The sequence below is a fragment of the Fundulus heteroclitus genome, unplaced genomic scaffold (assembly GCF_011125445.2).
Source record: "Fundulus heteroclitus isolate FHET01 unplaced genomic scaffold, MU-UCD_Fhet_4.1 scaffold_633, whole genome shotgun sequence".
Taxonomy (NCBI): Eukaryota; Metazoa; Chordata; class Actinopteri; order Cyprinodontiformes; family Fundulidae; genus Fundulus; species Fundulus heteroclitus.
In genome coordinates this window covers 6,790-68,992 of record NW_023397070.1, presented here as the reverse complement: position 1 = coordinate 68,992, position 62,203 = coordinate 6,790, and the positions used below count along the sequence as shown (strand labels likewise).

Genomic DNA, 62,203 nt, shown 5'->3' with positions numbered 1-62,203 from the left:
TGTATTTATGCTACATACATCCTTTTCTGTTTTTATGTCATTTTTTAGATTAGCCAAAAAGGCAATGAGGATTTTGGGGAAAGCAGAGGCGTTTGTGAAGCTCAGCGGAAGCATTAACCTCCACAACTGGCTGTCTCCAGTGAGAAAAGTCCAACCTGCGGGGAGATTTTGCCCATCTTGCAGAAGCTGGAGCAGCAAAAGTACACTGTGCAGGAAGGTGACTCTGCTTTCACAAGGAGCATCCACGAGAGAACACATTGGAATGATCTCTCCAAACGCTACCAGGCAAGCACAGCTACATTTAATCTTATCTTGACACGTTAGGCAAATTTGCATAATCCCATACAAAATGTGTAATGTCAAAAAAGTAATGTGACCTTCCATGTGACATTATTCATTTAAGGGTGTGAAATGAAAGAACGGTAGTAAACTATTCAGGATGGTCTTATGCAGTGGTCCATTCATTCATCAGTTCCTGTTTCTTGGTGTTTTTGAGTTTCTGAGTTTACAGTGTGTTATCGCCATCTAACTGGCCATTTTTGTTAACGGCTGCCATTTTGTATCGGTTCCATTTCCTGCTGGGTTCTCTTTTGGCCATTAGTCTAATACCATCCTGTCCTCCTTTTTGAAATTTAAGGGAGCTGATATTCGGAGATTCCTGGAGGAAGCCACCACTCTGGATCCCAGATTTAAATACAAAGTGAAAAGTGATGAAGTCTGGGACAGGATCAGGGAAGCTGCAATCAAAGCGAATAGTGGGGAAGCAACAGATGAGGTATTTTATTTATTTCTGTTTCAATTCTGTTTGTCTTTTGATTGCATTTGATTCCATTGTGATTGAGACCTTTTACAAACTCTATGTGTTAAAAGTTATTAATGTGTTTTAAACACAATGTTTACATCACTTCTCAAGCTCCCTGAAGAAGGCTGCAAAGATGGGGAGGAGGAAGAGAAGAAGAGGAGGGGAATGTAAGTTGGCTCATTTATTTGTAATGACCTTTGTGATGCTGTTTGTCATGATTATTGATTTATTATATATATATATATTATTTATTTATTATTTTACATCATGCTCATTAAATTTAGGCACTGCCACCACCATCAAAAAAGACAGCCTTGGAAGAACTATTCGAGGAGGAAAGACAACGAGCTGCGGTCACTTTGTGAATCACAGCCCGTCTTTCCTTAGCCAGAGGGTAGATCAGGAAATCCAGCTCTACAAAAGCTTCCCTCCATCCCCTGCAGGGATAGCGCCACACTGTGTGGTGGTGGAACAAGCAAGATGCGCTGCCCTTGCTATCTGGACTTGCTGAAAACTACCTCTGTGTGCAGGCTTCCTCCACCCCATCTGAGAGGGTGTTCTCCACGGCTGGAGACACATTAAGTGCTGAAAGATCCCGTATCCTTCCAGAAAAGCAGATATGCTCATCTTTCTGCAAAAGAACTGTTAATTTTCCCTACTACTATTTTATAATTAGTATTTTTTTATTATTTAAAATTGGTTCTTACATAATTTGTTATTAGACATTATTGGTTATTAAGTTTGTTCTTGTATTCATTTTTCATTTAAACACAGATTTTACTCCGGTTTCACATTTCATGTGGACATCTTGATCTTGTTGAGTTTGTAAGATTGTGCAATAGTTAAGTAAACAAAGTTGATGCTGATCATCAAACTGTTTGTTCTCCTTTTTTCCCCATATTGGAATCGAAAAAAGAATCGATAAGGAATCGAATCGTTTCACAGAATCGAAAAAGGAATCGGAATAGTGAAAATCTTTTCAATTCCCACCCTATCTATAAGTGTTACGAACGTGAATCAGGCAAACCCAGTATTCAAACCAAACAAGTGAGGTGAAGGCAAAAAACAGTATTTAATAATAAAACAGGGACAGGCAAGGCTCAATGGTCAAAAATGGCAGTCCAAAATCCGGTACACAAAAGGCAGTCCAAAATAGGCAGAGGTACAGACAGGGCAAAAGCAAGCTCGGATAACCATGGGACAGAATCAAGTCGGTAAACCGGTAAATCAGTCAGACAGGGCAGGAAAAACAGATCAGGGAACAGGCTGGCTCAGAATCAAAAAGGCTCTCAGGTTAGCATCAACAGGTCAATCAATAAAGGAACGCTGGAAACAAAACTCACCGTGGGCTCGTTAATGATCTGGCAGAGAACTGAAGACCGAGGCAGAACTATATAGTGGAGTACACAGGTGAAATGGAGTGAAAACTAATTACAAGTGACAGGTGGAAACTGAACTGAACTGATTGGCTAGTGACTGGAGGTTGACAGGTGAGCAGATCTGATTGGCTGGTAACTGGTGTTTGGGGAGTGACAGATAAACAGATTGAGTGAGCTGGCAGATTGCTGGGAAGAGACAGAACTGAACTGGAAACATAAATAAAATCAAACTACAATAAAATCTAACCTATTCCATAAACCAAAACTAATTACAGAACCTACACCTAAGAACTAAACACAACACACACAGGCTATAATAGAAACCAAACAAGAAGAGACCCAAAACCAAAACTGATTTTAAAGACCGGAGAGTTAACTAATAAATCAAATTAACAAACAGCTGAAACAAAACCCAAATCCTGACAATAAGTTATATTATTTGTTCAAACAGGACTGGAAAAAACATTTTTCCTCCCTTAATTATAAGATGAATTTTGTTATTTAAATAATATCTTGTACTAAAAATTAGTTTTTATTAGAAGTTACAAACCATATATTAAGGAGTTTAGGCGCCCTCTGGTGTACAAATCATAACAGAGAAGACCCCGTCATTAAAGTATCTGCATTGTTATTTTTAACAAAACCGAACAGGGAATAGAACAAAGAGCACATAACTAAGCCAAGGCATACTTTTTTAAAAATGCATTTTTTAAGTGCAAAATACACAAAAACATATGCAAATCAAATAAATGATAAAAAAAGAATATTCTAAATAAAATACGTTTCTATACTCCTAAACATGTTCATAGCTGGGGTTTTTATGTACTTTAAGTAATGGTGTATATATTCTTATTAAAAAAATAAAAAAAAAAATAAATATATATATATATATATATATATATATATATATATATATATATATATATATATATATATATATATATATATATATATATATATATATACACGTTTTCTCTCTTTATTTTTAAAATATGCAATATTTACGCAAATACATAGATATATAAAAAGAAACACCCGGCCCGAAAAAAGACAAAAGAGTAAAAAGTAAGAAAAACAAAATATTGCCTACCGGAAGTTATTCTGTTTGTGCGTGCGCAAATGAGCTGACGGTACGGATCGTGCTACCGGTACGGATCAGGTAGTGACAGGGCCCATCAGGAAATACTCACAATACCAATACCCATCACATACGCACGCGCCCGCATACACATAAAACACCAGCCATTCCCCTTGATCACGCAACTGATTTGCGTCACATGACACAAGACAAGCCAATCCATTTTTAGACACCAGAATTTATTGCTTTCTCATAGGCTGTGGTCCCTGAGCATAATAAATGTGTCTGCCATGTTATAATTAAAATCGGCACCGAATCTTTATTTAACTTTTTTCTGATGTTCCAGCACACACGCCCCGGATTAATTTCCACTTACAATCATTATATTACAGCTAACACAATATTTACAGAATAAAAATACTTTCAAAAGAAAAGTCAAACTCACCCCTGCACTAAATATTCCCGAAAAGTGTCTCCGTCTGTCATTATGCTGGTGAAGTCCCTGGCTATCCTCAAAGCATCCACTGTGGTCAAAGATCCCTGTGTGTGGGCGCACATCAAGCTATTTAGTCTTTTCTGGGGTTGTTGATCTCAGATAGGTCTTGATACGACAGAAGGACGAGAAACACCTCTCAGCACTTGCAGTGGACACAGGCTAACTAAGCTAACGAAGCAAACAAAGTAGCGGTCATAAGCAGCGCAGAGGTTGTTTACATCACATGACACAATCAGCCAATACATTTTAAATGGGGATGATTTATCGCTTTTCTCATTGGAGAATGATGCTGCTGCCATAGACTACTGTGCATTTTGAAAAAATGCTATTGAATAATTTTATTTTATTATATATATTATTTTACATGTTTTATTCATCAAAAGTAGGCGGTAGGGGCCGGTAAAGCACAGCGGGGGAAAAACATTAGCGAAAGGTGTGTGTGTTTTGATGCGCAATTAAGCTGGTGAAGATTCTCAGTCATCCAGGTCATGTCATTCCAAAAAAAAAAAAGGAAAAAGCAAAGCAACTGGACCAGTTGCTTTGGTCCAGTTGCTTTGTTTGGCGACCGCCAAACCTGAGGTTAAAACTCAGGCTACCGCCTCACCAACATTAAAAAAAAATAAAATGAAAAAATAATAGATAAGAATAATAATAATAATATTAAAAAAAAACTCGATAGCTTCATGTTTATTGTGACGTTAACACGCGGTTCTTGTTGTTGCTTTCCGCGCATGCATCATTAGTGGAAAAATGCAGGGCAAAAACACATGGAGTTCTCGCCGTAGAGAGCAAGCCCGACCTCTCGCGGTCTTGCACGAGACTCAGAGGCCCTGGGGGTGGGCAGGCCGAGAGCTCTTGACAAAGTGGCGGTATTTCCTCCCACACTAGACCACCAGGGCGGGGGCCTGATAAAAAACCTTATGTTCGACCTGAAATGAATCATTAAATCACCACAAACGGTATGGAACACATTAATTAACTGAAAAATGTTGCACTAAAGTATGCCTTTAATAACGCGTTAAAAACGTGACAGCACCTAATTTATATACATTGTTAAAAAATCCATAATATTACTTAGTGCAGACCGGTGGGTGGGGGGGTGGAAGTGGGGGGGGTGGGGGGGGGGGGGGGGGAGTTATCCCCGCCAGATTTGTATCCCCTGCGTCGGGAGCGCGCATTCGAGCTTGCTAAACGTAATACAGTCAACTCCGCCTCATTTCCAGCCAATTCGGCGTGAAAATCAAGATGTTTTATTCTCTTAACGAAATATAGGAATGGTCCAGTTAAAATTGAAAATATAAACACTTATTAGTGCGATCGTAAGGATTGATATGTCGCTTAAAACTAGACTGATCACTTAGTATAACACGCTCTGAGAAAGTAAACGGCTCTGTGGTCATCTCCAGATGTGTCACGAAGTATTAGCTTTATGTTATTAGATTGTCGCATTGTCTGTCTGCTGAAACTAAAAAACCCACCTTCCTGAGTCCATCACAGCTGTCTACTTGTTCGTTTATTTGTATTTTGAGATAGACCCGCATGAATGGATCATATAAAGCTGATTCCAAGTGTGATCAAATGAACACAGAATAAAGTTACTAACCAAAATATCAGATCTAATGATATTATAATTCAACCAAGAGCCATATTAAGAAAAAAAGATGTCGCTTTTAAAAGAATACAACAATATATGAGGAGTTTAAATTTTTTTATTTCATTTCAATTTTATTAGAATATGGTGTTTAAAAATATTTGGACTTCACATTAAACGTTTTATTGATTTCAAGAACTGCAAGCCCATTGTTATAAGTGCTGACCACACAGTTTGGTCTGAAAGTTTTCATCTCTAAGGAAACCCAGCAGGTGCATCAAGTCTCTCCAAGCAGCATTCACTCCTCCTGAAAGAGCGTAGAGCCACAGTGGACAGTCGCCTGCATTGTTGATGGATTTGCAGCAATCCCTCATACTGAGCATGCATGAAGCGACAGTGGTTTCATATTTAAATTTAAACTGCTATCTTTAGGATGTGAGTATTTATCCTTGCATTTTTTACTGTTTTTTTGAGGCACTAGTGGCTATTTTTTAAAAGAGGACTGACAGGAAAGGTATGTGAGAGAGGAAGACATGCAACCTCAGGTTGCGTTGAGGAATAGGGTGTTCTGTATGTATATAAAAATATATATATATATATATATATATATATATATATATATATATATATATATATATATATTTATATATATTTTTTTTTTTTTTTTTTTTTTTTTTTTTTTTTTTTTTTTTTTTGCTCTTTAAATGAAGAATTTACAGGGGATACAAAAAATATCGGGGTCCAGCCTGCCAGAATATGTATCCCCTTCCAAAATGGACTAAAAGTTTCCCACATTCTTGAGTTTTGGCATGTAAACACCTCTTAGAACAACAAGCACCTGCTGAAAATTTGAAGCTGTTAGCTCTTTAAATGTAGAATTTAAAGGGGGATACAAAAAATATCGGTGTCCAGCCTGCAAGGATATGTATCCCCTTCCAAAATGGACAAAGAGTTTCCCACATTCTTGTGTTTTGACATATAAACACCTCTTCTAATCACCAACAACTGCAGAAAATTTGAACTTGTTAGCTCTTTAAATTAAGAAGTTACAGGGGGATACAAAAAATACCGGGGTCAGCCTGACCCCGATATTTTTTGTATCCCCCTGTAACTTCTTCTACCTCAAAATGGTAGAAACTATCTAATTACTCAACTAATTTCCTTCTTTTATGTTAGTCACGTAAGATGATATATATATATATATATATATATATAGATATATATATATATATATAGATATATATATATATATATATATATATATATATATATATATATATATATATATATATATATATATATATATATATATTAGTTTCTTTCTGACCAATATGTCTGGTCAGCACTTATAACAATGGGCTGCATTGCTTGATATCAATAAAACTTTTAACTCCATGACTCCAGCATCTGTCAAGCCTAAATATTTTTAAACATCCTATTGTGATAAAATGAAATGAATTTTTTTAACTCGTATAATGTTCTATTTTTTTAAAAGTTACCTACCTTGTTTTCTTAAAATTGGTTCTTGGTTTTATTAAAATATTATTAGATCTGATAATGTAAGTTGTAACTTTAGTGTTGCTTTGATCACACTTGAAATCCGCTTTATACGATCCATTCGTGCGGGTCTATCTGACAAAGAAGGAAGAAGGAAGAGAAATAAGTAGGCAGGTATGCAGGACTCAGGAAGGTGGGTTTTTGGTTTCAGCAGATAGACAGTCTAATGACGACATAAAGCTAATATTTTCGTGACACAAGAAGAAATGACCGCAGAGCGTTTACTTTCTCAGAACGTGTAATACTGAGCGATCAGTCGAATTTTAAACCGAATCCCCTACGATCGCACTAACAAGTGTTACATTATCAGTTTTAACCCACTAACTGAACGATAATGTAACTACAACACCGTTCACATATTTCGTTAAGAAAAGTAAAACATCTTGATTTGCACGCATAATTTGTTGGAAATGAGGCGGAGTTGACTGGATTCGTTCTTCAGGCTGAATGCGCGCCCCCGACGCAGGGGATACAAATCCTGGCGGGGATACCTAGTTTGTCGTCACAAACAGAGAGGGGGGGGGGGGGGGTTGTCTGTTTTTAAAGAGTATTAATACGTTTTTTGCTCGAAGCGATTGAAGTAAACTAATACCCACTCCCAGAGTATTTTGTCATATTTCGGCCCGAAAAATCACCAGAAAAGGTCAAGAGTAGATGACGGGACAAACAGCCATGGTAATGTTACAGGACGAACTTTGGTGGATGATTAAGATTTGAAGGCAGCGTCACAAGACAAGCAGCAGCAGCAGCCGATTTCTCCACCCTCCCTCCCAGGACAGGTTACATGCTGTCTCGAGCCAGACAGCATGCAGACCACATAACCTTGTCGTTATGTTAATTTATAAAACACTTGAAATGATCCCCCCCCTCCCTCCCTGGTTTTTTTGCAAATCGCACACTGGAAAATGGGCTACTGAAGAGCCGAAACAGAAGACCTACCTGCTCTCCGGCAGCGAAGGATGGAGCGAACTTCATGAACTGTTCTGCGATAGTTCAACTTGTCCTGTAGCTCTGGATGTCGGTAGCATTTATGAAATCGTTCTTTGATTATTGTTGGCTTTCCCAAAAAGTCTACCCGATACAAGCGGGCTTCTGCCCCTTGTTTTAATCAACTCAGCAGTAGAAAGAAATTGGGGTATCGCCATGATTTCTTCTTTTTCTTCTTCTTCTTCTTCTTCTTCTTCTTCTTCTTCTTCGTCTTGTTTTTTTTTTATGGCGGTTGGCAAACAACTTTTATGTGCATTACCGCCACCTTCTAGACTGGAGTATGGATCAGATGTAAAACCACTATAATCTTCCCATAATACCTGTTCTCCTTAGAAAATTAAAAATACTATTAAAAACTACATCCCCCGATGATCTTTGAAGCAAACTTCTAATATCTAACTTATTTTTATTCCTATTTAAATTTCTAATTAACTCCTCCCTTTCTCGAACATACTTACTACATTCTAAAAAAATGTTTGTATTGTTTCTAATTTCCCACAATAACTACAGAAACCTGTATCATGTTTATTAATTATTTTAAGAGTACTGTTTAAAACCTGTATGTCCAAACCTTAATCTAGATATAATATCTTCTTCTTTTTTATTCCTGCTACATTTCCTAAATTCTCCAACTTTTCTTTGGATGCTATAATAAAATCTGGCATTGCTTCCTTTATCCCACTGTTCCTGCCATTTATTCTTAATATACACTCTACTAATATTTTTTAACCTCATTTTTACTCATTTTAATATTTAAATCAACAATACACTTTTTTGCTGCATTCTTAGCAAAACTATCCGCCAGCTCATTCCCTATTACTCCAATGTGAGCAGGAACCCAAACTAATTTGACCACAGATCCATAACTTTTAATCCTAAATGTAGGAGCCATTTCTCTATTTTTGTTTTAGAACTCAGATTATTTAGTTCATTTGTATTTATTTGGTTATTTGTTGCATTTAGAATACAGTTGTTTAGAATACAATTATTTCTTAGTAAATTGTTTAATTAGTTAATTGATTTTGTTTGGGTTTTGGGTGTGTCTGGTGTATAAATACATGGACTCCAGGTAGCTCAGGATGGAAAGTGGGTGGGCTTATGGTTTTTTACCAGTCTTGCCAGTGCTGCAGTCTGGCAGTCTACCAGTCCTTTCAGGAAGCAAGTCACTCAGCCTGGTTAGTCAGTGAGTAGCAGGTGAAGCGAGCACAAAGGCTGAAACCAGGGCAGCCAAGGCAGCAAGTAGTTTTTTCAGTTTGTATCATGTTTATTTTTTCCCTGAAGAGGCCTGGAATAAACTCTCAGAACTGCATTTTTTGACGTATTTTGAGAATTTTTTGTACTGCGTAAACCCGGAAACCCACTATTCATCAAGTAACTATTTGATTTACATTTAATTTTTGTTCGTTTACTTTTAAGTTTTTCCATAGACAAGTAGTCACTACATCAAGTAAAAAAACCCGGCCTTGGACCTTTGTTTTCACAACGATCTCAAATCTGCTGATGAGTGGATGGTAAAGCCATGGAGGATTCCACTTCTTTGTTCTTGGACGATGTCAGGAGGAGGAAGTGCCACGCCCACAAGCCATGAGGTGCCTCAGATATAAGCCACAAACACTCATGTCCCTCTTCGATGACAACGGTATGTACAAAGATTGCTAATGCTGTAAAGGAAAAACGGCCAGACGATTGGAGTTTGATGATAGCAATCAATGTTAAAGTACAAGTTTGTCAACATGAAGATGAGTTAAAGATTGAATTAAAGCATTGCACTCCTAAACAAAGCAAGTGGATTTGAAATATAAACGGAACAAAGGCAACAACAAAGTTACATGCAGTTTAAAGTTTGTGCAAAAATGTCTGATGTAACAAAACCACAGATGGCAAAGAGTGACTCAGAGGTTTCATCCAAAAGAAGCATTAAATTCACTGAGAAAGGCTTGATGTCATATATGAAAACATGCCAAGATAAAAGAACTGCTAAATTGAAACAAGCAAAACGGATAAAAGATGATTTAAATGTGTTGATGGACTCCAAGGATAACGCTGACTCAGTCAAGTCACTTCTGACTACATTTATGCAATGTTGTGAGGATGCAGAGGTGTCGCATAAACAATTAACAAGTTTGCCACTCCCCTCTGATGAACTTAAGAAACAAAATGAACATTTTCAAAGTAAAATGAGTACTTACCTGGCGTTTACTGAACGTGTCAAGGGCTGGTTATGTGAACTGAGTGAGCTCTTTGTGATACCAAATGCTGATGACCAAGCCAAAGACAACGCTGAATATTTAATTAACCCTGAAGACAGTGTTTCCAATGTGTGCTCTGTAAAGTCCAATGTATGCTCTCAATTGTCCCGTGTCTCTTCCACTGCATCTGCACGCATAAGAGCAGAGGCTGAAAGAGCAGCGCTGCTGGAGCGTGCTGCAGCTCTCAAAAGGAAGCATCAGCTTGAAGCCATGGAGGAGAAGCTAAAGCAAGAAAAGGAGCAATTTGAACTTGAGGCGGAACTAGCGGCTGCTAATGCAAAGCTTCGCGTATTAGAAATAAATTCACAAGGTGGCTCGAAATGTTCTGATGGCATGAACTCTTACATTAAAAGGGGTATTTGTAAGTCGGCGCCAAAACTTAATCCAAGTGCCAACATATTTGTCCCTGAGGACGTGGACGTTGTTAAAATGTCCTCTGCAATCTCTGAACATCCAGTTGTTCGATTGAAACATAAGTCAGCAATTCAAAACACTGAGCCACAAAGTGTCCATGTTCAACTAAATGTTCAAAGTCCAGACACAAGTGTAAAGCCACAACTGGAAAAATTGGATCATCAAACCAGTATAATTAACATCATGCAAAGGCAAAATGACATCACTGCCATGTTGGTTCAGCAGAGTCAGAGTTCGGTCTTGCCACCAAGAAACATTCCAATTTTTGATGGCAACCCTCTTGAATACAAATCATTCATAAGAGCTTTTGAGAACAGCGTGGAGGCCAAAACATCTAACCTGAGCGATTGTTTGCACTTTCTAGAACAATTCACTAGGGGACAACCTAGAGACCTTGTGCATAGTTGCCAGCATTTACCATCGGAATTGGGCTATCTTCAAGCTAAAAATCTTCTTTCTGAACATTTTGGAAATGAATACAAGATTGCACAGGCCTATATGGATAAAATTAACAACTGGCCAGCTATTAAAAGTGAGGATATTAACTCACTGCAAGCATTTGCTCTGTTTCTTAAGGGATGCTCAAATTTAACGAAACACCTCATTCATATGAAAGAACTGGATTTGCCTTCAAATATGAGGAGCATAATCTTTAAGCTTCCCTACAAAATGAGAGAAAGATGGAGAAATGCAGCCTGTGACCTGCAAGAAAAAAGGAATCAAAGAGCACTATTTACTGATCTTGTTGCTTTTGTTGAAAAGCAGGTTAAAATTGCATCTGATCCGTTGTTTGGCAATATCACTGATGTTCAACAGCTCAGCTCTAAAAACCCCAGTAGCGGCCTTACAAAACTAAAGAAAAAGGGGAGCAGCTTTTTCACAAAAGTCCTTTCAGTGAATAATGAATCATCTGAAGATGAGATGAAGTCCTCTAAAAACCACAACTGTTTGTATTGTTTCAAAAGTAATCACTCAGTTGACAAATGTTTTAAGTTCAAAGACAAGCCACACAAGGATAAAGTGAACTTTATTAAGGAAAAAGGCATGTGTTTTGGCTGTTTAAAGGTGGGACACATAAGCAAAGAATGCAGAGGTCGCTTGATCTGTACTGTCTGTCACCAACAACATCCCAGTGTCCTGCACATTGACAAAGAAACCACAAAAGCTTTCTCCAGATGTCCACAGAATTCTCTGAGAACCACGTCCACAATGACTCAAACCTGTAGTCATATTAGGGTCTGTGATGAAGATAATTCAATTCTCTCTATTGTTGCAGTTCAAGTTAGGAGTCCAAAAACCAACACAACTGTGCAGACATATGCATTTCTGGACCCGGGCAGCACAGCAACATTCTGCACAGAAAGTCTGGCCAGAAGGCTGCAACTGAAGGGCAAGAGAACAAGCATTCAGCTGCAAACGATGGGTCATAAAGACATTGTGAGTACAAACATCATCTCTGGACTGCAAGTAGCAGCGTTTAATAAAAATGATTTCATTCAGCTTCCAGATGTCATGACACAAAAACGAATGCCTGTTTCAAAGCGAAATGTTCCACAACAGGAGGACATTAACCAGTGGCCATACCTGCAAAGTATCAAGCTCCACAACTTAGATGCTGATGTAGATTTACTCATTGGCACAGACGCACCTAAAGTAATGGAGCCGTGGGAGCTGATAAACAGCCAGGATGATGGCCCATATGCAGTTTGGACTCGAGTTGGATGGGTCATCAATGGACCACTTAGGAGTGAAAGGAGAAAGACAGACTGTCATGCTTTCACCGCAAACAGGATTTCTGTACAAAATCTGGAAACAATGTTGATTGAACAATATAATCATGATTTCAATGAAAAAACATCCCAAGAACAGATTGAAATGTCCAGAGAAGATATCAAGTTTATGGATATCATGAACAATACAGCACATTTAATCAATGGACATTATTGCATTGATTTGCCTTTTAAGGCTGAAAATTCCACCTTGCCAGTGAACCGCTGTATTGCAGAGCAACGTCTTCAAAGCCTTAAAAGGAAGTTTGATAAGAGCATCACCTTCAAGAAAGACTACATTGCATTTATGGATGACATGATATGTAATGGATATGCTGAAGTTGTTCCAAGTGATCGCTTAGTGGGCAGTGAGGGAAAAGTGTGGTATATACCCCACCATGGTGTTTATCACCCCAGAAAAGGCAAACTACGAGTTGTTTTTGATTGTGCTGCAACATTCAAGGGGACCTCACTGAATTGCCAGCTGTTACAAGGACCAGATCTGACCAACTCAGTTGTGGAAGTCCTTGTGCGCTTTAGACAAGAGCCAATTGCCATTATGGCAGATATTCAAGCCATGTTTCACCAGGTCTATGTTCCAGAGAAACATAGAGACTTTCTTCGCTTCCTCTGGTGGCCCAATGGTAACACATCACAAGTTCCACAAGAATATCGAATGACAGTGCATCTGTTTGGAGCAGTGTCCTCGCCGAGCTGTGCAAATTATGCATTAAGAAGAACAGCAGAAGATAATGCTCAGCAATTTCCAGTCGAAGTGGTCAGTACAATTAAGCATAATTTCTATGTGGATGATTGCCTGAAATCTTTGCCTACAGCTGATGAAGCATCAAGAGGGATGAAAGCGGAAGACTTTATGGAGCAAAGTAAATGGATTAATGGTCCTAAGTTCCTGCTTGAGTCTGAAGATAAATGGCCTAAACTGGAAGTAAGGTATGACTCTCTTCCTGCTGATGATTCTGAAATAAAAAAGAATGTGACTATCAACGCTGTTGTTGAGAAGATTAAATGCCCTACCAGTGTTTTCATCTCCTATTTCTCATCTTGGGCAAAGCTAAAGACATCTGTAGCTTGGGTTTTAAAGCTCAAAAAACTCCTTATTTTGTTGTCTCAAAAAAGACAAGAGTTTTCTGCCATGTTACAGCAGTCAGCAGAAGATGGAAACACCAAGCAGGAAAAGGTGTCACAAAAGATGCAGCAATTTAAAGCTAGGCTGAAGAAGCAGTGTTTGACATCTGAAGATCTGGCTAAAGATGAGCATTTCATTATTCAGTTTGAACAACATCGCAGGTTTGGTCCAGAGATCACCTAACCTGACAACAGCCAGATGCATGTATCGCTCCGCCTAGCTCCACTCACATACATCTGGGACACGGCTCATTTAAAGTGATTTCCCCAACCAAATTTTTGGTCTGGCCAATCAGGACGCAGGGCGGGTGTTTCATGGATGTGACGTAGTGGAGAAGCCACCGTAAGATTCCAACAACAATGGCGGCTCGCATCGAGGAAGCAAGCGTTAGCATTGATGCTGCTATTTCTTCCGTGTTGTCCAATCTATCTGATATTGTTTCATTAAAAGAACATCAGAGAAAGCTCTGAAGGCTTTTGTTGGTGGAAACCATGTTTTCGCCCTTCTCCCGACCGGATTTTGCAAGTTTTGTTTTCTGGGGCGCGCCCGCGGACGCGCAACGCGGACGCGCCCCGGAGCGGTTAGCGGTTAGCGCAAACCATATTGGGAGGACTTTAGTCCTCGACGCGATCGGCCCGGGATCGACTCCGACCCGCGGCGCTTTGCCGCCTGTCTCCCCCCCTCTTCCTGTCAGCTCACTGTCAATAAAACGCTTGCCACTACAGTGTTTCCCGCAGGAATTTGCTTATGAGAGGCGGACCGACTCGCGGGGTGGGGGGGGGGGGGGGGTGGATGACTTTTTCTCCGCGGACCGGCAAGCGGAGCGGGGGGGGGGGGGGGGGGGGGGGGGGGTTGGGTGGACGACACGTTTTCCGCGGCCGCCTCGCCAAGATAGCGCTGCGGGAAACCCTGCACTACAGCCGCAAACACATAAAAAAAAAAAAAAAAAAAAAAGTTTTTTTTTTTTCCTGAGTCGGTCTCATCAGCGTCACGGGTTAGCTTTGGTGTGACTGGTTGAAATAGCACGTCGATAAAGATGACAGACAAGTGGCTTATCCAATCATATGCAAGGAGTTTTGATAAGGCCCAGCCTTCAGTAAAGGCAAGTCCTATGGCGGTGTCCCAGATGTATGTGAGTGGAGCTAGGCGGAGCGATACATGCATCTGGCTGTTGTCAGGTTAGAGATCACCTCGATCAAAGCCAACAGGATTGTTTCTAAAGACAGCCAGCTGTACAGACTTGATCCAGTGTTGGACAATGGAGTCCTCAGAGTGGGTGGACGCCTCAAAAGAGCTGCTATGCCGTCTGAAACTAAACATCCTGTCATCCTGTCCAAAGACATGCATGTGGCAACATTAATTCTGTTCTACATTCACCATCTGCTTGGTCACGCAGGAAGAAACCACATGCTGTCCAGGCTGCGTCAGAGATACTGGATAATCAATGGAAACTCTGCTGCCAGAAAAATCTTGTCTGATTGTGTGACCTGTAGAAAAAATAGAGGAAAGCTTTTGGAACAAAAAATGGCTGACTTACCCCAGGAAAGGGTTGCACCAGACAAAGCTCCATTTACAGATGTGGGAGTTGATTATTTTGGCCCCATTGATGTTAAGAGAGGCAGAAGTCTGCTCAAACGGTATGGGATAATATTCACGTGCCCAACAAGTCGTGCTGTTCATTTGGAGGTGGCTCATACCCTTGATGCAGACTCTTGTATCAATGCAATTAGAAGATTCATCTGTAGACGTGGTCCAGTCTCTTCCATCAGGTCAGACAACGGCACAAATTTTGTGGGAGCCAACAGAGAACTAAGAGAAAATCTGGCTGCCTTGAACCAGAGCAAAATACAAAGAGTTCTGGTCCAAGATGGCATAAACTGGCACTTTAATACACCGGTAGCTTCACATCAAGGTGGTGTCTGGGAGCGCTTGATTCGTTCTGTCAGAAGTATACTCACCTCAGTTCTAAAACAGCAGGTTGTGGATGATGAAACTTTGCAAACTGTTTTCTGTGAGGCTGAAGCCATTTTGAATGATAGACCCATCACACTGGTCTCTGACGATTCAAATGATTTAGAAGCCCTCACACCAAATCACATCCTGACACTAAAGAACAAACCTGTTATGCCACCCGGACTGTTTCAAAAGCAAGATCTATACCTCAGACGACGTTGGAAACAAGTACAGTATATGGCTGAACTGTTTTGGAAAAGATGGATCTCTGAGTATTTGCCTTTGATGCAGGAAAGACAAAAATGGATGAGACCGAGAAGAAACATCACTGCTGGCGATATTGTCCTGATTGCAGATGTGACGGCACCCAGAGGATGTTGGCAGATGGGGAGAGTCCTGGCTGTCAATGCTGATGCACGAGGACTGGTTCGTTCAGTGCAACTTCGGACCAAAACCAGTGTGTTGGAGAGACCAGTGACGAAGCTCTGCTTGCTTTTGGAAGCATCTGCGGACTAAGGACATTTTATTCTTTCTTTCTCTCTCTTCCTTTCTCTCTGTCTATATCCAATCTCTTTGCAGGTTCATCATAAAGAAGAATGAAGAACCCAGAAGATTTGCATTGAAATATTTGTATTGAAATTGTTGTTAGAATAGCTCCTTTAGTTAGAGAAGTAATTGTGATGTAATGCACAATTAGGGGCCGGAGTGTAGGAGCCATTTCTCTATTTTTGTTTTAGAACTCAGATTATTTAGTTCATTTGTATTTATTTGGTTATTTGTTGCATTTAGAATACAGTTGTTTAGAATACAATTATTTCTTAGTAAATTGTTTAATTAGTTAATTGATTTTGTTTGGGTTTTGGGTGTGTCTGGTGTATAAATACATGGACTCCAGGTAGCTCAGGATGGAAAGTGGGTGGGCTTATGGTTTTTTACTAGTCTGCCAGTGCTGCAGTCTGGCAGTCTACCAGTCCTTTCAGGAAGCAAGTCACTCAGCCTGGTTAGTCAGTGAGTAGCAGGTGAAGCGAGCACAAAGGCTGAAACCAGGGCAGCCAAGGCAGCAAGTAGTTTTTCAGTTTGTATCATGTTTATTTTTTCCCTGAAGAGGCCTGGAATAAACTCTCAGAACTGCATTTTTTGACGTATTTTGAGAATTTTTTGTACTGCGTAAACCCGGAAACCCACTATTCATCAAGTAACTATTTGATTTACATTTAATTTTTGTTTGTTTACTTTTAAGTTTTTCCATAGACAAGTAGTCACTACACTAAACATTAACTGATTAATATCAACTATAATATCTTGCCTTGATTCTGAATTTTGTTCTACAATACTTACTAATGCACTACTTGAATCTGAACAGATTACAACCGCTCTCTCTCTTGTTTCCTCAACCCATTCTAGAGCCATTAAAATAGCCATTAGTTAACCTGTATATACTGTCAATTTGTCTGTTATTCTTTTATTTCTCATAATATCTAATTCCGGAATTATAAAAGCTATTCCTATATTATTATTTAACATTTTAGAGGCATCTGTATATATTTGTATATATTCCGCATACTCATTTCCAATATAATTTTCCACCTCTTTCTTTTCTAATTGTTTTCCTTTTTCCAGTAAGCTTAAATCAACTTCTGTTAGCTCAATTATCCATGGTGGAATAACAGGAATAACAATCACAGGACTAATTAAACTATGATTTAATCCTATTTCTTCTTCTTCTTCTTCTACTTCTATGGTAAATTCCAACCGTGTCTTCAGGGTGCATACCGCCACCTACCATATCGAAGTATGTAGCGTGAATAATATCGATGGGATTACTATATAATAATAAAATAATAATAATAATATTGATTATTATTATTATTATTAAACAGGTGACCACATTGGTCATATGTTTATTAGTAAATTAATATGATCTCTATGTACATATATATATATATATATATATTTACACTGTCGCTTTAAGGAATGGCACAAGCAGTTGCGTTCCGGTTGCTATGGGAACGGACCTCCGCTCGCTCGCTCTCAGATCCAATTTGGGAGAAAACATGGAAAGCTGCTGTGTCTAAATCTCCTTTTATTAGGCCCGAGCAGCGAAGCGCTGCGAAGGCCTATTGTATCTGTGTTGTTTCTTATTATTAGGCCCGAGCAGCGAAGCGCTGCGAAGGCCTATTGTATCTGTAGTGTTAATTAGGCCCGAGCAGCGAAGCGCTGCGAAGGCCTAGTGTTTCTGTGTTGTTTTTAGGCCCGAGCAGCTAAGCGCTGCGAAGGCCTATTGTATCTGTGTTGTTTAATTATTATTATTATTATTATTATTAATCTGCCACCCCAAAGAGGGGCCTTTTTGGGGGCTTTATCATACTCAAAAACTCACCAAACTTGGCGGATGCAAGAAGACTGTTTAAAAATTTTGTATTTTAAGGTCGTCACAAAAATCAAAAGAAAAATGCCTCAACGGCGCCACCTAGCAATTTTCAAAGGACCCTTTGCTATTCACTTACTTCATCGTAGAGACACAAGATTTGGTACAGTTGTAGAGCTTACCAAGACGCTCAGAATTTACAATTAATGTCATAGTGAAAATATCACAGGAAGTCGGCCATTTTAGATTGAAGGTCTGATTTTGACCTCAATTTTGACGTTTACAGCATTGGTACTTGATCGAACTCCTCCTAGGGATTTCGAGCGAGCGGCTTGAAACTCAGTCAGTCTGATCATAAGGCATGGCCAATTAAAAGTTATCAAAACGGTGAGTTTTTGAGCATGTTGAAGGGGCGTTAGCAGGGGTCAAAGTTCACCTACTCGCCACAAAACATAAAACTGTTATATCTCCTACACAGAAACACACAGAGGCACCAAACTTTCTGTGATGGATCATCATCGGGTCTTCTACAATATCCAATGGTCAAATGATGACCTTGCTTAGGCCACGCCCCCTGACAACAGGAAGTGTCATGTTTTGTTGTAAGCGGTCGCTATGTTACCCCTTTAAGCTAATCAACATGAAACTGTGTCCACAGACAGAACACATGTTGATGTGTTGTGGATTTCAGGCCCAACTGGATTCGATGGAGCAGGGGGGCGTGGCGGCGTGGCATATTCACCTCAAACGCTGCTGTCATACGTTTGGCTCTGAATTTCACAGTTTTGGGCCAAGCTGCTTAAAACTCATTTGGATGCATCCTTATCCACCCCCCAACAGGAATCCATAACAAACTTTAGTGAGCAGGACTTAGTTTCTCCATAGCGCCACCAAGCAATTTTCAAAGGACCCTTTGCTATTCACTTAGTTCATCGTAGAGTAATGAAATTTTGTACAGTTGTAGATCTCAGCAAGACGCTCAGAATTTACAATTAATGTCATAGTGCAAGTATCACAGGAAGTAAGCCATTTTAGATTGAAATCTGAATTTTGACACCATGTTGACATGGTATCAAATACCATCATCATCAAGTTTGATCATATTTGATCAAACTTGTCCAGCAGGGGGCAGCAAGAGACCACAAATAAACCCCAAAGGAATTTCTCTTGGTAAGTAACTGATCTTAACTCTTTGGTTTCCTTATATATTTAAGTTGAACAGATATACAAACCCTGCTTGAAAACTGACAAACTTACTCTTGTTCAATACATTTCAGTTTTTATTTATATAGCGCCAAATCATGAAACATGTCATCAGGGGTGTACTGGGACAAAAAAATCGGCCCTGGCATTTTGGATTAGACTGGCCCACCACATTTTGTTGTGTACTGAATGTGTATACCAACTGTACAATACCTTGAGGTCAGGTTAATGGAAATTAGTGAGAGTGGACACTTAAAATACTTCTAAAATCTTAATTTATTAACACGGTAAAATGTAAACTCCATCACAGCACAGCAACTATTCTTAGATCAGAGAGAGAGAAAGAGAGGTGTCAGGGTCAATCACACATATTATCACGTTACATCATTATAAGAAGTTATTGTAAGTTGCTCATCAGATCTATTTGGTCTTCCAGATACTGTAGGGTAACATTGGACTAATGTGCACTCACTGTGTAAAAAAGGATGCCAATGACAAAATGAACCAGAGAAACGCCTCACTTATCATGGAAAGAAAGAAAATATATAATAACATAATATAAATTTTGATTTACTCAGTCATTTGTAATAAGTATTTTATTTATCTAATTTCCTAATTTTTGATCATATTTTCTTTAAAATCGCAGACTTTTTGCTATTTTTCATGTAAATCCTTGGTGGCGCTTCATAGCGAAGCCGGTGAGGCCGCAGCAAGCTTGGCCTCCCCTGGGATTGTGCAATCCCATGTTAACTGCGCTGACTTCCATTCTGTGAATGCATCTTCCTGTCTCTAGATCATAAATTCAATTGTTCAAACAGTTATGAACAGATTTTCCACAATTTAATATATGTGGATTACGAATTGTGTTTTGGTCATCAAACTGTGTGCAGATAACATGTTTTCGTGGTGCTGGCTGATCATAAACAGCAAAGAACTGGTTGTAGGTGAGGTCGGCAGTTCCTTGGCCGCTAGGCAGGGGGCGCTCAAGGTGCACCGCTCGTGATCCCCAAATAGTAGAGTCAAAACAAGTTATGGATGTATTATTAGCGAGTTTTGCTAAACAAGTAAAGCACTAAAAAGACTCTAAACATAGAGCTGGAACAGGACTGATAAGGGAAGGCTTTCCTCCCTGGCAGTGAGCTCCACTGAGACTGAGAGACTTTTAAAACTGAAGAAGATAAAGAGAACTTTTACCGGAAAATGATGATATTTTTGTTCAGAAAGAGCGCCGCAGGGACTTAAATTATAAGTAGAGGTAAGACAGCGATACTTATTCATGTTTTGTTTTTGTGATAAAATGTGCGTAATGTGGGTTATAGTTTTAGAATGTGTTACAAATGCAGAAATCCATCATAACTCATAAACTGTTACAGTCAAATGACAAATAATTTATTTTTATTTTTTCATCAAATAATCAATATTTTTCCATGTCTCTTGGTCAATTAATTTGGCTCAATCAGTCTCCTTCAGCACTTTTCAACGAGTCTACTCTGTAGAGTGTATATATTTGTAAATCTGACTCTGATGACGTCAGTACCTCACCAGCTATGAACCCTACCGCACGTCACTGATGACAACCACCACCACCACCACCATAATCTGCCTTGACCGACTGGGGGTTACAAAAGGGAGAGACGAGACACAACAAGACAGACAAAAAAGCACAGAAGCACACATTGATCCAGTAATCTGTTTTACATTAGATGGTAATAACAGGTGATCTGTCTTCCCTGAATGATGTCACAGCTAACAGAACGCCAGACCAGGTGTACCTACTATGAAGAAAAAATAGAAAAAACAAAAAGTTAAAAGTTGAAATGACAACAGTCATGCAAAATTGAAGAACAATAGACCCTGATGTCCTCCAGCAGCCTAAGCCTATAGCAGCATAACTATAGAGGTAGCTCAAGGTAACATGAACCACTCTAACTATAAGCTTTGTCAAAAAGGAAAGTCCCAAGAGCCAGCTTCTAGTGGAGGAGTTCAAGTATCTTGGGGTCTTGTTCACGAATGAGGAGAAGATGGAGCGGGAGATCGACAGGCGGATTGGTGTGACGTCTGCTGTGAAGCGGGCGCTGTACCGATCCGTTGTGGTGAAGAGAGAGCTGAGCCAAAAGGCCAAGCTCTCGATTTACCAGTCGATCTATGTTCGTACCCTCATCGATGGTCACGAGCTTTGGGTCGTGACCGAAAGAACGAGATCCCGGATACAAGCGGCCAAAATGAGTTTTCTCCATAGTGTGTCTGGGCTCTCCCTTAGAGATAGGGTGAGGAGCTCAGTCATCCGGGGAGGACTCAGAGTACAGCCGCTGCTCCTTCACATTGAGAGGAGCCAGTTGAGGTGGCTCGGGCATCTGGTTAGGATGCCTCCTGGACGCATCCCTGGTGAGGTGTTCTGGGCACGTCCCACCGGGAGGAGGCCCAGGGGAAGACCCAGGACACGCTGGAGGGACTCTGCTGGCCTGGGAACGCTTTGGGATTCCCCCGGAGGAAGTGGCCCAAGTGGCTGGGGAGAGGAAGGTCTGGGCCTCCCTCTTGAAGCTGCTACACCCGCGACCTGACCCCGGATAAGCGGAAGACGATGGATGGATGGAAAAAGGAAAGTTTTAGGATTAGTCTTAAAAGTAAACAGGGTGTCTGCGTCACGGACCAAAACTGGGAGTTGGTTCCACTGGAGAGGAGCATGATAGCTAAAGGATCTGCCTACCATTCTGGTTTTACAGACTTTAGGAACCACCAGCAGACCTGCTTTCTGAGAGTGAAGTGGTCTGTTAGAAATTACTAAAGTTTGTACACAACATACACATGTGGAATATTGCTAACGTGTTACTTTAGCAATATTCCAATTGCTAAAGTGTTACTTTTACATTATTACTTTTGGGTGTGTATCCACCAATTTAACTGTCAAACTTTCATAAAAGCTGTCTTGATGCAAGAAATGAAACCCTTAAACACATGAAATAATTAACTTTAAATAACTAAAAAGGTTTTGTTAACTTTTCACATGAAGCTGGATTAACAGCTAGTAAGATACCTTTGATTAAATTTGTATACTAGTGTTTAAACCAGGGGTGTCAAATGTACGGCCTGCGGGCCGGATCTGGCCCACCAAACGATTTAGTCCGGCCCGGTGGCCAAATGCATTTTCATTATTCAACGGCTGTGTCTCCTCGGTGCATCGACCGATCTGCACCATATTTTTTGTGAGTCGTGGGGGAGCGCTGCCCAACGCATACGTGTGTTTTGCATGGTAGATGGGTGAGGAAAATGCATGACAGCTTCTGCGGTGGCTGGCGGCGGGAGGTGCGCGTACCCTAGCGGTGGCCCATAGGCCAGAGCGGCGCTTGGCTGCGAGGGCCGATCATCACCGCTTGCGGTTTTAATTCTTATTATTTTTATTCTGCCCCCCTAAAGAGGGGCCTTTTTGGGGGCTTTATCATACTCAAAAACTCACCAAACTTTGCAGGTGCATGGTGACTTTTTAAAAATTTTGTATTTTAAGGTCGTCCCAAAAATCAAAAGAAAAATGCCTCAACGGCGCCACCTAGCAATTTTCAAAGGACCCTTTGCTATTCACTTACTTCATCGTAGAGACATGAGATTTGGAACAGTGGTAGAGCTCACCAAGACGCTCAGAATTTACAATTAATGTCATAGTGCAAATATCACAGGAAGTCGGCCATTTTAGATTGAAAGTCTGATTTTGACCCCATTTTTGACGTGTACAGCAGTGGTATTTGATCGAACTCCTCCTAGAGATTTTGAGCGAGCGGCTTGAAACTCGGTCAGTCTGATCATAAGGCATGGCCAATTAAAAGTTATCAAAACGGTGAGTTTTTGAGCTTGTTGAAGGGGCATTCGCAGGGGTCAAAGTTCACCTACTCGCCACAAAAAATAAAACTGTTATATCTCCTACACAGAAACACACAGAGGCACCAAACTTTCTGTGATTGATCATCATCGTGTCTTCTTTAATATCCAATGGTCAAATGATGACATCACTTAGGCCACGCCCCCTGACAACAGGAAGTGTCATGTTTTATTGTTAACAGTCGCTATGTTACCCCTCTGAGCTAATCAACATGAAACTGTGTCCACAGACAGAAGACATGTTGCTGTGTTGTGGATTCCAGGCCCAACTGGATTTCATGTAGCAGTGCGGCGTGGTGGCGTGGCGAAGTCACCTGAAACGCTGCTGCCATATGTCCAGACTTCCATAAGATATTGACAAATTTAATAAAAAGTAACTTAAAATTACCTTAAAAGGACAACATTTTTAAAAGTCAAAAGGCTTATTTGATGCTTTGAGAACATCTCTTCTATTCGGCTACAAAATCAACTGGATTCGATGGAGCAGGGCGGCGTAGTGGCGTGGCAAAGTCACCTGAAACGCCGCTGCCATATGTCCAGACTTCCATAGGATATTGATAAATTTAATAAAAAGTAACTTAAAATTACCTTAAAAGGACAACATTTTTAAAAGTCAAAAGGCTTATTTAATGCTTTGAGAACATCTCTTCTATTCGGCTACAAAACCAACCAAAACAGGATGATCTTTTAAGCTATAAGACCATTTTTAAGATGTCAATACATAGATTTTAAGCTGGTGGGTCGCCACTGCCTCCGGTGGCCAAATGCATCGCTGCATCAACTGATCTGCACCAGTTTAATCTCGTCATGGCAAAATTATTTTTTCTCTTCATGTGTGGCCCTAATACTCCATCGTAAGAACACCGCTGTCGTTACCGCGGGTCCTGAGGAAAAAAAAAAACGCTGCTCCTGGGGGGAATTTTTGATTATGCTCACGCATAGATGTGTAAAACTTCACATTGCAATTCAGACAGGCGCAGACTGAACCGTGCAGTTCATTTTAAAGAGGCAGTTTTGGCGCATATTCCGATAGAAACGGGCTGCGGGGAGCCTAAGTGTGTTGTCGTGGGCGTGTTTACCCGCTGCAGGTAACCGCTGTGAAACAATCAGAAAGATTTCCCTGATTAATAACATCTTTATGGCGCTCATCTTTATTGTTACTATGTGCTGCTTTACCAGTTGTCTCTCTCTCGCTCGCTCGCTCGTCATCGGACAAAAATCAAACTGCTTCGTGTTTGTATTTGAAATTGTGCGTCAGACTCAGATTTAGAAGTGTTGTTACGACGTTTGAGCTGTAACTGCAACCGTTTTATTTATATATATATATATATATATATATATATATATATATATATATATATATATATATATATATATATATATATATATATATATATATATATATATATCTGGTAACTTTACTGAATTTGCAGCTTAAGAAGATTGGGTTTGACAAACAACACCAACTGTCCCCTCAATCCAGTGCACACAATACCACAACAGACCTCATCACGCTCTACAGTACATCAAGAAAACTAAATCAACTAAAACAAGTTCACGAGTGCACATGAAATGAAGTTAATCCATATTTGTGTGTCAGGGTGTCTAAGCATTCTCCAGAATTTGACATCTCAGCAGAGCCTGTAATAATTATAGAAAGTAACATTATAGTTGTTCTGCCTTTTGTTAAGACAGCAAGGAATTCATGTCGTGAATACATTACATAAATAAGATAATAATTCTTAGTCAGAGGAAATCCAAGGCAAAAACAGTTAGAAAAGTTTTGGGTTCATATTTATTCAGAGTGAGACATCACAACTTTGTTAGATCTCTATGTGAATTACGTGAGATAGTGAGTGCTCTCACCTTAAAAAAAGATCTTTGACGTATTTTGCTCCGGTTAAAAGCTGCTTTTCAGCGATGAAGCTAGGGAAACTGCTAATGTTGAAGTTGAATTTGTTCTACACGCTTCTGCCTTGGGAAAATATTCGTCTTTTTACAAAAAGAATGTTTAAAGCCAGATTTGGGAACAAAGGTTATTCAGTGAATGCAAGAAAAGGAAGCTTTTGTGGGGAACTTTTGTCCTAGCTGTCTAGCTGCATATGGCCCCAGGACAGCACAATAGTTTTCTTGAAGTTTAATTTTGGAGAAGTAGAAACAAGTATTAATTTCAAAAGGTAGGTAAAAAAGGAAAAAAGTTTTTACAAAATCTTAAAATGTTGGATAGTCGTTATTTCCATCTTGCTGTGAAAATTGGTGAAATATTATAATTTTTAATGCTTAGATATAAAATCGCAAGGCCATTACTAAAATTGCCTTTTGTTGAAAATGTTTTTTGGCATGCCATACTTTATATTTATAGGTAGCCTAGATGTGCATAATAAAAGAGTGGAACTAAAACCTGGTCTAAAATTATTATGGAGCTTTAACTTGCTAAGAGTAATACTGTTAGATGATTATATCTTTAAAATGAGATAACTGTCTCAAAAAATGTGATAGTTTATTTGGTCTGAAGAGATGATGCAATTCAATGTTATTTATATAGTGACAATTCATGAAATATGTCATCTCAAGGCACTTTACAACGTCAAAATCAATCAGATTATACAGATTGGGTCAGATTATACACATTGGTCAAAAAATTCCTATATAAGGGAACCAGTTCATTGCATCAAAGTCTTGACAAGTAGCATTCTCTCTTGAAGAAGCGTAGAGCCACAGGGAGAGTCGTCTGCATTGTCCATGGCTTTGCAGCAATCCTACCTACTGAGCAAGCATGAAGCAACAGCGGGGAAAAAAACTCCCCATTAACGGGAAGGAAAAACCTCCAGCAGAACCGGGCTCAGTATGAACGGTCATCTGCCTCGACAGACTGGGGGTTACAGAAGACAGAGCAGAGACACAACAAGACAGACAAAAAAGCACAGAAGTTCTACATTAGATGGTAGTAGCGGGTGATCTGTCTTCCCTGGATGAAGCCACAGCTAACAGAACGCCAGACCAGGTGTGCCTACTATGAAGAAAAAAGAAAAATCAAAAAGTTAAAAGCTGAAATTACAACAGTCATTCAAAATTGAAGAACAATAGACCCTGATGTCCTGCAGTAGCCTAAACCTATAGCAGCATAACTATAGAGGTAGCTCAGGGTAACATGAGCCACTCTAACTATAAGCTTTTTAAAAAAGGAAAGTCCCAAGGGCCAGCTTCTAGTGGAGAAGTTCAAGTATCTTGGGGTCTTGTTCACGAATGAGGGGAAGATGGAGCGGGAGATCGACAGGCGGATTGGTGCGGCGTCTGCTGTGAAGCGGGGGCTATACCGGTCCGTTGTGGTGAATCTGCACCAGATTTTTTGTGAGTCGTGGGGGAGCGCTGCCGAACACGTTCGTGTAAATCGCCCAGTGGACGGGCGGGCAAAATGCGTGACAGCATCTGCGGTGGCGGGCGGCCGGCGGTGCGCAAATCCCAGCGGTGGCCAAGGCCGGAGCGGCGCTTTGCTGCGAGGGCCGCTCATCACCGCTTGCGGTTTTAATTATTATTATTATTCTGCCCCCCTAAAGAGGGGCCTTTTTGGGGGCCTTACCTTTTTCAAAAACTCACCAAACTTTGCAGATGCATGGTGACTGTTTAAAAATTTTGTATTTTAAGGTCATCACAAAAATCAAAAGAAAAATGCCTCAACGGCGCCACCTAGAAATTTTCAAAGGACCCTTTGCTATTCACTTACTTCATCGTAGAGACATGAGATTTGGTACAGTGGTAGAGCTCACCACATAGTGCAAATATCACAGGAAGTCGGCCATTTTAGATTGAAGGTCTGATTTTGACCTGATTTTTGACGTTTACAGCATTGGTATTTGATCGAACTCCTCCTAGGGATTTTGAGCGAGCGGCTTGAAACTCGGTCAGTCTGATCATAAGGCATGGCCAATTAAAAGTTATCAAAATGGTGAGTTTTTGAGCATGCTGAAGGGGCGTTGGCAGGGGTCAAAGTTCACCAACTCGACATGAAACACAAAACTGTTATATTTCATACACAAAAACTCACAGAGCCACCAAACTTTCAGTAGTTGATCACCACTAGGTCTTCTTTAATATCCAATGGTCAAATGATGACATTGCTTAGGCCACGCCCCCTGACAACAGGAAGTGTCATGTTTTGTTGTAAGCGGTCGCTATGTTACCCTTCTGAGCTAATCAACATGAAACTGTGTCAAGAGACAGAAGACATATTGGTGTGTTGTGGATTCCAGACATATTGGTGTGTTGTGGATTCCAGCCCCACGTGGATTCCATGGAGCAGGGCGGCGTGGTGGCGTGGGGAAGTCACATCAAACCATATATTTTTAATCTTTTGACAGCATTATTTGCTCAAACCTGTCCACCAGGTGGCAGCAAGAGACCACAAATAAACCACAAACCAAGTTGTCTTGTTCAGTAAGGCAAGGCAAATTTATTTATATAGCACAATTCAGTACAAAGACAATGCAAAGTGCTTTACATGATTAAAATATAGCAAAATAAAACAGAATTAAAACCGCAAGCGGTGATGATCGGCCCTCGCAGCAAAGCGCCGCTCTGGCCTATTGGCCAACGCTGGGATTTGCGCACCGCCGGCCGCCCGCCACCGCAGATGCTGTCACGCATTTTGCCCGCCCATCCACTGGGCGATTCACACGAACGTGTTCGGCAACGCTCCCCCACGACTCACAAAAAATCTGGTGCAGATCGCTCAATGCAGCGAGGAGATACAGCCGTTAAATAATGATAATGCATTTGGCCACCGGACCGGACTAAATCGTTCGGCGGGCCGAATTCCGCGGGCCGTAGCTTTGACACCCCTGGTTTAAACATTAGTATACCAATTTAATCAAAGGTATCTTACTAGCTGTCAATCCAGCTTAATGTGAAAAGTTAACAAAACCATTTTAGTTTTTTGAAGTTACTTGCTATTTCATGTGTTTAAGGGTTTTGTTTCTTGCATTAAGACAGCTTTTATGAAAGTTTACCATCTAAATTGGTGGATACACACCCAAAAGTAATGTAAAAGTAACACTTTAGCAATTGGACTATTGCTAAACGAACACTTTAGCAATATCGCGGGGGTAGCAGCTTTATAAAGGAGGCCCAGACGTCCCTCTCCCCAGCCACTTGGGCCAGCTCCTCAGGAGGAATCCCAAGGTGTTCCCAGCAGAGAGACATAGTCCCTCCAGCGTGTCCTGGGTCTCCCCCTGGGCCTCCTCCCGGTGGGACGTGCCCAGAACACCTCACCAGGGAGGCGTCCAGGAGGCATCCTAATCAGATGCACAAGCCACCTCAACTGGCTCCTCTCGATGTGAAGAAGCAGCGGCTCTACTCTGAGTCCTCCCCGGATGACTGAGCTCCTCACCCTATCTCTAAGGGAGAGCTCACACACACTATGGAGAAAACTCATTTCGGCCGCTTGTATTCGGGATCTCGTTCTTTCGGTCACGACCCAAAGCTCGTGACCATAGATGAGAGTAGGAACGTAGATCGACCGGTAAATCGAGAGCTTCGCCTTTTGGCTCAGCACTCTCTTCACCACAACGGATTGGTACAGCGCCCGCTTCACAGCAGACGCCGCACCAATCCACCTGTCGATCTCCCGCTCCATCTTCCCCTCATTTGTGAACAAGACCCCAAAATACTTGAACTCCTCCACTAGAAGCTGGCTCTTTGGACTTTCCTTTTTGACAAAGCTTATAGTTAGAGTTGTTCATGTTACCTTGAGCTACCTATACAGTTATGCTGCTATAGGCTTAGGCTGCTGGAGGACATCAGGGTCTATTGTTCTTCAATTTTGAATGACTGTTGTCATTTCAGCTTTTAACTTTTTGATTTTCCTTTTTTCTTCATAGTAGGTACACCTGGTCTGGCGTTCTGTTAGCTGTGGCATCATCCAGGGAAGACACATCACCCGCTACTACCATCTAATGTAGAACAGATTACTGGATCAATGTGTGCTTCTGTGCTTTTTTGTCTCTCTAATTGTGTCTCTGCTCTGTCTTCTGTAACCCCAGTCGGTCGAGGCAGATGACCGTTCATACTGAGCCCGGTTCTGCTGGAGGTTTTCCTTCCCGTTAATGGGGAGTTTTTTTCCCGCTGTTGCTTCATGCTTGCTCAGTAGGTAGGATTGCTGCAAAGCCATGTACAATGCAGACGACTCTCCCTGTAGCTCTACGCTTCTTCAAGAGAGAATGCTACTTGTCAAGACTTTGATGCAATGAACTGGTTCCCTTATATAGGAATTTTTTTGACCAATGTGTATAATCTGACCCAATCTGTATAATCTGATTGATTTTGACTTTGTAAAGTGCCTTGAGATGATATATTTCATGAATTGGCGCTATATAAATAACATTTAATTGAATAATAAAGTAAACTATCACATTTTATGAGACAGTTATCTCATTTTAAAGATATAATCATCTAACGTTATTACTCTTAGCAAGTTAAAGCTCCATAAAAATTTTAGACCAGCTTTTAGTTCCACTCTTTTATTATGCACATCTAGGCTACCTATAAATATAAAGTATGGCATGCCAAAAAACATTTTCAAGAAACGGCAATTTTAGTAATTGCCTTGCAATTTTATATCTAAGCATTAAAAATGATAATATTTCACCAATTTTCACAGCAAGATGGAAATAACAACTATCCAACATTTTAAGATTTTGTAAAAACTTTTTCCCTCTTTTACCTACCTTTTGAAATTAATACTTGTTTCTACTTCTCCAAAATTATACTTCAAGAAAACTATTGTGCTGTCCTGGGGCCATATGCAGCTAGACAGCTAGGACAAAAGTTCCCCACACAAAGCTTCCTTTTCTTGCGTTGTCTGAATAACCTTTATCCACAAATCTGGCTTTAAACATTCTTTTTGTAAAAAGACGAATATTTTCCAAGGCAGAAGCGTGTAGAACAAATTCAACTTCAACATTAGCAGTTTCCCTAGCTTCATCGCTGAAAAGCAGCTTTTCCCAGAGCAAAATACGTCAAAGATCTTTTATTTAAGGTGAGAGCACTCACTATCTCACGTAATTCACATAGAGATCTAACAAAGTTGTGATGTCTCACTCTGATTAAATATGAACCCAAAACGTTTCTAACTGTTTTTACCATGGATTTCCTCTGACTAATAATTAATTTATATCTTATTTATGTAATGTATTCACGACATGAATTCCTTGCTGTCTTAACAAAAGGCAGAACAACTATAACGTTACTTTCTATAATTATTACAGGTCCTGCTGAGATGTCAAATTCTGGAGAGTGCTTAGACACCCTGACACACAAATATGGATTAACTTAATTTCATGTGCACTCGTGAACTTGTTTTAGTTGATTTAGTTTTCTTGATGTACTGTAAAGCGTGATGAGGTCTGTTGTGGTATTGTGTGCACTGGATTGAGGGGACAGTTGGTGTTGTCTGTCAAACCCAATCTTCTTAAGCTGCAAATTCAGTAAAGTTACAAGTTTTCTTGCAACCTCTCATATGGAACTAGTCTAAAAAATAAATAAACTGATAATTAGAAGATCAGTTTGTACATCCACACCAACTCTAGAACCAAAGCCGTATTCAGCTGGAACTTATCCTGACAAAATGTCCCAATTCAGCCAAATAAACTCCAAAAGCTTAGAGGAGATCATTCAGCAGCTAAGTTCCTCCTCATGCTGTTTTGATGCTCTACCCACAGTTTTCCTTAAGAAAGTTTTGCCTGTCATAGCGTCTGATTTGACTCAGATAATAAACACATCCCTTCTGTCAGGTGTTTTCCCCCCCAGTCCCTAAAAACAGCAATTATCAAACCACTGTTAAAAAAGAACAATTTAGACAAACTACTACTCCAGAACTACAGACCCATCTCAAACCTCCCCTTTATCAGTAAGATTATTGAAAAAGCTGTGTTTCAACAATTAAACACCTTCTTAACAACGACCAGCCGCTTTGACGTTTTCCAGTCTGGCTGCCGTGCTCACCACAGTACAGAGACCGCCCTTATCAAGGTGTTTGATGACATCCATAGAAATACAGACTGTGGAAGAACCACAGTGCTGGTTCTGTTGGACCTCAGTGCAGCATTTGATACTGTTGATCACTCCATTCTGTTAGAGCGCCTGGAGAACTGGGTCGGCCTCTGTGGTACAGCTCTCCACTGGTTTAAATCCTACTTAAAGGACAGGGACTTTTTTGTATCAGTAGGTAACTTTACATCGAAGATTACAAAAATCACATGTGGGGTTCCCCAAGGGTCCATCTTGGGTCCCCTCCTATTCAATATCTACATGCTCCTCTAGCTCAGATCATAAGAAACAACAACATCAGCTACCATAACTATGCAGACGACACACAGCTCTACATCACCATGTCACCAGGTGACTATGAACCAGTTCAAGCACTGAGTAAATGCCTAGAAGAAATCAATACGTGGATGTGCCAAAAGTTTCTTCAGTTGAATAAAAACGAAACAGAAGTAATAATATTTGGACCAATAGAGGAGAGATCAAAAGTTAACACACAGCTTCAGTCGCTTCAGCTAGGAACCACTGATCAGGCCCGAAATCTTGGAGTAGTAATGGTCTCAGACCTGAACCTCCAAAAGCATCTAAAGAAAGTTACAAGGTCAGCTTTCTATCACCTGAAAAACATTTCCAGGATTAAAGGACTAATGTCTCAGCAGGATCTGGAAAAACTAATCCATGCGTTTATATTTGCAACGGTGCAACGGTGTTTTCACAGGCCTGCCTAAAAAGTGGATCAGACAGCTGCAGCTGATCCAGAACGCTCCTGCCCGCGTCCTCACTAAGACTAAGAAAGTACAGCACATCACCCCAGTTCTAAAGTCCTTCCATGGCTCCCTGTATATCAGAGAATAGACTTTAAAAACTTCTGTTCGTCTATAAATCCCTGAATGGCTTAGCACCTAAATACATCAGACTTGTTATCAGTGTATTAACCATCCAGACCATTAAGGTCTTCTGGCTCTAGCCTACTCTGCATACCTAGAACCAGAACTAAACAAGGAGAAGCAGCATTTAGTTCCTATGCTCCACTGATCTGGAACAAACTTCCAGAAAATTGTAAAGTTGCGGAAAGCCTGAGTTCCTTTAAATCAAGATTTAAAACACATTTGTTTAGGATTGCCTTCAACTGTTCTAGTTAACTGAATCACCACTTTTTTGTTCTTTTTTCTATCTACATTTTATTCCTACTTGCTTTTATTCTGTTTTATTTTGCTATATTTTAATCATGTAAAGCACTTTGCATTGTCTTTGTACTGAATTGTGCTATATAAATAAATTTGCCTTGCCTTGCCTTACTGAACAAGACAACTTGGTTTGTGGTTTATTTGTGGTCTCTTGCTGCCACCTGGTGGACAGGTTTGAGCAAATAATGCTGTCAAAAGATTAAAAATATATGGTTTGATGTGACTTCCACACGCCACCACGCCGCCCTGCTCCATGGAATCCACTTGGGGCTGGAATCCACAACACACCAATATGTCTTCTGTCTCTTGACACAGTTTCATGTTGATTAGCTCAGAGGGGTAACATAGCGACCGCTTACAACAAAACATGACACTTCCTGTTGTCAGGGGGCGTGGCCTAAGCAATGTCATCATTTGACCATTGGATATTAAAGAAGACCGAGTGGTGATCAACTACTGAAAGTTTGGTGGCTCTGTGAGTTTTTGTGTATGAAATATAACAGTTTTGTGTTTCATGGCGAGTTGGTGAACTTTGACCCCTGCCAACGCCCCTTCAGCATGCTCAAAAACTCACCGTTTTGATAACTTTTAATTGGCCATGCCTTATGATCAGACTGACCGAGTTTCAAGCCGCTCGCTCAAAATCCCTAGGAGGAGTTCGATCAAATACCAATGCTGTAAACGTCAAAAATCAGGTCAAAATCAGACCTTCAATCTAAAATGGCCGACTTCCTGTGATATTTGCACTATAACATTAATTGTAAATTCTGAGCGTCTTGGTGAGCTCTACCACTGTTCCAAATCTCATGTCTCTACGATGAAGTAAGTGAATAGCAAAGGGTCCTTTGAAAATTTCTAGGTGGCGCCGTTGAGGCATTTTTCTTTTGATTTTTGTGATGACCTTAAAATACAAAATTTTTAAACAGTCACCATGCATCTGCAAAGTTTGGTGAGTTTTTGAAAAAGGTAAGGCCCCCAAAAAGGCCCCTCTTTAGGGGGGCAGAATAATAATAATTAAAACCGCAAGCGGTGATGATCGGCCCTCGCAGCCAAGCGCCGCTCTGGCCTATGGCCCACCGCTAGGGTACGCGCACCTCCTGCCGCCAGCCACCGCAGAAGCTGTCAAGCATTTTTTCTCACCCATCTACCATGCAACACACACGTACGCGTTGGGCAGCGCTCATCCACGACTCACAAAAAATCTGGTGCAGATCAGTTGATGCACCGAGGAGACACAGCCGTTGAATAATGAAAATGCATTTGGCCACCGGGCCGGACTAAATCGTTCAGCGGGCCAGATCTGGCCCGCAGGCCGTACGTTTGACACCCCTGGTTTAAACACTAGTATACAAATTTAATCAAAGGTATCTTACTAGCTGTTAATCCAGCTTCATGTCAAAAGTTAACAAAACCTTTTTAGTTATTTAAAGTTAATTATTTCATGTGTTTAAGGGTTTCGTTTCTTGCATTAAGACAGCTTTTATGAAAGTTTGACAGTTAAATTGGTGGATACACACCCAAAAGTAATAATGTAAAAGTAACATTATTGGAATATTGCTAAAGTAACACGTTAGCAATATTCCACATGTGTACGTTGTGTAAAAACTTTAGTAATTTCTAACAGACCACTTCACTCTCAGAAAGCAGGTCTGCTGGTGGTTCCTAAAGTCTATAAAACCAGAATGGTAGGCAGATCCTTTAGCTATCATGCTCCTCTCCAGTGGAACCAACTCCCAGTTTTGGTCCGTGACGCAGACACCCTGTCTACTTTTAAGACTAATCCTAAAACTTTCCTTTTTCCATCCATCCATCGTCTTCCGCTTATCCGGGGTCAGGTCGCGGGGGTAGCAGCTTCAAGAGGGAGGCCCAGACCTTCCTCTCTCCAGCCACTTGGGCCACTTCCTCCGGGGGAATCCCAAAGCGTTCCCAGGCCAGCAGAGTCTCTCCAGCGTGTCCTGGGTCTTCCCCTGGGCCTCCTCCCAGGGGGACATGCCCAGAACACCTCACCAGGGAGGCGTCCAGGAGGCATCCTGATCAGATGCCCGAGCCACCTCAACTGGCTCCTCTCAATGTGAAGGAGCAGCGGCTCTACTCTAAGTCCTCCCCGGATGACTGAGCTCCTCACCCTATCTCTAAGGGAGAGCCCAGACACACTATGGAGAAAACTCATTTTGGCCGCTTGTATCCAGGATCTCGTTCTTTCGGTCACGACCCAAAGCTCGTGACCATAGATGAGCGTAGGAACGTAGATCTACTGGTAAATCGAGAGCTTGGCCTTTTGGCTCAGCTCTCTCTTCACCACAACGGACCGGTACATTGCCCGGTTCACAGCAGACGTCGCACCAATCCGCCTGTCGATCTCCCGCTCCATCTTCCCCTCATTCGTGAACAAGACCCCAAGATACTTGAACTCCTCCACTAGAAGCTGGCTCTTGGGACTTTCCTTTTTGACAAAGCTTATAGTTAGAGTGGTTCATGTTACCCTGAGCTACCTCTATAGTTATGCTGCTATAGGCTTAGGCTGCTGGAGGACATCAGGGTCTATTGTTCTTCAATTTTGCATGACTGTTGTCATTTCAGCTTTTAACTTTTTGTTTTTTCTATTTTTTCTTCATAGTAGGTACACCTGGTCTGGCGTTCTGTTAGCTGTGACATCATCCAGGGAAGACAGATCACCTGTTATTACCATCTAATGTAAAACAGATTACTGGATCAATGTGTGCTTCTGTGCTTTTTTGTCTGTCTTGTTGTGTCTCTTCTCTCTCTTTTGTAACCCCCAGTCGGTCAAAGCAGATTACCGTTCATACTGAGCCCGGTTCTGCTGGAGGTTTTTCCTTCCTGTTAATGGGGAGTTTTTCCTTCTGCTGTCACTTTATGCTTGCTCGGTATGAGGGATTGCTGCAAAGCCATGTACAATGCAAACGACTCTCCCTGTGGCTCTACGCTTCTTCAGGAGTGAATGCTGCTTGTTACGACTTTGATGCAATCAACTGGTTCCCATATATAGGAATTTCATTTACCAATCTGGATAATCTGACTTAATACGTATAATCTGATTGATTTTGACATTGTAAACTGCCTTTAGATGACATGCAGGCATGGACTGGTAATCGGGCGTACCGGGCATTTCCCCGGTGGGCCGACGTGCTGTTTGGGCCGGCAGACCCGACATATATATTAATAATATGTATTATTATTATTTTATATATCTGTCTTGTTATATTTGCATCATGCATGAAGAAAAATAAAATCAGCAGAGCAAGAGTCTGTTCCGATCATCCGGCCCTTACCACAGGCTACTGCAGCCCATTGGTTATCATCCCTGACAGTCTAAAGGGCTAGGCCAATCATAAAGTAGAAAAACACCTTCACGCTCCATGTGGAACTTTGTGCAGCGGTGTTCACAGTAGTAATGGATAAGAAACGCAAGGGAGGCGCAGAGAAACTGCACGAAAAAAAGAAACCAAGTTCTTCAAACGGACGCTGCGAAATGTGTCAAACTGACTGACATGTTCCCAACAGCAGGCCCTTCATCTGCTCCGTTGTCTGATGTAAAATATGGTGGTGGTGGTGGTTGTAGTCAGTGACGTACGGTAGGGTTCATAGCTGGTGAGGCACTGACGTCATCACAGTCAGATTTACAAATATATATACTCTACAGAGTAGACTCATTGCAAAGTGCTGAAGGCGACTGATTGAGCCAAATAAATTCACCAAGATACATGGAAAAATATTGGTTCTTTGATGAAAAAATAAAAATAAATTATTTGTCATTTGATTGGTAACAGTTTATGAGTTATGATGGATTTCTGCATTTGTAACACATTCTAAAACTATAACCCACATTACACACATTTAATTACAAAAACAAAAAATGAATAATTATCGCTGTCTTACCTCTACTTATAAATAAAGTCCATGCGGCGCTCTTTCTGAACAAAAATATCATCATTTTCCGGTAAAAGTTCTCTTTATCTTCTTCAGTTTTAAAAGTCTCTCAGTCTCAATGGAGCTCACTGCCAGGGAGGAAAGCCTTCCTTCATCAGTCCTGTTCCGGCTGTATGTTTAGAGTCTTTTTAGTGCTTTACTTGTTTAGCAAAACTCGCTAATAAAACATCAATAACTTGTTTTGACTCTACTATTTGGGGATCACGAGCGGTGCCCCTTGAGCGCCCCCTGCCTAGCGGCCAAGGAACTGCCGACCTCACCTACAACCAGTTCTTTGCTGTTTATGATCGGCCAGCACCACGAAAACATGTTATCTGCACACAGTTTGATGACCAAAACACAATTCGTAATCCACATACATTAAATTGTGGAAAATCTGTTCATAACTGTTTGAACAATTGAATTTATGATCTAGAGACAGGAAGATGCATTCACAGAATGGAAGTCAGCGCAGTTAACATGGGATTGCACAATCCCAGGGGAGGCCAAGCTCGCTGCGGCCTCACCGGCTTCGCTATGAAGCGCCACCAAGGATTTACATGAAAAATAGCGAAAAGTCTGCGATTTTAAAGAAAATAGGATCAAAAATTAGGAAATTAGATAAATAAAATACTTATTACAAATGACTGAGTAAATCAAAATGTATATTATGTTATTATATATTTTCTTTCTTTCCATGATGACAAGTGAGGCATTCTCTGGTTCATTTTGTCATTGGCATCCTTTTTTACACAGTGAGTGCACATTAGTCCAATGTTACCCTACAGTATCTGGAAGACTGAATAGATCTGATGAGCAACTTACAATAACTTCTTATAATGATGTAACGTGATAATATGTGTGATTGACCGTGAAACCTCTCTTTCTCTCTCCCCTTTCTGATCTAAGAATTGTTGCTGTGCTGTGGTGGAGTTTACATTTTACAGTGTTAATAAATTAAGATTTTGGAAGTATTTTAAGTGTCCACTCTCACTAATTTCCATTAACCTGGCCTCAAGGTATTGCACAGTTGGTATTGCACAGTTGATATACACATTCAGTACACAAAACAAATGTGGTGGGCCAGTCTAATCCAAAATGCCAGGGCCGATTGTTTTGTCCCAGTCCACCCCTGATGACATGTTTCATGATTTGGCGCTATATAAATAAAAACTGAAATGTATTGAACAAGAGTAAGTTTGTCAGTTTTCAAGCAGGATTTGTATATCTGTGCAACTTAACTATATAAAGAAAACCACAGTTAAGATCACTTACTTACCAAGAGAAATTCCTTTGGGGTTTATTTGTGGTCTCTTGCTGCCCCCTGCTGGACAAGTTTGATCAAATCCAAATGCTTTACATGTCAACATGGTGTCAAAATTTAGATTTCAATCTAAAATGGCTTACTTCCTGTGATACTTGCACTATAACATTAATTGTAAATTCTGAGCGTCTTGCTGAGATCTACAACTGTACAAAATTTCATTACTCTACGATGAACTAAGTGAATAGCAAAGGGTCCTTTGAAAATTGCTTGGTGGCGCTATAGAGAAACTAAGTCCTGCTCACTAAAGTTTGTTATGGATTCCTGTTGGGGGGTGGATAAGGATGCATCCAAATGAGTTTTAAGCAGCTCGGCCCAAAACTGTGGAATTCAGAGCCAAACGTATGACAGCAGCGTTTGAGGTGAATATGCCACGCCGCCACGCCCCCCTGCTCCATCGAATCCAGTTTGGCCTGAAATCCACAACACATCAACATGTGTTCTGTCTGTGGACACAGTTTCATGTTGATTAGTTCAGAGGGGTAACATAGCGACCGCTTACAGCAAAACATGACATTTCCTGTTGTCAGGGGGCGTGGCCTAAGTGATGTCATCATTTGACCATTGGATATTAAAGAAGACCCGATGATGATCAATCACAGAAAGTTTGGTGCCTCTGTGTGTTTCTGTGTAGGAGATATAACAGTTTTATTTTTTGTGGCGAGTAGGTGAACTTTGACCCCTGCTAATGCCCCTTCAGCATGCTCAAAAACTCACCGTTTTGATAACTTTTAATTGGCCATGCCTTATGATCAGACTGACTGAGTTTCAAGCCGCTCGCTCAAAATCTCTAGGAGGAGTTCGATCAAATACCAATGCTGTAAACGTCAAAAATGGGGTCAAAATCAGACCTTCAATCTAAAATGGCCGACTTCCTGTGATATTTGCACTATGACATTAATTGTAGATTCTGAGCGTCTTGCTGAGCTCTACCACTGTACCAAATCTCATGTCTCTACGATGAAGTAAGTGAATAGCAAAGGGTCCTTTGAAAATTGCTAGGTGGCGCCGTTGAGGCATTTTTCTTTTGAATTTTGTGACGACCTTAAAATACAAAATTTTTAAACAGTCTTCATGCATCCGCCAAGTTTGGTGAGTTTTTGAATATGATAAAGCCCTCAAAAAGGCCCCTCTTTGGGGTGGCAGATTAATAATAATAATAATTAAAACCGCAAGCGGTGATGAGCGGCCCTCGCAGCAAAGCGCCGCTCTGGCCTATTGGCCACCGCTGGGATTTGCGCACCGCCGGCCGCCCGCCACCGCAGATGCTGTCACGCATTTTGCCCGCCCGTCCACTGGCCGATTCACACGAACGTATTCGGCAGCGCTCCCCCACGACTCACAAAAAATCTGGTGCAGATCGCTCGATGCAGCGAGGAGATACAGCCGTTGAATAATGAAAATGCATTTGGCCACCGGACCGGACTAAATCGTTCGGCGGGCCGAATTCGGCCCGCGGGCCGTAGCTTTGACACCCCTGGTTTAAACATTAGTATACCAATTTAATCAAAGGTATCTTACTAGCTGTTAATCCAGCTTAATGTGAAAAGTTAACAAAACCATTTTAGTTTTTTAAAGTTACTTGCTATTTCATGTGTCTAAGGGTTTTGTTTCTTGCATTAAAACAGGTTTTATGAAAGTTTAACATCTAAATTGGTGGATACACACCCAAAAGTAGTGTAAAAGTTACACTTTAGCAATTGGACTATTGCCAAAGGAACACTTTAGCAATATCGCGGGGGTAGTAGCTTTATAAAGGAGGCCCAGACATCCCTCTCCCCAGCCACTTGGGCCAGCTCCTCCGGGGGAATCCCAAGGCGTTCCCAGGCCAGCAGGGAGACATAGTCCCTCCAGCGTGTCCTGGGTCTTCCCCTGGGCCTCCTCCCGGTGGGACGTGCCCAGAACACCTCACCAGGGAGGCATCCAGGAGGCATCCTATCCAGATGCACAAGCCACTCAACTGGCTCCTCTCGACGTGAAGAAGCAGTGGCTCTACTCTGAGTCCTCCCCAGATGACTGGGCTCCTCACCTTATCTCTAAGGGAGAGCTCACACACACTATAGAGAAAACTCATTTCGGGATCTTGTATCCGGGATCTCGTTCTTTCGGTCACGACCCAAAGCTCGTGACCATAGATGAGGGTAGGAACGTAGATCGACCGGTAAATCGAGAGCTTCGCCTTTTGGCTCAGCTCTCTCTTCACCACAACGGATCGGTACAGCGCCCGCTTCACAGCAGACGCTGCACCAATCCGCCTGTCGATCTCCCGCTCCATCTTCCCCTCATTCATTTAAAAAGCTTCTAGTTAGAGTGGCTCATGTTACCCTGAGCTACCTCTATAGTTATGCTGCTATACGTTTAGGCTACTGCAGGACATCAGAATCTATTGTTCTTCAATTTTGAATGACTGTTGTCATTTCAGCTTTTAACTTTTTGAGTTTTCTTTTTTCTTCATAGTAGGTACACGTTCTGTTAGCTGTGGCATCATCCAGGGAAGACAGATCACCCGCTACTACCATCTAATGTAGAACTTCTGTGCTTTTTTTTGTCTCTCTTGTTGTGTCTCTGCTCTGTCTTCTGTAACCCCCAGTCTGTCGAGGCAGATGACCGTTCATACTGAGCCCGGTTCTGCTGGAGGTTTTCCTTCCCGTTATTGGGGAGTTTTTTTTCCCGCTGTTGCTTCATGCTTGCTCAGTAGGTAGGATTGCTGCAAAGCCATGGAAACAGTGTAGACGACTCTCCCTGTGGCTCTACGCTTCTTCAAGAGAGAATGCTACTTGTCAAGACTTTGATGCAATGAACTGGTTCCCTTATATAGGAATTTTTTTGACCAATGTGTATAATCTGACCCAATCTGTATAATCTGATTGATTTTGACTTTGTAAAGTGCCTTGAGATGATATATTTCATGAATTGGCGCTATATAAATAACATTGAATTGAATAATCTCTTTAGACCAAGTAAACTATCACATTTTATGAGACAGTTATCTCATTTTAAAGATATAATCATCTAACGTTATTACTCTTAGCAAGTTAAAGCTCCATAAAAATTTTAGACCAGCTTTTAGTTCCACTCTTTTATTATGCACGTCTAGGCTACCTATAAATATAAAGTATGGCATGCCAAAAAACATTTTCAACAAAAGGCAATTTTAGTAATTGCCTTGCAATTTTATATCTAAGCATTAAAAATGATAATATTTTACCAATTTTCACAGCAAGATGGAAATAACAACTATCCAACATTTTAAGATTTTGTAAAAACTTTTTTCCTCTTTTACCTACCTTTTGAAATTAATACTTGTTTCTACTTCTCCAAAATTATACTTCAAGAAAACTATTGTGCTGTCCTGGGGCCATATGCAGCTAGACAGCTGGGACAAAAGTTCCCCACACAAAGCTTCCTTTTCTTGCGTTCTCTGAATAACCTTTATCCACAAATCTGGCTTTAAACATTGTTTTTGTAAAAAGACAAATATTTTCCAAGGCTTAGAAGCGTGTAGAACAAATTCAACTTCAACATTAGCAGTTTCCCTAGCTTCATCGCTGAAAAGCAGCTTTTACCAGAGCAAAATACGTCAAAGATCTTTTTTTAAGGTAAGAGCACTCACTATCTCACGTAATTCACATAGAGATCTAACAAAGTTGTGATGTCTCACTCTGATTAAATATGAACCCAAAACTTTTCTAACTGTTTTTGCCTTGGATTTCCTCTGACTAAGAATTATTATCTTATTTATGTAATGTATTCACGACATGAATTCCTTGCTGTCTTAACAAAAGGCAGAACAACTATAACGTTACTTTCTATAATTATTACAGGTTCTGCTGAGATGTCAAATTCTGGAGAGTGCTTAGACACCCTGACACACAAATATGGATTAACTTCATTTCATGTGCACTCGTGAACTTGTTTTAGTTGATTTAGTTTTCTTGATGTACTGTAGAGCGTGATGAGGTCTGTTGTGGTATTGTGTGCACTGGATTGAGGGGACAGTTGGTGTTGTCTGTCAAACCCAATCTTCTTAAGCTGCAAATTCAGTATAGTTACAAGATTTCTTGCAACCTCTCATATGGAACTAGTCTAAAAAATAAATAAACTGATAATTAGAAGATCAGTTTGTACATCCACACCAACTCTAGAACCAAAGCCGTATTCAGCTGGATCTTATCCTGACAAAATGTCCCAATTCAGCCAAATAAACTCCAAAAGCTTAGAGGAGATCATTCAGCAGCTAAGTTCCTCCTCATGCTGTCTTGATGCTCTACCCACAGTTTTCCTTAAGAAAGTTTTGCCTGTCATAGCGTCTGATTTGACTCAGATAATAAACACGTCCCTTCTGTCAGGTGTTTTCCCCCCAGTCCCTAAAAACAGCAATTATCAAACCACTGTTAAAAAACAACAATTTAGACAAACTACTACTCCAGAACTACAGACCCATCTCAAACCTCCCCTTTATCAGTAAGATTATTGAAAAAGCTGTGTTTCAACAATTAAACACCTTCTTAACAACGACCAGCCGCTTTGACGTTTTCCAGTCTGGCTTCCGTGCTCACCACAGTACAGAGACCGCCCTTATCAAGGTGTTTAATGACATCCATATAAATACAGACTGCGGAAAAACCACCATGCTGGTTCTGTTGGACCTCAGTTCAGCATTTGATACTGTTGATCACTCCATTCTGTTAGAGCGCCTGGAGAACTGGGTCGGCCTCTGTGTTACAGCTCTCCACTGGTTTAAATCCTACTTAAAGGACAGGGACTTTTTTGTATCAGTAGGTAACTTTACAGCGAAGATTACAAAAATCACATGTGGGATTCCCCAAGGGTCCATCCTGGGTCCCCTCCTATTCAATATCTACATGCTCCTCTAGCTCAGATCATAAGAAACAACATCATCAGCTACCATAACTATGCAGACGACACACAGCTCTACATCACCATGTCACCAGGTGACTATGGACCAGTTCAAGCACTGAGTAAATGCCTAGAAGAAATCAATACGTGGATGTGCCAAAATTTTCTTCAGTTGAATAAAAATAAAACAGAAGTAATAATTTTTGGACCAATAGAGGAGAGATCAAAGGTTAGCACACAGCTTCAGTCGCTTCAGTTAGGAACCACTGATCAGGCCCGAAATCTGGGAGTAGTAATGGTCTCAGACCTGAACCTCCAAAAGCATCTAAAGACAGTTACAAGGTCAGCTTTCTATCACTTGAAAAACATTTCCAGGATTAAAGGACTAATGTCTCAGCAGGATCTGGAAAAACTAATCCATGCGTTTATATTTAGTAGAATTGATTACTGCAACGGTGTTTTCACAGGCCTGCCTAAAAAGTGGATCAGACAGCTGCAGCTGATCCAGAACGCTGCTGCCCGCGTCCTCACTAAGACTAAGAAAGTAGAGCACATCACCCCAGTTCTAAAGTCCTTCCATGGCTCCCTGTATATCAGAGAATAGACTTTAAAAACTTCTGTTCGTCTATAAATCCCTGAATGGTTTAGCACCTAAATACATCAGACTTGTTATCAGTGTATCAACCATCCAGACCATTAAGGTCTTCTGGCTCTAGCCTACTCTGCTAGAGTATCACACAAGGAGAAGCAGCATTTAGTTCCTATGCTCCACTGATCTTCCAGAAAGAACAAACTTCCAGAAAATTGTAAAGGTGCGGAAAGCCTGAGTTCCTTTAAATCAAGATTAAAATCACATTTGTTTAGGATTGCCTTCAACTGTTCTAGTTAACTGAATCACCACTTTTTTGTTCTTTTTTTCTATCTACATTTTATTCCTACTTGCTTTTATTCTGTTTTATTTTGCTATATTTTAATCATGTAAAGCACTTTGCATTGTCTTTGTACTGAATTGTGCTATATAAATAAATTTGCCTTGTCTTGCCTTACTGAACAAGACAACTTGGTTTGTGGTTTATTTGTGGTCTCTTGCTGCCACCTGGTGGACAGGTTTGAGCAAATAATGCTGTCAAAAGATTAAAAATATATGGTTTGATGTGACTTCCCCACGCCACCACGCCGCCCTGCTCCATGGAATCCACTTGGGGCTGGAATCCACAACACACCAATATGTCTTTTGTCTCTTGACACAGTTTCATGTTGATTAGCTCAGAGGGGTAACATAGCGACCGCTTACAACAAAACATGACACTTCCTGTTGTCAGGGGGCGTGGCCTAAGCAATGTCATCATTTGACCATTGGATATTGTAGGAGACCTAGTGGTGATCAACTACTGAAAGTTTGGTGGCTCTGTGAGTTTTTGTGTATGAAATATAACAGTTTTGTGTTTCATGGCGAGTAGGTGAACTTTGACCCCTGCCAACGCCCCTTCAGCATGCTCAAAAACTCACCGTTTTGATAACTTTTAATTGGCCATGCCTTATGATCAGACTGACTGAGTTTCAAGTCGCTCGCTCAAAATCCCTAGGAGGAGTTCGATCAAATACCAATGCTGTAAACGTCAAAAATCGGGTCAAAATCAGACCTTCAATCTAAAATGGCCGACTTCCTGTGATATTTGCACTATGACATTAATTGTATATTCTGAGCGTCTTGGTGAGCTCTAACACTGTACCAAATCTCATGTCTCTACGATGAAGTAGGTGAATAGCAAAGGGTCCTTTGAAAATTGCTAGGTGGCGCCGTTGAGGCATTTTTCTTTAGATTTTTATGAGGACCTTAAAATACAAAATTTTTAAACAGTCTTCATGCATCCGCCAAGTTTGGTGAGTTTTTGAATATGATAAAGCCCCCAAAAAGGCCCCTCTTTAGGGGGGCAGAATAAAAATAATAATAATTAAAGCCGCAAGCGGCGATGAGCGGCCCTCGCAGCCAAGCACCGCTGGGGTACGCGCACCGCCTGCCGCCAGCCACCGCAGAAAATGTCACGCATTTTACGCGCACGTCCACCGGGCAATTCACACGAACCCATTCGGCAGTGAAATCAGGTGCAGATCGGTTGATGCAGCAAGGAGATACAGCCGTTGAATAATGATATTGCATTTGGCCACCGGGCCGGACCAAATCGTTTGGCGGGCCGTACGTTTGACACCCCTGGTTTAAACATTACTTTACTGGTTGAAATGCAGTTCAAAGTCTTCAGCTGATCCAAAATGCTGCAGCAAGAGTTATGGAGATAGTTTCCTACCAAAAGGTTGTAAACAGAAAAGGTGTTGCACACAAATAAAACTTGTTTTGCACACAAAAAGATGTGTTTCACACAAAAGAAATTGTTTTGCAAACTGTCCGCCAACCTTGCACTCAAAATATCATTTATAAGTTTTCCTCCAGTACAAAATGGTCTCTGCACACACAAAACAGCCTCTGCTCGACTAAGAAACAATCCCACCCACGCTGCGGTAAATTTGTGCCAAAAGTCACGTGATGCATTAAGAGTTGTTGTTCAGACTTCCCGACATTGAGAAGAATTCAGTTATCTCTAAACTATTGGGCTAATTTACTAAATGATTGCATTATTAGGTGCTGTAGAATGGATTGAGGAGGTGAGACCATTAAGAGCTGTCATATGTTCAGATTCAAGTTCATCATTGATCAGTTTAAAAAGAAATCATTCAGAAAGCCGTCCAGATATCTTATTAGTAATTCAACAAATATTATATCATATTCAGATGATGGGGTTATCAGCTGTGTTTCTTTGGGTTCCTGCACATATAGGAGTGAAAGGTAATTAAATGGCTGATAAGAAAGCTAAAGAGTCGATAAATAAAAGTAAGAGTGATTAAGAATAGACATGGGTAAATCAGAGGTTCAAAGTATTATGCTGCCATCTTGTGGTCACAAATAATACCCGTTTTTATGACAAAATGACATCTTTGATGAAAATTAATTGACTTTTACATTCCTGCAGTGAAAAAGAAGGTTCATAATAAGTCATTTGGTTGGACAATTATTCAGAAAGCAAGAGAATTAGGATTAAATCATTGAAATATTAGTCCAACAGTACCATTATCAATAACACCACCATGGATCTTACCTGAATCAATAATAGATTTAACAATATTGGAAAAGAAAAATAGAGATAAAATGTATATATGTAATTCTTTAATAGTGGAGGAATATATAGAACAGTTTTATAATTATGTAAAAATGTATACGGATGAATCAAAAAAATCAATTAGGACAAACTGGAGTAGGTGTAATAATTCCAGAGTTTAAACTGCATATAGGGAAGAAATTAAATTAAGGAATATCTGTTTATACGGCAGAAATGATTGCATTATTAGGTGCTGTAGAATGGATTGAGGAAGTGAGACCATTAAGAGCTGTCATATGTTCAGATTCAAGTTCATCATTGATCAGTTTAAAAAGAAATCATTCAGAAAGCCGTCCAGATATCTTATTAGTAATTCAACAAATATTATATCATATTCAGATGATGGGGTTATCAGCTGTGTTTCTTTGGGTTCCTGCACATATAGGAATGAAAGGTAATTAAATGGCTGATAAGAAAGCTAAAGAGTCGATAAATAAAAGTAAGAGTGATTAAGAATAGACATGGGTAAATCAGAGGTTCAAAGTATTATGCTGCCATCTTGTGGTCAAAAATAATACCAGTTTTTATGACAAAATGACATCTTTGATGAAAACTAATTGACTTTCTTTAGGGTTTACACAATTGGTCCAAGAGACTTTTTTGTAGGGACTGAGAAGTTACATCTGCTTACCAAGTTTCATAATTCTCAGACAAAGCATGGCTTGGGGCTTACTGATTTAATGCGTTTTTAATGGTTTTCCACAAACCTGATTTTTGCAATGTGACAGCTCAGGCAAATATGCATATTTCATAAAACCTTTGATAACTTTTAACCCTCAAGGTCTCATCTCCACGCTGAAAAAATTTGAAAGTGATAGCTTAAAATGCCTAGGACTAGTTCGTTAAAGTTCGAGGCAAAAACCGTCAATATTTTACCCTTTGACCCAAAATGGCAGGCTTACTGTGGGTTTTAGAGCATACCCACAATAGACTTTTTTTCATAACTTTAAAACAGCTACCTAGGTAAAAAATTTCAGCTTTCTACGTGTTACGGTTTGGCCCAACTCACTCTAGTTGGCGCTGTTGAGCGGGTTTGCCACGCCCGCTTTCAATTACACTAAAATCATGCGATTTCTCACGGGGGACAATTTTGGGCAAAGTTTGGTGAGTTTTCATGCATGTTTAGGCCTCCAAAAAGCCGTTTCAAAAGTCCCAAGAATAAATAATAATAATAATAATAATTAAAGCCGCAAGCGGCGATGAGCGGCCCTTGCAGCCAAGCACCGCTGGGGTACGCGCACCGCCTGCCGCCAGCCACCGCAGAAAATGTCACGCATTTTACGCGCACGTCCACCAGGCAATTCACACGAACCCGTTCGGCAGTGAAATCAGGTGCAGATCGGTTGATGCAGCAAGGAGATACAGCCGTTGAATAATGATATTGCATTTGGCCACCGGGCCGGACCAAATCGTTTGGCGGGCCGTACGTTTGACACCCCTGGTTTAAACATTACTTTACTGGTTGAAATGCAGTTCAAAGTCTTCAGCTGATCCAAAATGCTGCAGCAAGAGTTATGGAGATAGTTTCCTGCCAAAAGGTTGTAAACAGAAAAGGTGTTGCTCACAAATAAAACTTGTTTTGCACACAAAAAGATGTGTTTCACACAAAAGAAATTGTTTTGCAAACTGTCCGCCAACTTTGCACTCAAAATATCATTTATAAGTTTTCCTCCAGTACAAAATGGTCTCTGCACACACAAAACAGCCTCTGCTCGACTAAGAAACAATCCCACCCACGCTGCGGTAAATTTGTGCCAAAAGTCACGTGATGCATTAAGAGTTGTTGTTCAGACTTCCCGACATTGAGAAGAATTCAGTTATCTCTAAACTATTGGGCTAATTTACTAAATGATTGCATTATTAGGTGCTGTAGAATGGATTGAGGAGGTGAGACCATTAAGAGCTGTCATATGTTCAGATTCAAGTTCATCATTGATCAGTTTAAAAAGAAATCATTCAGAAAGCCGTCCAGATATCTTATTAGTAATTCAACAAATATTATATCATATTCAGATGATGGGGTTATCAGCTGTGTTTCTTTGGGTTCCTGCACATATAGGAGTGAAAGGTAATTAAATGGCTGATAAGAAAGCTAAAGAGTCGATAAATAAAAGTAAGAGTGATTAAGAATAGACATGGGTAAATCAGAGGTTCAAAGTATTATGCTGCCATCTTGTGGTCAAAAATAATACCCGTTTTTATGACAAAATGACATCTTTGATGAAAATTAATTGACTTTTACATTCCTGCAGTGAAAAAGAAGGTTCATAATAAGTCATTTGGTTGGACAATTATTCAGAAAGCAAGAGAATTAGGATTAAATCATTGAAATATTAGTCCAACAGTACCATTATCAATAACACCACCATGGATCTTACCTGAATCAATAGTAGATTTAACAATATTGGAAAAGAAAAATGGAGATAAAATGTATATATGTAATTCTTTAGTAGTGGAGGAATATATAGAACAGTTTTATAATTATGTAAAAATGTATACGGATGAATCAAAAAAATCAATTAGGACAAACTGGAGTAGGTGTAATAATTCCAGAGTTTAAACTGCATATAGGGAAGAAATTAAATGAAGGAATATCTGTTTATACGGCAGAAATGATTGCATTATTAGGTGCTGTAGAATGGATTGAGGAAGTGAGACCATTAAGAGCTGTCATATGTTCAGATTCAAGTTCATCATTGATCAGTTTAAAAAGAAATCATTCAGAAAGCCGTCCAGATATCTTATTAGTAATTCAACAAATATTATATCATATTCAGATGATGGGGTTATCAGCTGTGTTTCTTTGGGTTCCTGCACATATAGGAGTGAAAGGTAATTAAATGGCTGATAAGAAAGCTAAAGAGTCGATAAATAAAAGTAAGAGTGATTAAGAATAGACATGGGTAAATCAGAGGTTCAAAGTATTATGCTGCCATCTTGTGGTCAAAAATAATACCCGTTTTTATGACAAAATGACATCTTTGATGAAAATTAATTGACTTTCTTTAGGGTTTACACAATTGGTCCAAGAGACTTTTTTGTAGGGACTGAGAAGTTACATCTGCTTACCAAGTTTCATAATTCTCAGACAAAGCATGGCTTGGGGCTTACTGATTTAATACGTTTTTAATGGTTTTCCACAAACCTGATTTTTGCAATGTGACAGCTCAGGCAAATATGCATATTTCATAAAACCTTTGATAACTTTTAACCCTCAAGGTCTCATCTCCACGCTGAAAAAATTTGAAAGTGATAGCTTAAAATGCCTAGGACTAGTTCGTTAAAGTTTGAGGCAAAAACCGTCAATATTTTACCCTTTGACCCAAAATGGCAGGCTTCCTGTGGGTTTTAGAGCATACCCACAATAGACTTTTTTTCATCACTTTAAGAAAGCTACCTAGGTAAAAAATTTCAGCTTTCTACGTGTTACGGTTTGGCCCAACTCACTGTAGTTGGCGCTGTTGAGCGGGTTTGCCACGCCCGCTTTCAATTACACTAAAATCATGCGATTTCTCACGGGGGACAATTTTGGGCAAAGTTTGGTGAGTTTTCATGCATGTTTAGGCCTCCAAAAAGCCGTTTCAAAAGTCCCAAGAATAAATAATAATAATAATAATAATAATAATAATAAAATCTGCAGTTACAATAGGCCTTCGCAGCGCTTAGCTGCTCGGGCCTAACAAGCGGTGATGATCGGCCCTCGCAGCAAAGCGCCGCTCTGGCCTATTGGCCACCGCTGGGATTTGCGCACCGCCGGCCGTCCGCCACCGCAGATGCTGTCACACATTTTGCCCGAATTCGGCCCGCGGGCCGTAGCTTTGATACCCCTGGTTTAAACATTAGTATACCAATTTAATCAAAGGTATCTTACTAGCTGTTAATCCAGCTTAATGTGAAAAGTTAACAAAACCATTTTAGTTTTTTAAAGTTACTTGCTATTTCATGTGTTTAAGGGTTTTGTTTCTTGCATTAAGACAGCTTTTATGAAAGTTTAACATCTAAATTGGTGGATACACACCCAAAAGTAATGTAAAAGTAACACTTTAGCAATTGGACTATTGCTAAAGGAACACTTTAGCAATATCGCGGCAGTAGCAGCTTTATAAAGGAGGCCCAGACGTCCCTCTTCCCAGCCACTTGGGCCAGCTTCTCTGGGGGAATCCCAAGGTGTTCGCAGGCCAGCCGAGAGACATAGTCCCTCCAGCGTGTCCTGGGTCTTCCCCTGGGCCTCCTCCCGGTGGGCATGCCCAGAACACCTCACCAGGGAGGTGTCCAGGAGGCATCCTGACCAGATGCACACGCCACCTCAACTGGCTCCTCTCAACGTGAAGAAGCAGTGGCTCTACTCTGAGTCCTCCCCGGATGACTGAGCTCCTCACCTTATCTCTAAGGGAGAGCTCACACACACTATGGAGAAAACTCATTTCGGCCGCTTGTATCCGGGATCTCGTTCTTTTGGTCACGACCCAAAGCTCGTGACCATAGATGAGGGTAGGAACGTAGATCGACCGGTAAATCGAGAGCTTCGCCTTTTGGCTCAGCTCTCTCTTCACCACAACGGACCGGTACAGCGCCCGCTTGACAGCAGACGCCGCACCAATCCGCCTGTCGATCTCCCGCTCCATCTTTCCCTCATTCGTGAACAAGACCCCAAGATACTTGAACTTCTCCACTAGAAGCTGGCTCTTTGGACTTTCCTTTTTTAAAAAGCTTATAGTTAGAGTGGCTCATGTTACCCTTAGCTACCTCTATAGTTATGCTGCTATACGTTTAGGCTACTGCAGGACATCAGGGTCTATTGTTCTTCAATTTTGAATGACTGTTGTCATTTCAGCTTTTAACTTTTTGATTTTTCTTTTTTCTTCATAGTAGGTACACCTGGTCCGGCGTTCTGTTAGCTGTGGCATCATCCAGGGAAGACAGATCACCCGCTACTACCATCTAATGTAGAAATTCTGTGCTTTTTTGTCTCTCTTGTTGTGTCTCTGCTCTGTCTTCTGTAACCCCCAGTCTGTCAAGGCAGATGACCGTTCATACTGAGCCCGGTTCTGCTGGAGGTTTTTCCTTCCCGTTAATGGGGAGTTTTTTTCCCGCTGTTGCTTCATGCTTGCTCAGTAGGTAGGATTGCTGCAAAGCCATGGACAATGCAGACGACTCTCCCTGTGGCTCTACGCTTCTTCAAGAGAGAATGTTACTTGTCAAGACTTTGATGCAATGAACTGGTTCCCTTATATAGGATTTTTTTGACCAATGTGTATAATCTGACCCAATCTGTATAATCTGATTGATTTTGACTTTGTAAAGTGCCTTGAGATGACATATTTCATGAATTGGCGCTATATAAATAACATTGAAATGAATCATCTCTTTAGACCAAGTAAACTATCACATTTTATGAGACAGTTATCTCATTTTAAAGATATAATCATCTAACGTTATTACTCTTAGCAAGTTAAAGCTCCATAAAAATTTTAGACCAGCTTTTAGTTCCACTCTTTTATTATGCACATCTAGGCTACCTATAAATGTAAAGTATGGCATGCCAAAAAACATTTTCAACAAAAGGCAATTTTAGTAATTGCCTTGCAATTTTATATCTAAGCATAAAAAATTATAATATTTCACCAATTTTCACAGCAAGATGAAAATAACGAATATCCAACATTTTAAGATTTTGTAAAAAGTTTTTTCCTTTTTTACCTACCTTTTGAAATTAATACTCGTTTCTACTTTTCCAAAATTATACTTCAAGAAAACTATTGTGCTGTCCTGGGGCCATATGCAGCTAGACAGCTAGGACAAAAGTTCCCCACACAAAGCTTCCTTTTCTTGCGTTGTCTGAATAACCTTTGTTCCCAAATCTGGCTTTAAACATTGTTTTTGTAAAAAGACAAATATTTTTCCAAGGCAGAAGCATGTAGAACAAATTCAACTTCAACATTAGCAGTTTCCCTAGCTTCATAGCTGAAAAGCAGCTTTTAACCAGAGCAAAATACGTCAAAGATCTTTTTTTAATGTGAGAGCACTCACTATCTGACGTAATTCACATAGAGATCTAACAAAGTTGTGATGTCTCACTCTGATTAAATATGAACCCAAAACGTTTCTAACTGTTTTTACCATGGATTTCCTCTGACTAAGAATTAATTAATATCTTATTTATGTAATGTATTCACGACATGAATTCCTTGCTGTCTTAACAAAAGGCAGAACAACTATAACGTTACTTTCTATAATTATTACAGGTTCTGCTGAGATGTCAAATTCTGGAGAGTGCTTAGACACCCTGACACACAAATATGGATTAACTTGATTTCAAGTGCACTTGTGAACTTGTTTTAGTTGATTTAGTTTTCTTGATGTACTGTAGAGCGTGATGAGGTCTGTTGTGGTATTGTGTGCACTGGATTGGGGGGACAGTTGGTGTTGTCTGTCAAACCCAATCTTCTTAAGCTGCAAATTCAGTAAAGTTACAAGATATATATAACGGTTGCAGTTACAGCTCAAACGTCGTAACAACACTTCTAAATCTGAGTCTGACGCACAATTTCAAATACAAACACGAAGCAGTTTGATTTTTGTCCGATGACGAGCAAGCGAGCGAGAGAGAGAGAACTGGTAAAGCAGCACATAGTAACAATAAGTCTAGCGCTCCATAAAGATGTTATTAATCGGGGAAATCTTTCTGATTGTTTCACAGCAGTTACCTGCAGCGGGTAAATACGCCCACGACCACACACTTACGCTCCCCGCAGCCCATTTCTATCGGAATATGCGCCAAAACTGCCTCTTTAAAATGAACTGCACGGTGCAGTCTGCGCCTGTCTGAATTGCAATTAGAAGTATTACACATCTATGCGTGAGCATAATCAAAAATTCCCCCCAGGAGCAGCGTTTTTTTTTTTCCCCCCCAGGACCCGCGGTAACGACAGCGGTGTTCTTACGATGGAGTACTAGGGCCACACATGAAGAGAAAAAATAATTTTGCCATGACGAGATTAAACTGGTGCAGATCAGTTGATGCAGCGATGCATTTGGCCACCGGAGGCAGCGGCGACCCACCAGTTTAAAATCTATGTATTGACATCTTAAAAATGGTCTTATAGCTTAAAAGATCATCCTGTTTTGGTTGATTTTGTAGCCGAATAGAAGAGATGTTCTCAAAGCATTAAATAAGCCTTTTGACTTTTAAAAATGTTGTCCTTTTAAGGTAATTTTAAGTTACTTTTTATTAAATTTGTCAATATCCTATGGAAGTCTGGACATATGGCAGCGGTGTTTCAGGTGACTTCGCCACACCGCCACGCCGCACTGCTACATGGAATCCAGTTGGGCCTGGAATCTACAACACAGCAACATGTCTTCTGTCTGTGGACACAGTTTCATGTTGATTAGCTCAAAGGGGTAACATAGCGACTGTTAACAATAAAACATGACACTTCCTGTTGTCAGGGGGCGTGGCCTGAGCAATGTCATCATTTTACCATTGGATATTGTAGGAGACCTAGTGGTGATCAACTACTGAAAGTTTAGTGGCTCTGTGAGTTTTTGTGTATGAAATATAACAGTTTTGTGTTTCATGGCGAGTAGGTGAACTTTGACCCCTGCTCACGCCCCTTCAGCATGCTCAAAAACTCACCGTTTTGATAACTTTAAATTGGCAATGCCTTATGATCAGACTGCCCGAGTTTCAAGCCGCTCGCTCAAAATCTCTAGGAGGAGTTCGATCAAATACCAATGCTGTAAACGTCAGAAATGGGGTCAAAATCAGACCTTCAATCTAAAATGGCCGACTTCCTGTGATATTTACACTATGACATTAATTGTAAATTCTGAGCGTCTTGGTGAGCTCTACCACTGTACCAAATCTCATGTCTCTATGATGAAGTAAGTGAATAGCAAAGGGTCCTTTGAAAGTTGCTAGGTGGCGCCGTTGAGGCATTAGGTCATGCCCACCAAAGTTTGTTATGGATTCCTGTTGGGGGGTGGATAAGGATGCATCCAAGTGAGTTTTAAGCAGCTCGGCCCAAAAATGTGGAATTCAGAGCCAAACATATGGCAGCGGCGTTTGAGGTGACTTCACCACGCCGCCACGCTCTCCTGCTCCATCAAATCCACTTGGGGCTGGAATCCACAACACAACAACATGTCTTCTCTCTCTGGACACAGTTTCATGTTGATTAGCTCAGAGGGGTAACATAGCGACCGTTTACAGCAAAACATGACACTTCCTGTTGTCAGGGGGCGTGGCCTAAGTGATGTCATCCTTTGACCATTGGGTATTAAAGAAGACCCGATGATGATCAATCACAGAAAGTTTGGTGACTCTGTGTGTTTCTGTGTAGGAGATATAACAGTTTTATTTTTTGTGGCGAGTAGGTGAACTTTGACCCCTGCTAATGCCCCTTCAACAAGCTCAAAAACTCACCGTTTTGATAACTTTTAATTGGCCATGCCTTATGATCAGACTGACCGAGTTTCAAGCCACTCGCTCAAAATCTCTAGGAGGAGTTCGATCAAATACCACTGCTGTACACGTAAAAAATGGGGTCAAAATCAGACATTCAATCTAAAATGGCCGACTTCCTGTGATATTTGCACTATGACATTAATAGTAAATTCTGAGCGTCTTGGTGAGCTCTACCACTGTACCAAATCTCATGTCTCTACGATGAAGTAAGTGAATAGCAAAGGGTCCTTTGAAAATTGCTAGGTGGCGCCGTTGAGGCATTTTTCTTTTGATTTTTGTGACGACCATAAAATACAAAATTTTTAAACAGTCACCATGCACCTGCAAAGTTTGGTGAGTTTTTGAGTATGATAAAGCCCCCAAAAAGGCCCCTCTTTAGGGGGGCAGAATAAAAATAATAATAAGAAACAACACAGAAACAATAGGCCTTCGCAGCGCTTCGCTGCTCGGGCCTAATAAGAAACAACACAGAAACAATAGGCCTTCGCAGCGCTTCGCTGCTCGGGCCTAATTAAAGCCGCAAGCGGCGATGAGCGGCCCTCGCAGCCAAGCACCGCTGGGGTACGCGCACCGCCTGCCGCCAGCCACCGCAGAAGCTGTCACGCATTTTCCCCGCCCGTCCACCGGGCGATTCACACGAACCCTTTCGGCAGCGCTCCCCCACGACTCACAAAAAATCTGGTGCAGATTGGTCGATGCAGCGAGGAGATACAGCCGTTGAATAATGATAATGCATTTGGCCACCGGGCCGGACCGCTGGGGTTGTAAAGAGATGACATGTTGGAACTATATAAATAAAATTGGATTGAATTAATTTGTCTTTATATAAAACACATGAGTTGCCTCTTGGCATGACATGCACTATATATATATATATATATATATATATATATATATATATATATATATATATATATATATATATATATATATTTGACCTAATAAAATACATTATTCATGTTTTTATTAGGTCAAATGCAATAATTCAATTCAATTCAATTTTATTTATATAGCGCCAATTCATGAAACATGTCATCTCAAGGCACTTTACAAAGTTACGTTCAATCATATTATACAGATTGGTCAAAAATGTTCCTATATAAGAAAACCGGTTGATACATATTGGGTCAGATTATACAGATTGGTCAAAAATGTTCCTATATAAGGAAACCGGTTGATTGCATCAAAGTCTCGACAAGCAGCATTCACTCCTGGAGAAGCGTAGAGCCACAGGGAGAGTCGTCTGCATTGTACATGGCTTTGCTGCAATCCCTCATACTGAGCAAGCATGAAGCAACAGTGGGAAGAAAAACTCCCCATTAACGGGAAGGAAAACCTCCAGCAGAACCGGGCTCAGTATGAACGGTCATCTGCCTCAACCGACTGGGGGTTACAGAAGACAGAGCAGAGACACAACAAGAGAGACAAAAAAAGCACAGAAGCACACATTGATCCAGTAATCTGTTCTACATTAGATGGTAATAGCGGGTGAGCCGTCTTCTTTGGATGATGTCCCAGTTAACAGAACGCCAGACCAGGTGTACCTACTATGAAGATAAAAGAGAGAGAACAGAAAGTTAAAGCAGAAATGACAACACGTAATGCATAATTGAAGAACAGTAGAACTCTATAGAGTGAGAAAATTAGATCCTGACGTCCTCCAGTAGCCTAAGCCTATAGCAGTAAAACTATAAAGGTAGCTCAGAGTAACATGAGCCACTCTAGTTATAAGCTTTGTCAAAAAGGAAGGTTTTAAGATTAGTCTTAAAAGTAGACAGGGTGTCTGCTTCACGGACCAAAACTGGGAGTTGGTTCCACAGGAGAGGAGCCTGATAGCTAAAGGATCTGCCTCCCATTCTACTTTTAGAGACTCTAGGAACCACCAGCAGACCTGCAATCTGAGAGCGAAGTGCTCTGTTAGGAACATACGGGGTAATCAGAGCTCTGATATATGATGGAGCTTGATTATTAAGGGCTTTATACGTTAGAAGGAGAATTTTAAATTCTATTCTTGATTTACCAGGAAGCCAATGAAGGGAAGCTAAAATTGGAGAAATATGATCCCTCTTGTTGATTTTCATCAGAACTCTTGCTGCAGCATTTTGGATCAGCTGAAGACTTCGAACTGCATTTTGTGGACTTCCTGATAGTAAAGAATTACAATAGTCCAGCCTTGAAGTAACAAATGCATGGACTAGTTTTTCAGCATCACCCCTGGACAGAATGTTTCTAATTTTGGCGATATTCCTGAGGTGAAAAAAGGAAACTCTGGAAACCTGTTTAATATGGGATTTAAATGACATGTCTTGGTCGAAGACAACACCAAGATTTTTAACTTTATTTCCAGAGGCCAGAATGGATAATACAGGTAAGAGTTGGTAAGAGTCTTTCAGGGAGAAATTAAAAAGAACCACACAAGGCAGTATTATCAGTCCTTTATTATTTTCAGTTATGATAAATGATGCACTTAAAGAAATAGAAAATGAATTGGGTTGTTCATTGTTTGCTGATGACGGAGCTATTTGGAAACGTAGAAGGAATGTTAAATTTATTGTAGGGAAAGTCCAAAAAGCAATTCATAAGATTGAACAATGGTCTTACAAATGGAGTTTTAAATTTTCGGTAGATAAAACAAAAGTATTGCTTTTTACTCAGAAAAGAAATCAAGAAGTACAGCTGAAGTTATATAATCAAGATTGTACTGTTCTCTCTATGTGTTTTGCTCTTGCGTGAACACAGATAAACAGCCAGCCAAACTCCTTATTCAATAGCCAGGAAGTGAGCGGCTTGCTCCTTTATTATCTTCTTACACATTTAGTCAGCATTTCTGACTGCTTTGAATCCGGTGTAAAACTAGAAAAGAAAGAATTTAATAAACAGCCATGTAAATATCAGTATTAACGTATCAAAGTATCAGCTGCTTAATAGTAACTCAACAGGTATTTTCACAGCCGGCTAGAAAAGCGGCAAATTAGCAAGTAAACACACACACTCTGCTGTCACACAGACCACGACATTTTACTGTTGCTTTTATACACAAAATAACCATAAAAGATATTAACATATCTTATCGAATCTGTAAACAATGAGCAACACTTACAACCATTGCTTTCGGAGAGATTAACTGCATTGTTGCTGCCCTGGGACGATGCACACACGCTCTCTTCCTCTTGTTTGCGTCTTTACTTCCTACTTCCGGTTCGGAAGATTTTCAACATAAAAGCACCGCAAATTCATTTAAAACAGAGAACGGTATATTAACATTTCAAAGTAGTTTTTAAATGTCTTTTAAACATATTAAACATATTCAGGGCAGAACAAAGATCTAGAGAGAGTAAAGCAATTTAAATTCTTAGGAGTATGGTTTGATGAAAAACTATCCTGGAAAGTGCACATAGATAAGGTTATTGAAAAATGTAAAAGGATACTTAATATATTGAGATGTTTAGTTGGGTATGAATGTTACAAAAAGAAAGGGTTCATAATAAGGTTGGACAATTATTCAGAAAGCTACAGAATTAGGATTAAATAATTTAAATATTAGTCCAACAGTACCATTATCAATAACACCACCATGGATTTTACCTGAAACAATAGTAGATTTAACAATATTGGAAAAGAAAAATAAAGATAAAATGTATATGTGTAATTCTATAATAGTGGAGGAATATATAGAACAGTTTTATAATTATGTAAAAATGTATACGGATGCATCAAAACAGCAATTACGACAAACTGGAGTAGGTGTAATAATTCCAGAGTTTAAACTGCATATAGAGAAGAAATTAAATGAAGGAATATCTGTTTATACGGCAGAAATGATTGCATTATTAGTTGCTGTAGAATGGATTGAGGAAGTGAGACCATTAAGAGCTGTCATATGTTCAGATTCAAGTTCATAATTGATCAGTTTAAAAAGAAATCATTCAGAAAGCCGTCCAGATATCTTATTAGTAATTCAACAAATATTATATCATATTCAGATGATGGGGTTATCAGCTGTGTTTCTTTGGGTTCCTGCACATATAGGAGTGAAAGGTAATTAAATGGCTGATAAGAAAGCTAAAGAGTCGATAAATAAAAGTAAGAGTGATTAAGAATAAACATGGGTAAATCAGAGGTTCAAAGTATTATGCTGCCATCTTGTGGTCAAAAATAATACCCGTTTTTATGACAAAATGACATCTTTGATAAAAATTAATTGACTTTCTTTAGGGTTTACACAATTGGTCCAAGAGACTTTTTTGTAGGGACTTAGAAGTTACATCTGCTTACCGAGTTTCATAATTCTCAGACAAAGCATGGCTTGGGGCTTACTGATTTAATGCGTTTTTAATGGTTTTCCACAAACCTGATTTTTGCAATGTGACAGCTCAGGCAAATATGCATATTTCATAAAACCTTTGATAACTTTTAACCCTCAAGGTCTCATCTCCACGCTGAAAAAATTTGAAAGTAATATGTTAAAATGCCTAGGACTAGTTCGTTAAAGTTTGAGGCAGAAACCGCCAATATTTTACCCTTTGACCCAAAATAGCAGACTTCCTGTGGGTTTTAGAGCATACACCCAAGAGACTTTTTTTCATAATTTTAAAAAAGCTACCTAGGTAAAAAATTTCAGCTTTCTACGTGTTACGGTTTGGCCCAACTCACTCTAGTTGGCGCTGTTGAGCAGGTTTGCCACGCCCGTTTTCAATTACACTAAAATCATGCGATTTCTCACGGGGGACAATTTTGGTCAAAGTTTGGTGAGTTTTCATGCATGTTTAGGCCTCCAAAAAGCCGTTTCAAAAGTCCCAAGAATAAATAATAATAATAATAATAATAATAAAATCTGCAGTTACAATAGGCCTTCGCAGCGCTTAGCTGCTCGGGCCTAATAATAATAATAATTAAACACTACAGATACAATAGGCCTTCGCAGCGCTTAGCTGCTCGGGCCTAATAAAAGCAAGTAGGTAGGAATAAAATGTAGATAGAAAAAATAACAAAAAAGTGGTGATTCAGTTAACTAGAACAGTTGAAGGCAATCCTAAACAAATGTGTTTTTAATCTTGATTTAAAGGAACTCAGGCTTTACGCACCTTTACAATTTTCTGGAAGTTTGTTCCAGATCAGTGGAGCATAGGAACTAAATGCTGCTTCTCCTTGTTTAGTTCTGGTTCTAGGTATGCAGAGTAGGCTAGAGCCAGAAGACCTTAATGGTCTGGATGGTTAATACACTGATAACAAGTCTGATGTATTTAGGTGCTAAGCCATTCAGGGATTTATAGACGAACAGAAGTTTTTAAAGTCTATTCTCTGATATACAGGGAGCCATGGAAGGACTTTAGAACTGGGGTGATGTGCTCTACTTTCTTAGTCTTAGTGAGGACGCGGGCAGGAGCGTTCTGGATCAGCTGCAGCTGTCTGATCCACTTTTTAGGCAGGCCTGTGAAAACACCGTTGCACCGTTGCAAATATAAACGCATGGATTAGTTTTTCTAGATCCTGCTGAGACATTAGTCCTTTAATCCTGGAAATGTTTTTCAGGTGATAGAAAGCTGACCTTGTAACTTCTTTAGATGCTTTTGGAGGTTCAGGTCTGAGACCATTACTACTCCAAGATTTCGGGCCTGATCAGTGGTTCCTAGCTGAAGCGACTGAAGCTGTGTGTCAACTTTTGATCTCTCCTCTATTGGTCCAAATATTATTACTTCTGTTTCGTTTTTATTCAACTGAAGAAAATTTTGGCACATTTACCAGAGTCGTGGGGGAGCGCTGCCGAACACGTTCGTGTGAATCGCCCAGTGGACGGGCGGGCAAAATGCGTGACAGCATCTGCGGTGGCGGGCGGCCGGCAGTGCGCAAATCCCAGCGGTGGCCAATAGGCCAGAGCGGCGCTTTGCTGCGAGGGCCGCTCATCACCGCTTGCGGTTTTAATTAGGCCCGAGCAGCTAAGCGCTGCGAAGGCCTATTGTAACTGCAGATTTTATTATTATTAGGCCCGAGCAGCTAAGCGCTGCGAAGGCCTATTGTAACTGCAGATTTTATTATTATATTATTTATTCTTGGGACTTTTGAAACGGCTTTTTGGAGGCCTAAACATGCATGAAAACTCACCAAACTTTGCCCAAAATTGTCCCCCGTGAGAAATCGCATGATTTTAGTGTAATTGATCAACAGCGCCAACTAGAGTGAGTTGGGCCAAACCGTAACACGTAGAAAGCTGAAATTTTTTACCTAGGTAGCTTTCTTAAAATTATGAAAAAAAGTCTATTGTGGGTATGCTCTAAAACCCACAGGAAGCCTGCCATTTTGGGTCAAAGGGTAAAATATTGACGGTTTTTGCCTCAAACTTTAACGAACTAGTCCTAGGCATTTTAAGCTATCACTTTCAAATTTTTTCAGCGTGGAGATGAGACCTTGAGGGTTAAAAGTTATCAAAGGTTTTATGAAATATGCATATTTGCCTAAGCTGTCACATTGCAAAAATCAGGTTTGTGGAAAACCATTAAAAACGCATTAAATCAGTAAGCCCCAAGCCATGCTTTGCCTGAGAATTATGAAACTTGGTAAGCAGATGTAACTTCTCAGTCCCTACAAAAAAGTCTCTTGGACCAATTGTGTAAACCCTAAAGAAAGTCAATTAATTTCATCAAAGATGTCATTTTGTCATAAAAACGGGTATTATTTTTGACCACAAGATGGCAGCATAATACTTTGAACCTCTGATTTACCCATGTCTATTCTTAATCACTCTTACTTTTATTTATCGACTCTTTAGCTTTCTTATCAGCCATTTAATTACCTTTCATTCCTATATGTGCAGGAACCCAAAGAAACACAGCTGATAACCCCATCATCTGAATATGATATAATATTTGTTGAATTACTAATAAGATATCTGGACGGCTTTCTGAATGATTTCTTTTAAACTGATCAATGATGAACTTGAATCTGAACATATGACAGCTCTTAATGGTCTCACTTCCTCAATCCATTCTACAGCACCTAATAATGCAATCATTTCTGCCGTAAAAAACAGATATTCCTTCATTTAATTTCTTCCCTATATGCAGTTTAAACTCTGGAATTATTACACCTACTCCAGTTTGTCCTAATTGATTTTTTTGATTCATCCGTATACATTTTTACATAATTATAAAACTGTTCTATATATTCCTCCACTATGAAAGAATTACATATATACATTTTATCTCTATTTTTCTTTTCCAATATTGTTAAATCTACTATTGATTCAGGTAAGATCCATGGTGGTGTTATTGATAATGGTACTGTTGGACTAATATTTCAATGATTTAATCCTAATTCTCTTGCTTTCTGAATAATTGTCCAACCAAATGACTTATTATGAACCTTCTTTTTCACTGCAGGAATGTAAAAGTCAATTAATTTTCATCAAAGATGTCATTTTGTCATAAAAACGGGTATTATTTTTGACCACAAGATGGCAGCATAATACTTTGAACCTCTGATTTACCCATGTCTATTCTTAATCACTCTTACTTTTATTTATCGACTCTTTAGCTTTCTTATCAGCCATTTAATTACCTTTCACTCCTATATGTGCAGGAACCCAAAGAAACACAGCTGATAACCCCATCATCTGAATATGATATAATATTTGTTGAATTACTAATAAGATATCTGGACGGCTTTCTGAATGATTTCTTTTTAAACTGATCAATGATGAACTTGAATCTGAACATATGACAGCTCTTAATGGTCTCACTTCCTCAATCCATTCTACAGCAACTAATAATGCAATCATTTCTGCCGTATAAACAGATATTCCTTCATTTAATTTCTTCCCTATATGCAGTTTAAACTCTGGAATTATTACACCCTACTCCAGTTTGTCGTAATTGCTTTTTTGATGCATCCGTATACATTTTTACATAATTATAAACTGTTCTATATATTCCTCCACTATTATAGAATTACACATATACATTTTATCTTTATTTTTCTTTTCCAATATTGTTAAATCTACTATTGTTTCAGGTAAAATCCATGGTGGTGTTATTGATAATGGTACTGTTGGACTAATATTTAAATGATTTAATCCTAATTCTGTAGCTTTCTGAATAATTGTCCAACCTTATTATGAACCCTTTCTTTTTCACTGCAGGAATGTAACATTCATAGCCAACTAAACATCTCAATATATTAAGTATCCTTTTACATTTTTCAATAACCTTATCTATGTGCACTTTCCAGGATAGTTTTTTTTACCAAACCATACTCCTAAGAATTTAAATTGCTTTACTCTCTCTAGATCTTTGTTGTGCCCTGAATATGTTTAATATGTTTAAAA

The 62,203-nt window shown here is 40.1% G+C and overlaps 1 protein-coding gene across 1 annotated transcript; it reads left to right on the top strand.

Moving 5' to 3' along the window:
• The first annotated feature begins 9,400 nt into the window (after positions 1–9,400).
• On the top strand, positions 9,401–13,652 carry LOC118561455. The gene is made up of 2 exons (XM_036133548.1): positions 9,401–9,529; positions 11,830–13,652. Exons 1-2 carry the CDS (start codon positions 9,475–9,477, stop codon positions 13,650–13,652), a joined length of 1,878 nt encoding a protein of 625 aa, XP_035989441.1. The 5' UTR covers positions 9,401–9,474.
• Positions 13,653–62,203: the final 48,551 nt, after the last annotated feature.

Bases quoted from the DNA above. Each gene is read 5' to 3' on its own strand.
- LOC118561455 (XM_036133548.1), top strand. From the start codon at position 9,475: ATGAGGTGCCTCAGATATAAGCCACAAACACTCATGTCCCTCTTCGAT. The intron at 9,530-11,829 runs GTATGTACAAAG...CTATTGTTGCAG, and splicing joins GTCCCTCTTCGATGACAACG to TTCAAGTTAGGAGTCCAAAA.